Genomic DNA, 72,089 nt, shown 5'->3' with positions numbered 1-72,089 from the left:
TGCGCCAATGATTATTAGTTATTAATTATTATAATGATAAAATTAAAAAAATGTGTTTTTCTTCTCTTAGTATTTGTATATTTGTTCAACGCTTTCTATTCTTTGTTTACATTATTTTTTATTTGTTTTCTTGAATTTAAAAAAAAAAAAAAAATACTAATGGATAATGTAACTAAAGCAAAGAAATTTTAATGAATGAATTGTATATCAAAGATGGGACTTTTACATGTAATTTATATTATGTTATTTTTAACTTATAAAAATATAGAACTTGTATATGTGATTAAAGTTTAAATCTTATCTTAAATTAACAATAAGCGCTTTAGGACACACCGTCAAAAATTTAACAGTAATATATTTCTAAATACTTTCTTTTAAATAACCTTAGGGATTTATTGTAAATAATATTTAATCGTCAATGATTAAACCAATTGACAAATTGTGCAGCAAAAATATTCATAACGATCACCAAGTGTTGACTTTTTTAAGTACCCATAATTAGTTAGCACTTAATCATGGGTAAAGTTGTAACTAAATGTCAACTACTAATACATTCAAAAAAACAGCTGATTGATTTAATTTTAATACATGTATACAAAAAGAAAATAATCTAGAGATGTGTTTTTTTTGTCAACAACATTCTATTGAAAAATTTAATTGTACATGCCCTTATTTTAATTGATTTACATACAAACTGTAACTATAAATTTTGTATGTACTTTTTAGAGAACAAAAATAGTTTTTTAATAGCTTTATAAGCCTTTTAATTAATTACAGTATATATCGATCAAAATATTATCGACATTTTGTTTTCTCATTGTGAATAAGATCTACAACTATCTATGAACTATTTTTTAGTTTATGTTTTACTAGTTCCGAATTTAGTTATGATTTATGAATATGAGCCATAGTATTTAACAAAATAACAATATGTATATTAGAGTGACAATCAGTTGTATGGAAAAAAATGTTTGTTAAAATTTTGAAGAGTGCCGTGTGGAATATTGTGACACTAGGCCTAAATGTTAAATTCTGAAAATTTGAGCCAAATCGGACAACGATTTCTGGACGCGCATCGAGGTCAAAATGTAAAATTTTACTATTTATATGGAATAAATAGGTGAAACTCGTTAACATTCTGCATTGTTTTCTAGAAATATGTAGATTTATTTATATTAATGAATATTACATTAATTTTTATTTTTTGGAAATTAGCCCTGTTTCTCCTTTGGGTCAAAATGACCCAAAAACTGTATTATCTCCAAAATTCGAAAAAAATTTAAATTTTTCAGTTTTTGACAAAATTTTGCTACTAAATTAATACTTTTGCAATTGAATGCAAAAAAAATCGAAATATGTACGTAATTATCGTTGTAATGATATATAAATGACAAAATTTGGTTAAACAAGTAAGAGTGCTATATTCGGCTGTGCCGAATCTTATATACCCTTCACCAAATTATACTTCAAAATTTTAAATATTTTATTTTTTAAAAATTTTAAATTTTTTTTGTTTTTTCAATTTTTTTTTGTGAAAAAAAATTCGGGTTAAATTTTTTTTCCGATTTTGACCCATTGCAGGTCCAACTTACTATAAGATATACGTCGTTGCAAATGTCTTTGAAATATCTATCATTAGATATCCATATTGTCTATATTAATGTCTTAGTAATCCAGATATATGTCAAAAATCGAGGTTGTTTTGGTTTTTTCCTCATATCTCAGCAATTTGTGGACCGATTTTTCTGATTTTAAATACCAAAATTCTGAAGTCTGACAGAATTATTGAAGATTTGGATCCCGAAGATATCTGGGGTCTTCAGAAAATTGATTTCAACAGACAGACAGACGGACATGGCTTAATCGACTCCGCTATCTATAAGGATCCAGAATATATATACTTTATAGGGTCGGAAATGAAAAATGTAGAAATTATAAACGGAATGACAAACTTATATATATCCTTCTCACGAAGGTGAAGGGTATAAAAATGTTAAAGTTATTACAAATTCGCCAGACCATTAACGTGTTTCAGGCCACTTGAACAAAAAATTTAGGAAAAAAAATTAACATATTTCTAGAAAAATTAAAATAAAGCTAATTTGTATTTAAAATATATTCGTATTTACTTGTGTATGAGTTTTTGTCTTCGTAGGATACCGTTAACCTATTCGCAGGTATGGCCAAAAAAAAATATTTTTTTAACGGCTGTATCAAATCTCCATTTTAAAATTTTTAAAAATTTTGTTAAACAAATTTCAGAATTTTTTGATCATCACATTGGGATTTATTGAGATCAAAATAGGGAATAAAAATATGAAAAAATGTCAATACCTCTTACAGTTTTTCCGTACCTGCAATTTAAATTTTGCTATTTTCAAGAAAAACAAATTTTTTGTCCATATTTTGGCAAATGAGCCCAATTTCTTTACTGTTATACATTTTAAGTAAAACTTATTCATAATATTATAATCCTGGTAATTTTAATTATGGTCTGCAAGTTTTACTAAAACCGGAAAACGATAACCTTAAAATCGTGAAGGTCAAAAGTAAAATTTTTCAATATGTGGAATTTCTAATAAAAAGATAGCGAAATGTTATATATTTTTGGGCCAATTTTAATGAAACTTGAGGAAAGTATAACAAAGTCCAGAATTAAAAATAACAGCACAAAAATGGAAATTAACCCTTAGCAGCACTTGGGGTCCAAATTACCCCCAACTTTCAAAATCACGAAAAAGACAGCCATTTTTACCCCAAGTGCTCTCAAAGGATTAAATACATTCTTGCACTGTTGTTGTAAATGTTAGACGCCAATGTATATTTTCCTCAAGTTTCATTAAAATCGGCCCAAAAATATATAACTATAGCTGTATTTTCTTTAGAAATTCCAAATATTGAAAAATTTGACCTCTGACCTTCACGATTTAAGGTTATCGTTTAAATAAAAATTAGCTTTTATTTTAAATTTTCTCGAAATATGTTAATTTTTTTTCCTAAATTTTTTGTTCAAGTGGCCTGAAATACGTTTATGGTCTGGCGAATTTGTAATAACTTTAAAATTTTTTAACCAAATTTTGTCATTTATATCTCATTACAACGATAATTACGTACATATTTCGATTATTTTGCATTCAATTGCAAAAGTATTTATTTAGTAGCAAAATTTTTTCAAAAACTGAAAAATTTGCATTTTTCTCTAATTTTAGTGATAATACAGTTTTTGGGTCATTTTGGCCCAAAGGAGATACAGGGTTAATTCCCAAAAATTTTTTTTTAATGTAATATTCATAAATAAATCTACATATTTCTAGAAAACAATGCAGAAAGTTAACGAGTTTCACCTATTTATTCCATATAAATAGTATAGTTTTGCTTATATCTGAACTTTGACCTCGATGCGCGTCCAGAAATCGTTGCCCGATTTGGCTCAAATTTTCAGCACTTAACATTTTGGCCTAGCGTCACAATATTCCACATGGCATTCTTTGAAATCTAAAAAAAAAATCGGCTGTCACTATAATGTATATACTTATACTTATCAAATAAATGAAAAATCAAAAAATTTGAGTCGAAATTTCATTGCGAACAGTCGTGTTTTTACTAGTGCTCCAATTAATTTGCAAAAAAAGTGTTAAAGTGCCCTTAAAAATTTTCAAAAAAAAAGTTTTCTAATAAAACAAAACATTTGCTACAAATCTGCAAACAAAAAACAAACAAACATCCAGTGAAAGTGTGTTTTATTTTAAAATATAAAAAAACAATATATAAATAGCTATACAAAACATAAAAAAACCCAATAAGAAAAATCAAAAAAAAAATGAGTCTCTGCTCCCAATGTAACAAAGAGTTACCAACAAAATTCGTCAAATGTTTCGCCTGCAACTCTCTTTATCATTTTTCTCCTTGTTGCTCACTATCGGAGCATGCACAATGAACGGAGAACCGAATGGAGATGCCAGATGTGCAAAGTAAGGAAAACATCTACTAGTAGCAACAATGCTTATCATGTAATAGTTGATGATAATCCGCAACAAACAAATCAACAAAAACAGCAAAGAGATTTTGATGGTGATGATGATGCTCCCAAACGTTTTAAAGAATTATCACTAAACGATGTCAACAACAGCGTGTACATGGTAAAGACCGACGTAAACTGCTTAAAAACAGACGTCACGTGCATGAAAACAGGCATGCATGATATTAAAACAGCAATACAGCAACTCACAACAACAATTAATCAAAACTCCCAAATAAACACAAACATTCAAACTGCAAACAACACAATTACAACCACTCTCACAAATCTTACTTCTCAAGTGAGTGAATTCTGCGAGAGTAACAAAGAAAAAGAAAAACAAATGCAAGACATGGACAAACGTATCAACTCTTTGGAGTTAATCTCCCACCAAACAATGTTGTCAAAACAATCGCCACATCGGTAAACGTGGAAATCAATGATGCTGATATTAGTAATTCCTATTTTTTTAAAAATTAACAAAAATTGATTGTTGAGTTCACCTCATTAAATAAAAAGAAAGAATTATTAAGTAAAATCAAATGTCATAGAATAGAGTCAAAAGTGTTGACTGATGATACCAACGACAATAATTATTTGTACATAAACGACCATTTAACCGCACACAAACGTCGCCTACTATGGTTAGTAAAAACGAAAGCCAAAGAATCTAATTGCAAATTTGTATAGGTACGAAATGGAAGCATCTTTGCAAAAAGAAATGAAATTCCCAACCCAATCATAATAAATAATGCCGCCGATATCGAACTAATTACAATTGCAATTTAAATTATTAATAAATATAATCTGCATAAAAAAAAAATCTTATCCTTTTTTATAAAAATGAACATTGTTACAACAATAGAACATTTTAATCAAATAGAAAAAAACTTTTTAAGTTATCCCATAACTATAGTTTATATGAATATTCGTTCACTTCGTTTAAACTTTACCCCTTTCTTAGTTACGATACATAATATTATAAACAACATCAACTTTATTATCCTCGTCGAGACAAATATTACAGATGATGAAAATAATATTTACAACATAGAAGGTTTCAACTCTCACTTTTTTAATAGAGAAGGTAGAGGCGGAGGGATAGCAGTATTCGTCAGAGACAACATAATACACACAAACATTTATCTTGAAACTATCTCTTTCGAAGCAATACAAATTAATGTAAGTAATAAAAACAAAACTTACTCTCTTATTACAATATACCGACCGCCAAATAAAAATATAAAAGAGTTCATAATAGAACTTGACAAAGTTCTAAACAAAATAAAAAACAAACAAGATGTTATTGTTATTGGAGATATCAATATTGTTACGAAATTGTACTTGAATTCAAATATAACGATTTTAACGGCTGATTTAAAAGTAGCATAATGCTTTCAAATAACAGTGCTGTAAAACTGTAACATATCTGTGGGCATTATTAAATAAAAGCTTTCAGTTGATTTGATCGTAAGTTGGCAACGCTGTATTCGATTTCTAATATTCAGTTAAAGAACATTGTAGAAAGTACACCACAGATGGCGTATGTATTAGAAACCTCTAGACAGTTAAAGAGAAATCTAGAGTGCAGATGACAGTGTTATAAATAGTAGCAGAGGTTGCAGTCGTGAGTGAGTTTATCAGAGACGCTTTTCGAATAAACATCATCTGAGTGCCTTAAAGTGTGTTGTGTTTTTCAAGTAAATTCGTGTACATTATAAATTGTGTCTGTATTTCTGAGAATTTATAAACGTGTATAAAAAACATTGAGTGGCTATTTAATTCTGTTGTTGTTGTACATTTTAAAGAAATAAAGAGTTGTTGCAATTTTCAAACTACTAAACGGCTTTTATTTGCAATCAAAAGTATCCGGTTTATTTAAAAGAAATAAACCAGCGTTTTGAAAAGGTTAAAACGTAACAATTGGTGTCAGAAGTGGGATTGCAAATTAATAAGCATGAAGTTTGAAGAACTGAAAGTTTAACAACTCAAGAAAGAATTGAGTAAGTTGGAGCTACAAACAGCAGGTAACAAGGCAGAATTGCAAAAAAGGCTAATAGATGAATTCGAGCTGAGTGATATTGACATCAGTACTTACGAATTTGAGTACAAAGAAGAAACTGAGATATGTACCCGTTCAACAACGAGCAACATGGACTTAAACACAATGTTTGCCGCCATGATGGAGAAAATTAACGAATATTCGAAACAACTTGCAGAAGTTCGAGAAATTTTTAAAGTAAACTACGAGAAGCTGTCGGCTGAAGTTAAAGAAACTTTAAGAGTAAACAACGATAAACTTCTAACAGAACTTCAAGAATCTTCTAGAGCCACAGATAAGAAAATTCAGAAAGTGTCTGATGTTATTAACAACAGAGTGGATGGCACTGATAAAAATGTGTCGGACTTGAACAATGTTCAATGTCAAGAAGAGGCAGTTGTAGAGGCTTTAAATGAGAAACAATGTAAAACCAAAATTAAATGTTATAACTGTGGTAAAATTGGTCATACTCAGCGAAACTGTAGAGCACCAAGAAAGCGAACCAGATATGTTTCACCATCAAGAAATAACCAGCTGACGAATCATCAAGCATTACAGAAGCCACCTTTAAAAAGAGCTAGCACTGAGGCAGAGGATTTGGTATGGGCCCGTGAGGAAGTGGAGGATTGTATAGACAATGGTTGGTTGGTGTTGGAACCAGCAGTTGTGAAAAGTGGCCATGTAACAATGGAGGCCCTCGTTGAACAGTGCAACGACGGAATGGTTCCTGTTGGAGTGCTTGGTCTGTCCCGCAGTGAAAACATCATCAGGCCGGGTTCCAAGATGGGTGAAGGTGCTTCAACAGAAAAAGAAAAGCATGAACTCGTTCGGAGACGAATTAAAATGACAAATGAAAACCAGATATAGCTCACAACGTAATAAGGGTTTGTCATCTAAATTAACGAATCACTGCAAAGGACCACATAGGGTAGTTAAGAAATTGGACGACATGGTTTATAGAATACGGAAATGTGGAAGACTAATATCGGAAATTAAGGTTGAACATCTAGAACGACTAGCTGCCTATGGGAAAAGTGAATCTATGCCTATTCGGGACGAACAGGCTTAAGCGGGGGGCAGTGTTACGAAATTGTACTTGAATTCAAATATAACGATTTTAACGGCTGATTTAAAAGTAGCATAATGCTTTCAAAAAAACAGTGCTGTAAAACTGTAACATATCTGTGGGCATTATTAAATAAAAGCTTTCAGTTGATTTGATCGTAAGTTGGCAACGCTGTATTCGATTTCGAATATTCAGTTAAAGAACATTGTAGAAAGTACACCACAGATGGCGTATGTATTAGAAACCTCTAGACAGTTAAAGAGAAATCTAGAGTGTAGATGGCAGTGTTATAAATAGTAGCAGAGGTTGCAGTCGTGAGCAGCGTTGCCACTCATAAAATATTTTTCCTACCAAATTTCTAATTAAAAACTACCAAAACCTACCAAATTTATAATATTTGAGAAATGCTATATGGATTCGTTTCAAAATTAATAGTTAACTTATTGCTGCTATAAAATTACCCACACAGAGAAACCAAATTCGTGATGGCAATCGAATTTGTTGCCAATCGAATGATTCTACCTTAGTAACCGAATTTTACAGTTGTGGGTAAAAAATTTTAGAAGGAGTAACAAAAATTTGGTTATTTCAACCGAATTTCTTCTTTATTAACTGACTTTGTGTTGAAAGAACCGAAAAATTCTATGTGTGCAACCGAATCATTTGATTGGCAACAAATTCGGTTGCTACTACGAATCTGTTTCTCTGTGCAGAGGAAGAAAGTTATTTAATAACACTACAATCATAAATATGTTAAAATCGTTCAGTTTTCGAGATATTATTTTTGAGTCGATTTAACGATGTCCTTCCGTACGTCTGTCTGGCTGGTTGTCCATGTATTTCACATAGCCCCCATATAAATGTCCTTCAGAAATAAGAAATTATCCGTCATAAATGCTTGATTTATTTAGATATTAAATAACATTTTTACAAATAAATTACACCTAAAAATTCAATTCATAATTTACCATAGCTCCCATATAAGTCCCGCTTCCGAAAATTACTTAAACGAACATAAAACTCCTAAAAGTGTTGGTATCCCGAAAAAATTCAACACAAATATGTTTCATATAGAAATAAATTACGCGTCCTAATTTCCATAATTGGACATTTAAAGTGTCAGATGAAACTGAAATATTGAATAATAACACATATTATTAGAAAATAAAAGTTTTGAGAGCCCTTTGGCATTTTTTGAACTCAACACTACTAAATAAATACACATTTACCTGACTAAACTAAATATTTAAGAAAATGCTGTCTTCATATTATAGAATATTATTTTGGCTTAACATAAGTAGTTTTTTCGTTATTATTTTAATTATTTTGTTCTTAAAAATACTTATGTATTCAGAAATATCGTAGCCTACCAAAATACGACAAATGTCGGAACAAACCAACCAAACTACCAGAAGTCAATTTGTTAACTTGAAACTACCAATTTTGGTCCAATTGGACCAAAGCGGCAACGCTGGTCGTGAGTGAGTTTATCAGAGACGCTTTTCGAATAAACATCATCTGAGTGCCTTAAAGTGTGTTGTGTTTTTCAAGTAAATTCGTGTACATTATAAATTGTGTCTGTAATTCTGAGAATTTATAAACGTGTATAAAAAACATTGAGTGGCTATTTAATTCTGTTGTTGTTGTACATTTTAAAGAAATAAAGAGTTGTTGCAATTTTCAAACTACTAAACGGCTTTTATTAGCAATCAAAAGTATCCGGTTTATTTAAAGGAAATAAACCAGCGTTTTGAAAAGGTTAAAACGTAACAATATTGATATTCTCACACAAAACATCACAACAACAAAATACACGGAGATGCTGTCTTCTAACGGACTACAATGTATAATTAATGAGAGCACAAGAGTAGATATCAACAAAAAAACAAGCACTTGCATCGATCACTTACATATACGAAATAAAATAACAACAACAAAAACACATGCATCGATAATAAAAACAAGTATATCTGATCATTACTCTCTCTTCTATTGTGTTTATGATGAGCAAAATAAACAAAACCAGGGTGCGGAAAATATACTAAGTCAGGGTACGAAAATAAACAATTATAAAATAAACAAATATATCAAAGAAACTGGAACAAATCAAGATCCCCGTAACAGTTTATATTTTTATAATTTTTTTTTCTGTTAATATTCACATTTTCTGTATTGCCGGCCTTCGGCCGGGTGAAGGGACTTTTAACTCTGGGGTGTATCGAACACCGGCTTCGCTAAAATCACTTTTTCTGTATATCAAAATTTTCTGAAGTACTGTCATATAAAATCAAAAAGGAATTTTTGGTTCACAATATTAATAAACTGTACCATATTATATATCATATTAAAGGTATTGTGAAGCACTATTCAATGATACCCATAACGATCAGTTTGTTTTCCAAATATATGAGAAATTTACTATTATATGTATTGACTTTAAATTCATATAACTCTTAAACTAAGAGAGAGCAGGCAAAAATATTAACGTTTTTGTGCTTCTAATTATGAGAGCTATCAACACCAAAGAAATTATAAAAATGCAAGCTGTTTCGCTGATCTTGATTTATACCAAGAAACTAATTGGAACAACTTAGCTGAACAAAATTTAAACGCCAATGATCTTTTCAATAAAATTTACGAATATTTTACACATATTTACGAAAAATCAAAAAAAACATGGTTTTACGATAATTTATTAAAATATTGTAGTTTTCGGGATAAACAAAAACAATAAAACTTTCGAATACGAATACAAAAAATTTAGAAATTATTTAAATAAAAAATTAAATTATGCTAAAAATGAATATTATAAAACAAAATTCATAGAAAATAGAAATAATACGCGAATTACGTGGCAATTAATTAATGAAGTAACGGGTAAAAAATCTAGTAACATTGATACAACAATAGTTAATAACTTTAATAATGAAAATATAACTGGTATAGCAAACAAATTTGCAGAAAATTTCAGCAATAATGTTCAAAAAATATTACACAATTAAGACTTTTCGGTATGAAAAGAAAACAGTTCAAAATTCTATATATTTATCACCTACAACTGAGGAAGAAATATATAACATCTTAAAAAATATAAATTCAAGAAAAGGTACCGGTATAGATGGGATCAGGCCCAAGGACATAAAATATAATGCTGCCTTCCTTACACCAGTAATTACGGCCTTGATTAACTTAAGCATTCGTAACGCGAATAATATTATTAAATAAAAAAATCAAAACAACAACTAAAAGACAAATAAGTAAAAAAAATTCTTTATATTTTTTTTGAACCTTTTTTGTGCATTGACTATTAAATAAAGATCAAGAGTGTTAACGAAAGTAATTACTTAAAATTAATTAAAATATGCAAATGCATGTTTTTTCTGGTGAGTTAATGAGCACATGGATAAGATATTTACACGTTTCAGAACTATTTAAGAATTTTGGCATCGATTTGTTAGTGCATATTTTTGCATATATTACCCTTAAATGCATATTTTTGCATATATTTGTTTTAAGAGCATATTTATGTCATATTTTTGCGTTTTTAGAGCATATTTTACTGTTTAATAGCATATTTTGACTTTATCAAACAAATTCAAAATTGAAAAATAGATGGATTTTCACCAAAAAAAAAAAAATTTAAAAAACAAAAATTTTATTTTTAAAATTTAAAAAAAAAAATAAAAAAAACAATTGGAAAATTTTTTTTCCAAAAAATTAAAAAACTGAAAAAAAAATTTTGTTCAGCTAAAAATATTCAAATTAGCTCTCTTACTTGTTTTAATATAAAATAAGCACTATTTTAATAATAGCGGCATCTAAATATCAAAGTTTAGTTCTAATTCAAACTTAACCGTTCTAAGTGTTAAAGAAATATTTGGTTAATTCACAAGTTCTCTTATCATGTCATATTGTCATAATGTCCTAATATTTCACAATGGTTTTTATTGCTTTTCAAGCAAAAAATGTCCTAAAATAATACTACTCTGTATGATATGTTTATTGTGTTATCGTAACCAACCAGAAAATATCTGCGCCGAATGCCTAAGAGTCAGTTAAGCCGAGCTGCCGAGTCGTGATATATTGGAACATTATGACAATATGACTGATAAGAGACCTTGTGCATTGACCAATTGTCTTTTAAATTTGCTCCTATAACACCAGTTGATGTCGAAAGAACATTTTCTATGTATAAAAATGTTTTCAGATCCAATAGACAACGATTTATGTTACTTTACCTTTTTAGAAATGAATTGTATTAGCGGTATTCACAATGTAGAGTACCTGGCCTAGTAAAAAAGCAGAAGAGCTGTTTATTGAAAAACATTTAAATTTCTAATGTATTTTGTTTTTATTTTTTGGATATTGTGCTCTTTAACTACATTGCCAGTCCAAGTACTCTACATTGTGAATACCGCTATTGATTTTTTTTTAAATAAAAGTATATTTTTTGGTTAAAAATTATATAAAAGTTTGTTTTTTAAGAGCATATTTTTTAAATTTTAAGAGCATATTTTAAAGTTTTTACTGCATATTTAAAGCGCTTAAAGCGCTTTTTTTAGAGCATATTTCCGGTTTCCCTGGTAATTACAAATACTCTTTAATGAGTCTCTTTAACGAAAACAGTGAGCGAAGGTTAAGTGTAAACGGCAGAAATGCATACGTTACAGTTAATGTAGACGAAAAAAATATAAACAAAACAAACAGAAGAATAGATGACAACTTGTTTTTAACCGCCAAACCTGTTAACCGTGCTCATTCTTGTTCACCCGCATTGACAACAACTAATGATTGTCAAACGAAAGAAAATTTAATTCAACCAGAAAATAAAAATATTTTGACTATGCCTGAAAGTATGCTAGCTATATCAGCTTCAGATACGAAATCCACCACACTAACTACAAATAAAATTAACCCATTAAGCGGCGCTATACCCAAGATTAGTCAACCGTTAAATAATGATAATAAATCCCAAATACAGGTTGGAATGGACCGGTATATTACAGTATTAAAACGGACACGAAGTCCCAAGTCCTCGAAAGCGGCACCCTTGGCCAAATTATATAAGGATAGTGAACCTGATAGACTAAACAATGAAAATCGTTTTTCTATTCTGGAATGTGAAACTAATGAACCAGTAAATAAAATCCACTCTACAAAACCACCCCCCTTTTACCTGAGAGAAAATAATTCGAATCCACTGGTTCAGAGCCTGATCTCATTAATAGGAGAGAACTCTTTTTACGTAATCCCAATCAAGAAAGGCACGATTCATGAAACTAAAATACAGGTCAATAGTGAAAACGATTATAGAAAGGTTGTAACATATTTTGAAACTCAAAAGAAAAGTTTTTACACTTATCAGCTGAAAGGAAGCAAGGGTCTACAAGTTGTAATAAAGGGTATTGACTGTAATGTTGAACCACTCGAAATAAAGCAAAGCTTAGAAGATAAAGGCTATAAGACAAAAAATGTGATAAATATTAGAAATCGCGAAAAAATACCCCAACCACTCTTCCGTGTTGAACGTGAACCCGGTGACATAAACCTGAAAAAAAATGAAACACATCCCATATATAACCTGAAGTACTTATTGCATCGTAAAATTACGGTAGAAGAACCACACAAACGATTTGGCCCCGTCCAATGTATGAATTGCCAAGAATATGGACACACCAAGGCATATTGCAAATTGCCACCAGTATGTGTCATTTGCGGGGAGTTGCATAACACATCCCAATGTAACAAATCTAAAGATGATCCTAAAATAAAAAAATGCAGCAATTGCGGAGGTAACCACACAGCAAACTACAGGGGTTGTCCTGTCTACTCAATTGTTAAAAAATCACAAAGCCAGAAACCAAAGATTTTCCCTGCTCAGCCATTAAATAACATCAATTTGAACTACCCCCCGTTGCAACAGACATATGACAACAAAGTAACATATGCAAATGTACTTAGAAACAACCAAACTCAGACGAAAGTCCGTCAACTCCAAAACGAAAATATGAACCCAGAGGTAAGAGAGCAAACGCCAATTTTCAATTTTACCCGACTAGAATCTACAATAGAAACTCTTGTGCAATCGGTAAATAACTTTACAAACTCAATGAGTAACATGATGCAAGAAATGCTTAAGATGCAATCAATGTTATTGCAGGCTGTGCTTAACAGACCATGAACTGCCTAAGAATATGTTTTTGGAATGCAAACGGCATACGCCAACACAAAAACGAACTCGAATATTTTTTAAGAAACCAACAAATTGATGTAATGCTGGTTTCTGAAACTCATTTGACGTCCAGAAATTCATTTCGAATAAATGGATATGTAATATATGATACCAAAGATTCCAGAGGTAGAGCATGCGGAGGCTCGGCAATTTTAATAAAAGCTCGAATCAAACACTACTTAATGTGTAATTTTTGCGAAGATTATCTTCAAGCTACTACAATCTGTCTTGAAGATTTTCATCGAAACTTAGTGATTTCATCGATATACTCACCCCCAAGATTCTCTATTACAGAAAGTCAATATAATAGATTTTTTAAATCACTAGGCCCCCGTTTCCTGGCTGCTGGCGATTATAATGCTAAGCACACATTCTGGGGATCACGACTGATTACCCCTAAAGGTCGTATTTTGTTCGACTCAATTTCTAAAATGGGTTTGCATGTGCTTTCGAGCGGCCAACCTACTTACTGGCCTACTGACCCACGAAAAATACCGGATGTTATTGATTTTAGCGTGATGAAAAATATCCCTAGAGAAATGATTCAAATTGAATCCTCGCTGGAACTATCTTCAGATCACTCACCCACTATTATTACTTTATTGAGCCCCCTAGAAATTGTATCCCCGACTGGTAATTTAGCGATGGCAGGCACAAGAATAAATTGGCTCAAATATAAAAAATACCTCAGTACACATTGCTCGGAAAACATACCGCTAAGAACACCAGAAAACATCGATCACTCTCTTATCAATTTCGATAAAAATCTCAAACTTGCTGCTCAACATGCCGAAAATTCAGATATAATAGAATTAATTCTGCAGATGTCGAACGGCTCTTAAATGAAAAAAGAAGATTTCGAAGAGAGTGGCAATTGCACAGGTCCCCCCAACTAAAATCGAAGCTTAAAGATTGTATAAAAAGACTTAAAAAGCTCTTGGAATTTCGAAAAATGGAATCATTGAATAAATATTTAGAAAGCCTGGACGCAACCCCGCAATCGGATTACTCATTATGGCGAGCAACAAAAAGTCTTAAAAGACCCGTTATATGTAAGTCCCCCTTGCGAAATTCAAGTGGTGGTTGGGCAAGAAATGATACTGAAAAAGGGAATCTGTTTGTTAATCATTTAAAAAAAGTATTTACACCGAACACATCAAACGAAGCAATTGAGTTGCCATCTGTTGCACCCCATTTTGGAGCACCCGTACCCCTACGTTTTGAGATTCGAGAGATCGAAAATGCTACTGTTGATTTAGATCCCAAGAAAGCGCCTGGTATGGACAAGATCAGCAAGAAGATGCTTATGGAGCTACCCCGGATAGCAATAAAAATAATTCTTTTTATTTTTAATGCTATATTACGACTTGAATATTATCCTCCAGAATGGAAGGTTTCACTGGTTACCATGATACCCAAGCCGGGAAAAGACCACACAAAAGTAGAATCATACAGACCCATCAGCCTATTGTCTAATATATCAAAGCTATTTGAGAAGATACTTATGAACAAGTTGTACCCGATGTTAACTGAAAACAATTGTATTCCGAATCATCAATTTGGATCTAGAAGAAAACACAGTACTATCGAACAAACCCATAGACTTGTAAATATGGTGAGAAAAGCGTTTGAAGAAAAGAAATACAGTTCTGCACTCTTCATCGACATCTCTCAAGCGTTTGATAAGGTATGGCATGCTGGATTAATATACAAATTGAGTCAAAATTTACCGGCAAACACACATAAGCTGTTGGAAAGCTATTTAACTGGTCGAACATTTAAGGTTAAGATTGAAACTTTTTAAGTACTGCACAACCCATTGAAGCTGGAGTCCTCCAAGGCAGTATCCTGGGACCTTTTTAATATTTGATGTATTCGTCTGATATGCCAACTAACAATCGCACTCATACATCAACATTTGCTGATGATACTGCTATTCTAAGCATTCATGAAAACCCTCAAGAACCGTCTCGTTACTTACAAAACCACATATTTGAATTAGAAAAATGGTTAAAACATTGGAAAATTAAAGTCAACGAGCAAAAATGTACACACATTACATTTACATTGCGTAGAGAATCATGCCCCCCTATTCATATCAATAACCAAACAATAATTCAACAATCGGAAGTGAAATACCTCGGAATACATCTCGATCGTCGCCTTACATGGAAAAGTCATATAGATGCAAAGTTGACTCAAATGAAATTGAAATCAATTCAAATTAATTGGCTTATTGGCAGAAACTCCACGCTTAGTTTAGATTGTAAACTTCTACTTTATAACATGATCATAAAACCGATATGGTGTTATGGCATACAGTTATGGGGCACGGCCTCAGCGTCAAATGTAGAAAAGATCCAAAGACGCCAAAACAAGTTTCTAAGAATGATCACAGTTTCCACCTGGTATATCAAAAACGCGAATATACACTGTTACCGCCGCCACTGTTTATTTATTATTTACATATTTTCTTCTTTTATTTATTACATTTTGTTTGTCCCATCTCACTCAAAACATATACATATAAGTACATACATGCAGTTAATAACTACACACAGACATACATGTTTATGCATTTGTTTACTCTTTTTTTCTTATTGTACAATTGCTTAATAACTGTTCTATCTGGTGATCGTCTACTGCTTTAAAAGGCATTGTAGTCAATTATTAAGGGCTTTTTATTTTGAGTTTGTAAAAGAGACAGTGAAAACAAATTGTTTTAAAGCATCGCTAAATATTATACTTTGTTAAAATTCTAAGTAAAGAAAATAAAGTAAATTTATATTTGTTGCTCTTAAAAGTTGTTTTTTAATTAAATCAAACTCGGAAGCCACAGTTCTTTAAAACAATTTTTAGTGTTTTTAATAAAATTAAAAAAATACAAATATACAAATAAATCGTGTTTCAAATTAGACAAACTAAAATGTCGCAAACCGAATTTAATTGTAATAAATGTGAGTTAAAAGACACGGATCGCATGGTGCAGTGTGACTCCTGTGATAAGTGGTTCCATTTTGAATGCGTTGGAGTAAATAGTGACGTTGCAAATATGAGTTGGAATTGCTCATGTAGAAATGACAAGCCCGTCATTATTAAAAACAGCGCATCCACCACCACTTCACAAACACTACCATCCGTTAATGCCACTGCCGAGTTCACCGCAGGTTTGCGAGCAGCCTCATCCCCCGCAAGCCAAATATGTAGACCTCTTTCAGATGTGTCCGGCCCATCGTTATGGGGTAATACTGTCCAACCACCTAATCAACATAATGCTGGCCCTGAAAAAGGTGCATATAAAAAAGCACAAACGCAACCAATGCAACAACAGGGAAACAGCGATAGAGATGTATTAGGTGAACAAGTTATGGCTCCAGCAAAGGTATTGCCAACAACAAACTTAGGTGAAAAATATATGCAGCACAATTCTACCAACCAATGTGGCCCAACAACGTCATCCGGTTTTTTGTCATCACATACACAACTGCAGTTGCAGATGCTGGAGGAAGAAAAAGAGCTACAGAGAAAATATTTGGAGAAGAAATATAGTATCCTTTCTCAAGGTGATGTAAGCCAAACTTCAAATTATTTTTTAATCATGTCTTCTTTCCAGCCAACTGCGTCACAAATTGCAGCAAGACAGGTGATACCAAAAGAGTTGCCAAATTTCGATGGCAATCCTGAAGACTGGCCCCTGTTCATTAGTAATTATAAAAATAGCACAGAAATAGCAGGCTACACTGATGGTGAAAACTTAATGCGTTTACAGTCGTGCCTTCGGGGTCGTGCCAAGGAACTGGTAAAAAGCAAATTGCTAATTCCATGGTGAGTGAAATTATACAAACACTTGAAATGTGTTTCGGTCGCCCAGAACATATTCTAGATAGTATGATAGAGAAAGCAACGAAAATCCCTCCACTTAAGGACAGGATCGACAGCATCATCGAATATGCACTCACCATACGAAATATTTGCTCAACTATGGAGGCATGTAATTTAATGGCTCATTTAAATAATCCACTTCTGGTTAAAACTTTAGTTGATAAATTACCCAACAATCATAAGTTGAGTTGGGCTATGCACATAAAGGATGACAAAGTTCCAGTGCTAAAATCATTCAGCGATTGGATATACAATATAGCAGCCGCAGCTAGCCAAGTCGTGTCGCCCATAGGTAGTAAAAAGACCGCATCTGTAAACAATCATTCAGAGCAAGACCACAGCAAAAGTGAGCAGCACAAAATACAGAATTGTGGTGAATTCCAGTCCTTGAATTTAGATGCCAAGTGGAAAGTAGTAAACGAAAATAAATTGTGCCGCCAGTGTTTAAATTCCCATCGGCGTAAGTGTTTCTCAAAAAAGGTGTGTGATATCAGCAACTGTACGGCAAAACATCATCCTTTGTTACATAAATATACAATATCATCTAACCCTGTTGAAGTAGCAACTCAAGGGCGCAGTGGAAGTGTAAATGCACACAACGACCGTAGTCAAGACAAACAGTGTTTCAGAATTCTCCCAATTCGTCTATATTGGAATGGTGGCTCTTTGACGACGTTCGCATTTTTAGATGAAGGTTCATCAGTGACCTTAATAGAGCAAAGCCTTTTCGATAAGTTAGGACTTACCGGCAAACAAGAACCTTTGGAGCTACGTTGGACTAGCGATACAACTCGATCTGAAAACGATTCTGTAAAAATTAATATAGAAGTATCCAGCATCAAAAATGATAGTAGATTCTCACTTTATGATGTGCATACGGTAAATAATCTTGGTCTTCCCATACAGTCTATAAATTTTGATGATATAGTCAAGGACAACACATATCTGAAAGGTTTGCCTATACAGTCATATACAAATGCAAAACCGATGGTTCTAATTGGCCTTAACAATTGGAGACTGGCTGTTCCTTTAAAAATTAGAGAAGGCGGACGTACTCAGCCAATTGCAACAAAGACTCGTCTGGGATGGACCCTGCAAGGTAGTGGCACAGATTTAAACAAATTTTCTACACTAAATATACACACATGTGAGTGCGATACTCAATGTAGAAATCTACACGATGAAGTGAAGGAATATTTTGGCTTAGATACTACTCAAGAGAAAAACATTTTGTCGTCGGAGAACAACAGAGCTATGCAAATTCTTGAAACTACCGCCATTAAGAAGAATCAACAGTTTGAAGTCGGTTTACTCTGGAAAGACGAAGTCCCACAATTGCCAGAGAGTTATGAAGTCGCTTGTCATCGCCTAAAGTGTCTCCAAAAGAAATTCAATAAAGATCCACAGTTACAGCAGACTATGCAATCGGAAATCGATAAACTTATTTCCAAGGGTTATGCACGAAGGGTATCAGAGGCAGAAATGTTTTCTCATGAAGGTCGTACCTGGTATCTTCCAATTTTTGTTACCCTAAATCCGAATAAACCTGGTAAAGTTCGTCTAGTATGGGATGCAGCAGCAAAGTCGCATAATAAGTCTCTAAACGACTTTTTAATTTGTGGTCCTGATTTACTTACGTCACTTTTTAACATTTTAATTGAGTTTCGTGTGGGACAAATAGCGATTTGTGGTGATATAGCAGAAATGTTTCATCGTATAAATGTTAAGGACGAAGACATGCATGCCCAGCGATTTTTGTGGTTCGAAAATGGCGACATTATTCCACGACCTTGTGTTTATGTAATGAAGGCCCTGACCTTTGGTATAAGCTGCGCACCCTGCATCGCTGACTTTGTTAGAAATAGAAACGCAAGTGATTTTAAGAACATGTACCCTCGCGCTGTGAAATCGATACAATGCTATCATTATATGGACGATTTTATCGATAGTGTGAACACCGAAGAAGAGGCGAAGGAACTGGCGATTCAAGTTCGAATGATTCATGCAGACAACACCTGTCAGACCTCATTTAAAGCAATAGAAAAAATTCTTGGTATGTATTGGGAATCCAATAATGACGTTTTCCAATATAATTCTAGATTTTCGAGGCTTCGAAGAGATGTGTTCCAGCCGCATGTAGTCCCTACTAAAAGGGAAGTCCTTCAAGTCCTAATGTCGATTTTCGACCCCCTGGGTTTCGTCTCCCACTACACTATTGGTCTCAAAATGCTTCTACAAGATATATGGCGGTCAGGAATAAAATGGGACGATGAATTAAGCGACGATCTTCTTCCGAAATGGTCTTCATGGCTTGGTAATTTAGTCAAAATAACATCAATCGTCATCCCGCGATGTTACTCTAAGCTGCTGAAATTGACGGTAAATGTCCAGCTACATACATTCGTAGATGCCGGTGAAAATGCATATGCTGCAGTATGCTACTTCAGAATCCAGCATAATGATGACGTCGATGTTCGTATTGTTGCAGCCAAATCAAAAGTCACCCCTTTAAAGCCCATATCTATACCACGTCTAGAGCTTCAAGCTGCTTTAGTTGGAACGAGACTTGCCTTAAAAATTCGTAGCGCAACGCGCCTTAACTGTGAGGAATGTTTCTTTTGGTCTGACTCAAAAACAGTTCTTAAATGGCTTTCAATAGACCCTAAAAACTTCAAGGCATTCGTTATGTATAGAGTTGGCGAAATATTAGAATTTACTAATGTCACGCAATGGAGTTGGGTGCCGTCCAAATTAAACCCTGCGGACTATGCTACCAAAATATGTACATCTGACGACGATATGTGGCTCAATGGTCCTGTATTTTTGAAAGGTGATAAGAATATGTGGCCTAAATGTCCAGACCTAGGAGGCCCCAATAATGAAGAAATACGAAATCATTTATTGATTATTGATAAATTAAGCAGTTTCTCTATTAATATCGAATATTTCTCAAATTGGAAGCGTCTATACATGGCACTCTCGCAATTTCTACTATATATTGAAAAATTAAAGTTTAAAACCCGTAGAAGTAAAATACCAGATGGTATGCGGTTCGAATATATACAAAAGGCGAAAAATATTTTGTTCAAGTATGCCCAAGCCAAAGAATTTTCAGAAGAAATTTGGTGTCTACGAAATAATAAGAAGATACACCCTGGAAGTAAACTTAAACAGCTCAATGTTTTCCTAGATGATTACGAAATCATTCGCGCTTGCGGTAGAGTTGAATCTCTAAATTGTAACAACGCCATTATTCTGCCACATAGTCATTATATTACGTTTTTGTTGGTCCGAAATTACCACGAGAATTTTCATCATTGTCTTCACGAAGCAACACTATGCAAAATTAAATCAAAATTTTACATTCCCAAGTTGAGAACCCTTTATAAGAGTGTGCGATCCAACTGTCAACGATGTAAGAACCAGTCAGTTGTACCCCGGCCGCCAATAATGTCATCTTTACCAGCAGCAAGACTTGCCAGCTTCGAACGCCCTTTTACATACGTCGGTATTGACTTTTTTGGGCCATTATATGTAGCAGTAGGCAGGCGCAGAGAAAAAAGATGGGGTGTTCTGTTTACATGTTTGACACTTCGAGCAATTCATATTGAGGTCGCCCACAGCCTTGACACGAGCTCATGCATTATGTGTATTCAAAATTTCATAAGTCGCCGTGGCTCTCCGAAAGAGATATACACCGACAACGGAACAAATTTTAAAGCTGTTGAAAGAGTTCTTCGCGAGGAGAAACAAAATCTCGACCTACACCGTTATGTGAAACTAACTACGATCTACGACAACGATGGCATCAAACTCAGAAATTTGCAAATAACTTTTGGAGAAGGTGGGTTCGTGAATATGGTCCTAACTTAGTCCGGCGCAACAAGTGGTTCGAAAAAGTTAAGCCACCATCCGTTGGAGATATAGTTATAATAGTGGACGATACGCTTCCTCGAAACAACTGGCCCAAGGGAGTAATAACTGAAACAACAACCGCAAAAAATGGTCAAGTTCGTCGTGTTAAAGTCAGAACCATTTCCAGTATATTTGAGAGGCCCGTAACGAAAATAGCTGTACTAGATGTCGGTAATACTCAGGATGGCAAGCTCATCGATTCCTAATTCGCTTACAAGGGGGGGAATGTTACCGCCGCCACTGTTTATTTATTATTTACATATTTTCTTCTTTTATTTATTACATTTTGTTTGTCCCATCTCACTCAAAACATATACATATAAGTACATACATGCAGTTAATAACTACACACAGACATACATGTTTATGCATTTGTTTACTCTTTTTTTCTTATTGTACAATTGCTTAATAACGGTTCTATCTGGTGATCGTCTACTGCTTTAAAAGGCATTGTAGTCAATTATTAAGGGCTTTTTATTTTGAGTTTGTAAAAGAGACAGTGAAAACAAATTGTTTTAAAGCATCGCTAAATATTATACTTTGTTAAAATTCTAAGTAAAGAAAATAAAGTAAATTTATATTTGTTGCTCTTAAAAGTTGTTTTTTAATTAAATCAAACTCGGAAGCCACATACACAAAGATCTAAACGTGCCCATTGTAAAAACTGAAATCTCGAAAAATGTACAAAAATATTTAAAAAAAACTTGAAGTTCACCCAAACCCGCTGGCCCGCAACATATTAGATAACCGTGGCCACACTCGATTAAGAAGGAGGGACACAGCAGACCTAATCTAGAAGGAAGAATGCCAATTTAACCAAAACAACCATGAATACAAAATTTTTTCGTCCGGCACTGGCTGGACTAATTAAATAATAATATTAGATATAAGATTTGAACCACTTATTGTTAGTTCATTAATTAATGAAGATACAATAAATAAATGATGATAAAAAAAAAATCATATAAAACCACCTCATCTCACAAATAGTGATATAAAGTTCCACAACAATAAATGCCTTCACAATACCAACCTCTGTATAGACACATGTAACACATCTATAGAACTTGTTAAAAGCTATAAATATCTAGGAGTCTACGTAGACGAAAATTTCAAGTGGCTAACACATATTAATTATCTTCGAAACAAACTAAGAAAAACTGCATATAGCCTGTTTCATTTAAGCAATTGTGCCACTTTCCAAGTCCTGAAACAAGCATACTTCTCCCTAGCTGAATCCACATATTGCAGAAGTCTTCAACAGTCTGTAATGTTGGATGTTTATTCTTTAAATTGTCTTCTTTGAATTAAAGTCTTCTTTGGTTGGCTTCAGATTAATAATTGATTCTTTATTTTAAAAATTCTTTTCTTAAGCCTAAAATTCTTAAACACTACTTTTGAGTGATTCCTAAATCTACTCAATATCTTATTTTCTATTGGTTCTTAGATTCTACTCAATGTAACAATTTGCATTGTTTACATTCTACACATTGGTGTATTGACTCATGTCTGTCTGTGTTTTTGAGTGTGCTTGGAACAAAGCATATTGTCAAATATGCTGACTGTTCAATAAATGTCTTGAGTGATTAAACCCTTTGTTCAATACACAATTCTATTTTAACGCCAAACAGTTGATCTAATTCTTGATCAGCCGCGCTATTCAATTTCCCAACAAGCAAAATGGGACCACACACACAACACGCATGTTCAAGTGTTGCACCATGAACATTTGTATTTCAAGTACTTCAAGTACTTCATGTTATCGTTATAGTTGTTGTTATTGTTTCTGTTATTGTTCTCATTTCTTCTATAATTATTTCTATTGTTGTTATTCATTCCACCACGGTTTACTCTGTCACTGTATCCGCTTCTATTTTGATTGTTATTGTTAAATCTGTTGTTATTATTATTAGTGTTCCTATTCATGTTGTTATTATTATTGTAGTTACTTCCATTTCGGGAATAATTAGAGTTAAAGTTACTTATGTTGTTATTATTAAAATTTCTAAAATTGTTCCTTGGTTTCATAGACTGGAACATTACTTGGTTCTGTCTCATATCAGTTGAAGCTTCTATTGCTATTTCGATAGCCTCGCTAAGCTTCTTCACCCTGCTTGCTTCTATGGTTCTAACAATGTCATTGTTTTTTAATCCGTTTTTGAATGTGTTAAATGCTATAACTGCATTTGTTTCACTTATTACGTTTCTGTTTTCTTCTCCCAAATTACTTATTTGAATTTCATTCAATTCCATTGTTAATTGCTCTATTCTGTCTGAGAACCTTCTTATTGTGTCCGTTTGTGTTAATCTTGTCAATTCATTTAGAATTATATTTGGTGACTTTTTTGGTTTATACGTTTCCTTTAATGTTGAAATTAAAGTGTCTATAGAGGTTGGTACCTCTGTCTGTCTGAGTCTATTTTGTACTTTAAGTGTTAACTTTGTTTTGTATACAAAGTTGAAAAATGAGTTTCTTTTACTTTGTGGGAACGTGTCCCTCAGAATCTCCAAATTTGCTATAAATGGATTTAATTCTTCCTTTGTTCCACTGAAAGATGTTATCAGTTTAGAAATAGATGCCAATTCGGCAGCGTTAAGACTCTCTTCCGTCATTTTGTCTTTAGTTTCTTTTTTCTCTGTCATCACTGCAGTACTACTGGATTGCATGGATTTATCTTCATGCAATTTTAAAATATTTAATGCGTCTTTCCGCAATTCACTAAACTTGTTAATATGTACTTGTTTTTCTTTTGACGTCAATTTACTGTCATTTAAAATGCTTATAGCAGTTTTTTCCAAATCTTTAATTTCCTTTATTTTATCTTGTATTGTTTTTGTCGTGTATGTTTTACTTAATGATTTCTTTGCGTTTGTTATTAGGGTATTTAGTCGTTCATATATCCTATTCATAGTTTAATAATTGAATGCATTTTTTTTTTTATATTTGTTTTACTTTTCTTTATTTAAAATTTTACCAATCAAGAAACTTTCGCATCATAGCTATTGTTTCCCTTTCAACTGATCGTCCCTCTACTAAGTCCTCCATTGTTGGTTTTCCTTCCAAACCTATCAACTTCCAAAAGTCAGTCAACCACTCTAACGATTGTTCTAATGTTCTGCTTGTATCAATTTTATCTGACCCATAAACTTTCCCATAAATTGGGTTTTTTTGTTCTCCTATTTGGTCCATACTTTTCTGTAATGATTTAATGTAATATTTTTTTTTTTTATATATATATGTATATAATTTGTTATTATAATACTATTTTTATCTATATTTCATTTATAGTGTTGTTGGTATTATTAATGTTTCTATGTTTTATTACATAGTTCTTAAAATATTTGTTTATCTTATATGCTATAAATAATACCAATACTACAATAATTATAGTCTTAATATGATCTGGCATAACGTCCTTTGTATTTTCGGCGTTGCCATTATTTATAATGTTTTCTTGTACTTCCACTTTACTCTGTGGCTTACCCATATTGTAATTTATCTTATTGCCCCAAATAGGACCTACCATTTAAATGTGCATTAAAAAAATTTTATATTTTACATATACATATATTTCTCTTATTTTTAGATTTTATTTATTACAAAAAAATGTGAATATTTTTATCCTTCTTTGTCTTTCATAAGTCCCATCAATCCTGCAAGACACTAGCCATTTGCTGTTTTTATCTTCTTTATTTTTTTAATCTTTTACCATTATTTTTATTGTAGTCACCACGCATATTGAAATTATTAATTCTGCATTGATTTTTATCTGTTGTTATTCATTTGAAATATTTATCCTCTCATTATATTTTTAGTGCTGCTAGTTTTTCTTTCTTAAAACTTTTAATTTGTTTCTTAGTTTCTCCTATCTCTTTGATGATAGCCTCTTTTCTTCCTTCGCAAATCGTGTAACCAAGCTCTGATTTTAATACATTAAGTTGTATCTTTTTGCGGCTTACGAAATCTCTTCTATTGGTTTTAAATTTTGGAACTTCTAACTTTGGTATTTTTGGTTCATTTTTGCTAATGCACTTTCTAGTCAAATTTTATATATTTTTTTTTTTTTTAAATTTTAAATTCAATTTTATATTATTTTTTTTTTCTTACAAAATCCGTTGTATAGGCAGGATCTTATTGTTGCTCAATCCAGGAATCGGTGTCAGCAGGATCGCCATGTAATGTTGGATGTTTATTCTTTAAATTGTCTTCTTTGAATTAAAGTCTTCTTTGGTTGGCTTCAGATTAATAATTGATTCTTTATTTTAAAAATTCTTTTCTTAAGCCTAAAATTCTTAAACACTACTTTTGAGTGATTCCTAAATCTACTCAATATCTTATTTTCTATTGGTTCTTAGATTCTACTCAATGTAACAATTTGCATTGTTTACATTCTACACATTGGTGTATTGACTCATGCCTGTCTGTGTTTTTGAGTGTGCTTGGAACAAAGCATATTGTCAAATATGCTGACTGTTCAATAAATATCTTGAGTGATTAAACCCTTTGTTCAATACACAATTCTATTTTAACGCCAAACAGTTGATCTAATTCTTGATCAGCCGCGCTATTCAATTTCCCAACAAGCAAAATGGGACCACACACACAACACGCATGTTCAAGTGTTGCACCATGAACATTTGTATTTCAAGTACTTCATGTGCACACTACAAGTCACAAAATCAAATATTAAAAATACTGCTAAAAAATTATCAACACAACAAACAAATATTTCAATATGAAATTATATATGGCAACGCTAATAGCGCAAGTGCAAACAACACCAGAAATATTAACAACATAAACAACAACACAAACATCAGCACACATCCCAACACCACAAATCTATATAACACAAACCTCAACAACACAAATCTCACCAACATAAGTACCAACAATACGCACTTCAACACAAATCTCAACAACACAAATTTCAACAACACAAATCTCAACAACATAAGTACCAACAACTCAAATACCAACAACACACATTTCAACACAAATACCAACACAAATGTCAACAACACACATTTCAACACAAATCTCAACAACACAAATACCAATTCAAATCTCAACAACACAAACACCAACAACACACATTTCAACACAAATCTCAACAACACAAATACCAATTCAAATCTCAACAACACCAATACCAACAACACAAATACCTACAACACAAATCTCAACAACTCAAACGCCAATTACGCTTATGTCACCTCACACATAAATCTGAACATCACAAACAACAACAATACAAATGCTAACATTTTCAACACGGCAAACAACATAGCTACCAAACTACAAATACTAAACATTAAAAGTATATACTGTACCACTTTAATTAATGAGTTCTACAATGATCAGAGATTCCTGAAACCAATCGACCACCTGTACAACACAAGACGTCGAGCAGAAGGAAGATACAAAGTAGATCGCCACAGAAATAACTACGGTAAAAATTCTTTAAATGTCATACTACCAAATATTTTCAATACTATACCAACTAATATATTAAACATTCCTAATATTTATAAAAGAAAAAAATTATTAAAATTATATTACATAAATTCGCAATGAAAATAAAACAGTAAAATTGTATTTTATATTATATGTAATTACATCCTGCAGACAAGCCATTTGGCTTCGCGGGGTTAGAATTAAGAAAAATGTAAATCAATTTCAAAGTTAATAATAAATAAAGAATGAAAAAAATAAAATAAAACTGAAAAAAAAATAACTCCAACAAACACGAATCCACTTTAATCTGTGGAAAAAACAGATAGAATACAGACTTTTCCTGGAGAAGCCAAACGTGATTCCCAAAGGTCATCAATGGGCACAATTACAATTATAGTGTTGTCTTGTAGTACTTAATTCTCGGTATCAGATTTAAATATTATTGATACTGATCACGATATATGTATATGAAAAACAAATTATTTAATTTTCTTTTTATATAAAAAAATTTAGGAGATAGCTAGTTATGCTTCTCAAGATCAAAACTTCTTTTCAGACTGCCGGAAATAACCAAAAAAAAAAGTGACCAACGGCACATGCGATAATTATGTATTAAACATTTATCAATGAAATATTGATGGTTCTGAATGAATATTTTTCAAGGCGAGTTTACACCTTACTACAGGGTTCGGAATTCTGTTTTAAATAAATGGTTTCATGAATCATGGAAATATAAATCAACTAAACCGTTAGGAGTTTATAAATAAGATTATACAAAAAAAATAAAGAAATGTTGTAATTAAATAAAACAAATTAAGTTTAAAGAAAAAAATAATAATTTTGAAGATTGTTATTGTATTGATAGAAAATATACGTTTAAATTATCACTTGCCCCACGTTGGGCGCCAAAATGTCCGATGAAGAGCTTTTTCTTCACCGGCAACGATATAGAGCAATTCAGTATTTTGGAATTGTTGTCTATATGTCACTGAAAAGTTTGTTGGGCAATTAAATAAACCGAAACGTAAAGAAATCACGACCGTAGTACCGACAAAATAAAAAGATGCTTGATCGAATTCAATTATGACAATGTTTTCTTTATTTCAAATTAATGTTCTTAAACCAGTAATGTTCACGCCATACAACAATTGTTTGAAAAATTTACACACATTTGTTACGCTCTTTTAAAAACTTTTGTTAATTCATCGTTTAGCTCTCGATGAAAACACATGCGACGGACTATCGTCATTTTTTTCAGACATTTACTAAGCATTGTTGTTGGTTGTTTTTGGACGAAGCAAAGCAAACACAAGCGTTTCAATTGCAATTGAACACAAAATAACAAAGTCAAAAATAAATACAAAATTAAATAGAATTTAGGCCGTATAATGCATATTTTTTCTTTTCCTTAAAATTTAAATTACATTCATTAAATAAATTGGTTATATGTGACAAAAATTCTAAATCTAAACATTCATTATTTTGTTCTTATTTTAAATGTTTGACATTATGTTTGCTGGGTAGCTCTCTCACCAATACATCTTCATTTTTATTTTTGAACATCACTGTCTTAAACCAGTGATGTTCATCCCATACAACAATTGTTTAAAAAATTTAAACACATTTGTTACGCTCTTTTAAAGAGCGTAATAAATGTCTCATTTTTTCAGAAATTCAATAAGCATTGTTGTTGGTTGGTTTTTGGATGAAGCATAGCAAACACACGCGTTTCAATTACAATTGAACACAAAAAAACAAAGTTAAAAATAAATAAAAAATTTGAGAGTATTTCGGCCGTATAATGTATATTCTTTCATTTCCTTAAAATTTAAATTATATTCATTTAATAAATTGGTTTTATTTGACAAAAATTCTAAATTTAAACTTTCTTCATTTTGTTGTTATTTTAAGTGTTTGACATTATGTTTGCTGGGTAGCTCTCTCACCAAATATCTTCATTTTTATTTTTGAACATCACTGTCTTAAACCTAACAATGTATCATGTAAATAAGAGCTACACTGTTGTTGTTGTTGTATTTATTATTTTTTGACTCTCACTTCCAATGTACCAATTCAACTTATTAATAATAAGTATGTACCTATATGTATATGAATGTATGCAAAAACAAAATACTAAATATATTGCATTTTTAAAACAACAACAACATACTTGTTACAAGAATTGAAGTGAGAAACAAATAATAAAAACTTAGGGGTCATTACCAAAACAAGTTACAGTGGTTAGTATGAACAAAAATGCTAACAAATTACAGTGACAACAGTGAGCCAAAAATATGAACAAATTTAATACAATAAAAAATGGAAAATAAAAGAAATTAATCAAATTAATAATAACAATAAAGATTATTAGTAAATATGATACGGTGACCTAATACCATATATGTTTCATCAATATTGGTGGACAATAACATTCTTAAAAGTGTACCACAAAAAAACGTGTGGCCTATTTATATATAAGACTAGCTGTCCCGACAAACGTTGTTCTGTCATAGCTCACACAAAGTTTGAAGACTCCCACGATAATAGTACTCCAGATATTCAATAATAAATGTTTATTTCGTATGGGAGGTACCACGCCCATTTTACCTATATAGGTCAATTGTGAATCTAAACCATCCAGGGACCCACTCAAACACACACACAAAATTTCATCGAAATCGGCCCAGCCATTAAGGAGGAATTCAGTTACTAACACACGTACAGAAGAATTATATATATAAAGATAACGTGCTGAATAAGAGGACGATATTACAATAGGTCGGTTGTTGATAATAATTTCTACAGAAATATTCTCAATTGACTTAGTGTTCCATATATTTACGTTCTTATGTTTAATAGTTTTATGGATTAGCAGAGCAACGCGCCCTCCTCTAGCGTATGTTCTGTCATTTCTATAAAACCAATAGTTTTTTTAGGAAAGGTTTATGATTTTCCGTTAGGAATGTTTCGTTTAGCGAAGTAACTTTTATTTTTTCTCTTTCAAGTATTAACTCTAGTTGTTTTATTTTAGAAAAGCATGAAATCCCGTTAACATTCATGTGAAATGGGTTAGAGTTAGAGAGAATCCATGAGCATATTTTACCATAGACATAACTACTTTAATTTGCTGCACTTTCGATGTGTATCGTTGCAAATCATCCATTTGCAGTAGTGAATATATCAAAAAGTTCATCTATACTAAAGAGGTTAGAACTATCTTTAACTTGGCTTGCAAAGCTGACGTTGTTATTAACCCTGTTATTGTTGATGTTTTGGTTTGTGTTGCGTAGGGATGGAAACTCTGTAGCGTTAAATTGAAAGGAGTTATCCACTTGTTGCCTTTGGATCCTGGTAGTTTTACGTGTTACTCTAGCTCTTGTCTCTAGGTAAAGTGAACAAATAAAGCTTGAGTGTCTGTAATTCTCAAACACTCTATAGTTTTATTTGTATAATATCTTTAGTTTTTCTAAAGTCTTTTGGGAAAAGGTTTCCTGAAATGCGCATAGGAACTGGCTTATCCCCCAACAATAAATTTCAGTGAATTTATCAAATTAAAAATTGGGAATTTAGCATAAAATAATTTTACTAAAATACTAATTTTGTATTCCTGAATAACCTTTTGACAATTTATATCATTTGCAGCATGATCTGTTCTGTATTTTCCATATTTTTTTGTGGGAATTTCCATTACAAAAGAGGGAGATAAGTTGTAACTTATCAATTCTTTTTTGATGTCTTCAGCGTCGATGCGAGGAAGGAGTGAAACTCTATTTCTGACTTTGTTGTTTTGTGTTCAATTGTAATTGAAACGCGTGTGTTTGCAATGCTTAATAAATTTCTGAAAAAAATTAGACATTTGTTATGCTCTTTTAAAGAGAATAAGAATATATGTGTTGTTCGTCTGCCCAATGGTGCTATGAAATGGCAATCCCTGAAGTAGATCATAATAAAAAAATATTTTACTAAGGAATGCGTATCTGTGTATAAAAAAATTCTTGATTATTTGAATAAATGGTTTGATTACACAGTGCAACAGTGAAAAAAACACACGATCATGACTATATAGGTTCGACTCTACTACCAAAGGGTAGTAAAACCATATACTCAGTTTGTCCATTTTGGTGACCGATTTTTTTTTATGGGCCCCCAAAGTTTCTGAAAATCAGTTGGGCCTCTAAAAAAGGTGTCATCAGTTTTTGGTTAACAGCTAATTCAGACTTTGTGATACAGCTTAACTTTATATGGCAATAATATAGCTAAGATTCCGCCAAATAAATTTTGTTAGAATTTTTTTCCAAAAAATATCTTTTTCGTGCATTTTTGTTGAAAAAATATAGGAAGAAAATTTTTTTTACATTTTTTAGAATAACTTCCAGGGTCTCCTAATTTTTCACTAACAATATTTAGCAAAGTTGTAGCTACGGTAAAGTTGAACAACTCTTGACAACATATCAATGCATTCTGAACGTGTCTAGTCATTCTAAATAGCACATAAAGATCACTTTGTACCTTAACAATTTTCGTTTTTACTATTTTTTTTACGCTAAAACAGAGATTTTTTGTTAAAATAGTATGATCAAGTCCCCACTTCTATGTTGTGCCGTATTATTTACTCGGCTGAGGTGTTCGGAATGGGGATCAGTGAGTGGACCCTCAATGTCACACATTTAAAAAAAAATCGCCAATTTATGCGTTTATGATCCGAATGAGCTGAAATTTAAAATGTAGATAGTCCTTGAGAAGGTCTACAAAAATATGCTTTTATCTGTAGGTATCTCTTTTAGTTCAAGAGATATTTAAGTTTAATTTTTTTTTAAATTTTGCTCGATCTTTTTTTGGTATTTTATATATGATGGGCCTATGTTTTTTATATACGACGTATATTTGCGATAAAATTCTAAAGAAAATAAAATAAACCTGATAACAATTATTTCGTCCCTATAAAAAGTTACACGCATCCAAAGTTGAAGCATCTTTTTATATATTTCAACTCTGTATGCGTGTGGTTTTTAAGTTTTTTCCCAAAAAAGTCCCCATATTTTTTCTTTTATAAAAAACTAATTTTCTTCGTGGCTATATACATTTATTTATGATCTGGAAAGAGAACTTAATGCAAAAACGTATAAAGTAAAATTTGACTAACTTAAGCGGACATTGTACCCCCCAGCCCTATCCAAACTTGGGCAATTTTGAAACAAAATTTTAGATTTGAGTAAAAAATTCTAAAAACGCAAAGCACGGATCCTCAAAAGCTCGTCATTTTGTATAGCCCTATATATTGTTTATATACATACAAACCGTTTTTAATATCATACTGTAAATAACGTCAAAGTGGGCTATTTTCTAAAAAAAAACTCAGTTTTTGGAACACATTCTCCCCGTTTTAGGAATTTCGATGTTTGAAAAAAAAAGAATGGCAACATTAGTGACGCCATTGACTTAAGAACATTTAGATCTATATTACTTCCAAATTTTATTGTGATGTCTGTAACAGGGTTTACAATTGCTACTATATTAGCCGTCAATTGCAGTAAATATACATTTTTATCAATCTGCATACTAAAAATATAGTTACTATTATAATTTTGTATAACTCTGCTAATATAAATTGCTGTTACTATTCATATATTACTATACAAATTGCAATGTTAGTTTGCAATTTCTAGTAGCAGATACAAACAGTTGTCAACTCGTTATTGTAGCACAACAACCAAAATATATGTTCGTGCTATAGCAGCATACACACTTTTTTGCCGAACTAATATTGCGCGTCAGCATTCGTTTTTGTTTTGTTGTGCTAGCAATTTTCTCTGGCAGCAATTTACATTTCTTTGGTTGCTCTGCTATGGTTGCATTGATATTTCTTGTTTTTTGGCTATTTGGATGCTGCTAGTTATTTTATTGTCAAGTATGTAATACGAAATAACGATTATTCATTAGTGTAAATATTTTTGAATCTAACTGAGATATTGACTTGCATTTTTTTTGTAAGACCAAAAATTAAAATATCTAAACAAGAAAAAAAATGTTCGGAATAAATGTGGATCAAATTGTTCCTAATATGTATTTGCAATCCTATTAAAATTTTGATAAAAATTTTAGTTTTAGAAACTCAATAAATATGTAATATGTAATAAAATCTTTATTTATTAGCAAAACTCAATGAAATTTTCAACGTTTTTTAAATTTGTCATTCCAAATTACAAAGTGTAAAAAACCTTTTCAAAAGGTCAAAAGGAATCCCACAATTCCTAAAAATGTATGCGAAAATCCCGAAAATGGTATTTTTTACAATTTTAACCATAGGGTCTACATTTCCTCCGGGGCTGGGAAAATACTTTGGGGATAAATAGGAAACACATCAAGGTTTCTAAAGCTGCTTTCCGTTTTTTGATCCCAACTTTGGGATTTTAGAACATGTGGCCCAAAGTTGAAATTTTGATAAAAAAATAGGTCAAATTCCGAAGGACGAAAGGGCAACATGTTCAAAAAATAGGACATGTTTTTTATACCAAAATGTTCTCTGTAAAGCTACCTTACAGAAAAACATAAAATTGTTATATGTTCTTAAAGAAATTTTTTTTTTAATAAAAAAGAGTTCAGTCACCTGTTCATCCAAAAAACAGCAAAAATCTACTATTTTTTGAATTCTTAAATTGAAAATCGTTTATTTTTGGATCTATAATCGATATTACTCTGAAATATTTTGTATATTACTGATAATTTAGTTGTCTAACTAACAAAAAAAATCGAGCCTGTTCGGTACAAAAGTACGACATCTATTTTTAAAAAAGCGGACCAAGGTATGGCAAAATTTTAAAATTTCAATTTTGAAATGCTTATAACTCGAAAAGTATAAGAGATAAATAGCACACGCAAGCATATTTTTTCAAGACATAGGCGAGCGCTTTCTAAACATATAAAACTCTTTGAAATCGAGTGGGAAACAAAAAAAATGGCACGTGTTTAAAAATTTTGCATGTCGAAGGTACCTTATTTTGAGCCCCCATAGCGCCGCCCCTGGGGCATTTGTTGGGCCCATTTTAATAATTTAAACTCGAATACTCATTGGCTACGCCCGCGTCAAATTTTATCCTGATCAGATCAGCAGTTTAGAAATGCCAGATTTATTTCAAACAAATTTTGATTCTGCCCAACTGTACATTGGGTGTGTTTACTGATATGTTGTTATGCACTTATCAAGAACAGCAACTGATAGCATCAATTGCAGAAATGTCAATTGTGCTATAGCACAACCACAGAAGTGTGTATTTTTGCTAGAAAAGTTTGACAGAACAACAAAATAAAACGAATGGAGTGCAATATTAGCACGACAAAAAAACTGTGTGTGCTACTAAAGCACGAACATATATTTTGGTGGATGTGCAATTAATTGTGTTTGCTACTAAAAATTGCAGACTAGCATTGCAATTTTAATAGTAATACGAACGAACAGTATGAATATTTATATTAGTTGATTGTGATGAAATGAGATAATTTCATATTTATTGCATAGTCAAATGTAAGCAATATGTTGATAGAGCTGAATATCGAAACCCTGGTCTGTAACTGTTCAAATTTTACATTAATTCAGAATTTTTATTTTTCTTGGTGGAAAATCACCATTTTATAATATAGTTAGTTTTTAAGGTAAAATACGTCCGAAAAAACACAAAATTTATTCATTTCACTAAAATGTCAATCTACAAGTCATAAGGTTTCCACCGATATCAAAAACTTATATAAAAAGCTTATATTTACTCTTCAGAAGCTCCAAAAACCTTGCCCACTTTCAAAAATTTTCATGTTTTTTCATATCTTGCATCAAGCCGGTCTTGCGTGATCAAGATTGGATAAAGTGATGCGCCCGGATCATATCGATAATGGTTTGCCAATTCTTCGTTATTCCAGCACAATAGAGAAGTATACACTTGAACATACATTTTTAACAAAAAATTTTTGTTTTAGACTCAAATAATAGTAAAAAACTAAAATTTTAAGCTATAAAGTGATTTTTTACAGCTATTTAGAATGCCTAGATATGTTCAGATTGCATTGATATGTTCACAAGAGTTATTCAGATTTACCATAGCTAAAAAAAGTTCTAAAAAAAGTAAAAAAAAAATTTTCTTCCTATATTTTTTCAATAAAAGTGCACGAAAAAGCTATATTTTGGAAACAAATTTTAACAAAATTTATTTGGCGGACTCTTAGCTATATTATTGCCATATAAAGTTAAGCCGAATCACAAAGTCTGAATTAGCTGATAACGAAAAACTGATGACACCTTTTTTAGAGGCCCTACTGATTTTCAGAAACTTTGGGGGCCCATAAAAAAAATCGGTCACTAAAATGGACAAACTGAGTATAGGGGTTTACTACCCTTTAGTAGTAGAGTCGAACCTATACTGTCATGATCTTGTGTTTTTCCAAAAGTCTTCATTTGTTGCATAGTGTTACTGAACAGAAGCTTTTTTAACAAATGTTGAACAGAATATCACTATTACACAATATAAACTTCTATGAGTATCCAAAAAATCATTTAAATACAGTAATCCAAAAATGATTAAAATTTTTTGATAAAGTCTAATTTTGAAAGTCTAAATTTGTTTATGATACTGCAATATATTTTTATTGTACCGCCTAGTAATTGCTATGTAGAGCGTGTTTTCTGCGTCATGAAAAATAAATGGCATGATACTGCTTGTGCCTTTAGTTAAAGATTAGCTGAGTTTGTTGAATTTATTACTTCAAATAAGATTTAACTATTCCCATTTTATTTACGTTTTTGTTTTGTTAAAGTGTTATGAGTTTAGATTTTACGCAATTTGAATTAATGTGTTGTTGTTGATTTTAATAAATAAAATGGGATCATTATTATAAAAAAAAAATTTTTCTCTGATCTTTTAGTGGTGTCCCGTTTTGGAAATTTCAAAAGGTGGCAAGTAGGGTGATCGATTATTCAACATTTTTTAGAAACCGGTTTTCGGTTTCTCCGAAAAATTGCAATTTAAATAAACCGGTTTTTTGGAAAAATATTAAAACGCCTAGAAATAGGAAGAAAAAAGTTTTATTTATTAAAATAATAGTGATTAAAACAATTTTGATTACTTCTTCTATCCCATTTGACACATTTTGAAACTAATATTTAATTTTTTCTAAAAATGAGTGGTTGATATTTTTGATATTTTATGCATTTTATTTAATTTCAAATGCCAACAACTACGTTAGGTTTTTAGAAAAACAAATTGGCAAAAAAATATCAATAAACTTGTTTGGACTTAAGGTCTTTTGTTACGCACAATTAAGTTACATTTTTTCAGCGCTTTGGTAGGACTACAATATATCTTTGGTAGCTCTAATATATATCTGTCTCTTTTCATCATACTTGCTGAACTACTGTTTTTCTTATCCTTCATAAGGTCTTCGGGTAAAATTTTGCCCATTTTGAAATTAAAATTGATTTTTTTCTACAAATTTCTGATATTTTATGACTTTAATTTCAAGTGTCAACAACTACGTTAGGCTTTTTTTAAAAAAAAAAATCTATTTTCTATTTAAGTCAAATTTGACCCGAAGATCGTTAACGTCAGTAAATTTGAAGACCTTATGAAGGTAAAATAATCTCTTAGGAATAAGTAAAACGCAGTTTAAATGCTTTGGAGCAGGGAAGCGCAAAAAGAGAAATTGCAATTTGTGTGCATGTATAGGTTAAAAATAAAAAATCCGCAACAAAATCATGCAACAGAATGAAATATTTGTATTTTTACGCTCAATTGTTTGCAACTAAATGAGTTATTTGTATTTTTTACGCTCTTGCTTTTTACTTTCGGGTTGCCCTGCCAACAATTACTATCCAAAAATTGTCCCAAACGTATCATCTTGAAGTTGAAACTCATCGAATATGATCTCGCTTTCTTATCGTAATAGTGTCACAGTGCGGGAGAAAACGTGCCACGCATATGATACCTACCAATTCTATTCAATGTATTATTATTATATCTAAATTTATGTCTAAAAAGTGTCCAGAGAGAAGATAATGTTTCCAATTCTGCTTCTTGCATTAAAATGGAAATATTTTATTGCATTCCAGTTATGAAAACACTATGTATGCATATACTTATTTACATTAAAAATAAATAAAATAATGATATACTTAACTTAATATGACTTTAATTAAAAATTAGAGTATTAAAAATTATATAAAATATGTTTCACTAATTAATTGGAATACGTATTTACATTAAAAAAAAACTTCACTAGTTATTGCACTAACTCTATACCTTTAAAAAAAACTTTATTTATTGATACACTTTTAACAAACACTTCAATTACAAATATAATTTAAATTAATCACCAATTATTTAATAAAACTTTATTTATCACTATTTAATTTGAACTTAAGTTAAAATACACACTTTTTATTTAACACAACCGATGATTTTAAACTTCATAAATATGCTGAGTATTGTCATGTTCTTCTTCTTTCTTTTAAAATGTAAACAGTAAAAAGTCGGTATTAATGTAATTTGTTATTGTAAAATTTGTCACTAACCAAAAATAATATTCTTTTGTATACTAAAATGGATCGTTGTTTTATCATAATGTACTTTTTAATATTATCTATTAAGTTAATTTTTAGGGATCTTTGTTTGTAACTAAAATATACTTTAAGATGAGCACAATTCGATAGTAATGTAATTTGTTTTTGTAAAATGTTTTTTATATGCTGAGTAACATTTTTGCGACACAAAAGAGATAAATTTTAGTATACATATCGAAAATATAACTTCCAATTGCTGGCAGGGTGTGTACGTGTAAATCAGGGAAAGGCAACCTATACTATTGCATTTTACGATTGTATTAGTTATACACTCTCTCCGCTCTCACCACGAATCGGTGTTGCCAGTAAACTTTCGTCTCTTTTCCCCAATTAAAAATGTAAAATCTCATATTGTTCATCATACATCTTCAAAAGTTGGGACATTTTTTTTTTCACTGGCAACGCTGATTCTTAAATTGTGCGATAAAAAAACGATACACAACCTGCTTGTTTGAGTTCTCAAGCTAGACTGATTAAAAGTTGTTTATTTCTCTACAATGCGTGTGCACACGTACGTAAGAGAAGAGTAAATGAAAAACGCGGCGCCCATGTTTTGCCTTTCCCTGGTGTAAATTCACGAAAATGTTCGTAATCTCAACAATATGAACGCCTACCAATGCTTTGGAGTATATCGATTTTTTTTGTTTTTATAAAACTAGACATTGAAAATCATCTTTTACTCGGTGTATTTGTAGGACATATAGAAAACAAAGCATTGAGTTAGTTTTCAGACCAGATCACTTGTGACATTTTCTAAATATAAAAAGTCTTCTAAAATAGTTGAAGTATTTGTTTTAAATTTTTTTTTGGATTTTGAATATTTTTTATACACTAAAACTCATAAAAACACACTTTTAGAAAAAACCGGCTATTCGAGGAGAAAAACCCGGTTTCTTCGACATTCGAAATGTGAGCTTTTCAAAAAAACCGGTTATTAAAAACCGGTCCGATCACCCTAGTGACAATTCTAAATTCGACAGCAATTTCACTTTGAATCTTAAAAATTCAGTTTGTCGACATCAATGTTTTTCGCAGCCAATATAACACGTTCGCTCAACTAATCATGGTTTTTGTTATTTTGAGCAATGTTTAGAAACACCTTTCGGATGAGTTCGGATGTTGATTCGGTGAAATGGCAGAAAGCTATGGGAATTGAATGCAGTCGGTCGAAATGTCAACCGGGATTTTGCCTCAACTCGAGAGTTTATAGGAGAGAGAGGCAATAAGAATGAAGAGGCAAGTATTTACAATTCTATTTTGTTATTTCATTCTCAATATGGCGACAAATTATGTTTTGATATATCTTTTCAGTTCTTTACGGAAATTTAACCTGCAAATTTGAAATACTTTTTTGAAATAATAAAAAAATAAGTGAATAAATAAATATATAAATAATTTAATAGTGAACAAGTGAACAAAATCTAAATTTGGAAGATAGTTATTGTTTATGCCACTCTTTTATTTTTATTGTATTTATTATTTTATATTCTTTGCTTGTAAATATCATTCCCATAAATTCAGAACTGTGTGGTTATGTCTTTTGTTTACTTATTTATAACTTCATTCTTGATGAAGATCATATCTCTTATAACAAGAGAGTATAACTGTTATAATTCAAATATCAGTGGTAAAAAAAAGTAATCATAACCTTAGTTCATTTTCGTGAATTTACACCAGAGGTTCGCAAAAGTAAATCCTCTCACCAATACACTTACTCTCACCAACACATTCAATTTTTTATTTTATTCAGTGCACCTACAAACACACAAATACAAAAACTGAAAAAATAAAGAAAAAGTCATACACCAGTGCTCATGCGTATTCCTAGTTGTCTCGTTGAGTGGACAACGACTACTAAAATGTAAGAGCATAAGAATACGTGTGATTTGATTCTGCACAATTGTGCTATGGGCTGCGCATTACTGATTTACACGTACACAACCCGAAAGTAAACAAAACACACAGCAAGAGAGTAAAAAATACAAATAACTCATTTAGTTGCAAACAATAGAGCGTAAAAATACAAATATTTCATTCTGTTGCTTGATGTTGTTGCGAATACATACATGCACACAAACTACAATTTCTCTTTTTGTGCTTCCCTGCCTTAGTTGTTAGTTGCTAGTAATCGCTCTAAGGAAAAGGTAATTAAACCCCCAAATAAATTTGAAGATTCATAAAACGAATTAAATTTTGTATTTTTTTTCTCCTCACCCCGATTTTCAATTTTGCGGATTATCTACCCCCTCAACATAAACAGTTATTTCTTTACATGTAAAAAAATCCTATTCGTATTCATTGAAATCATATTCATTTGTATTAATCATTTTCCCATTTTTAACACTGAATTTGAATAGGAAAAATGGAAAAACTCCCGTGGATTTTTTATTCATGATTATGATGATTAATAAGTGAACAAGAAGTCCAGCAAACTTGGGAGCTCCAGCAACACAACTTAAACGAGGCTAGAAGTGTATCTGTATCTTTCTACAAATATTTTTTGTTAGCCAAAATAAAGATGACTTTTAAATGGAATCGGGAACACGTAGAATAATTAATAACATCTATACAAGAAAATTCTTGTATTTATGTGAGGTCCACGGAATACATGGACAGAATAAAGAAGGCACAAACGTTCAATTCCATATTAGAAGATATGAAGAAAATGGAATTACGGTGGAAGAAATAAAACGGAAGTGGAAAAATTTTCGTACGCAGTATATACAGGAACTGCGCGCAATGAATTCATCCAAAAAAAGTGGATCTGGAGCGACCGACATTTACACTCCAAAGCTATGGTGTTTTGAAAAATTGGATTTTCTAAGAACACACAGTGAATCAAGGAAAAGTGCAGACAACATCCAGGAGGTAAGTATATGAAAGTCCCTGTTGCTTGTTTCTTGTTACATACAACACAGACTCCCCTTATTACTTTGGTTTATTTACATCTGTAGGTGATTACGGAGGATGAATTGAATCTTCCCAGCTCCTCAGGAAGTTGCACTACCTCTAAAACCAGTTCAGACGAGCCTCCCGCTAATAAAAGGAACAAGGTTCATATGTTTTATGTTACTCAAGCATTTGAGAATTAAAAATATTACTATTTTTAGATAACGGATGCAGTTAAGGATTTTTCTAATCATTTGGAATCTTTTAAAAATATTTTAATTCAAAAGAAATCCGAAAAAATATGCTACAGCTTGCGATGTCCAATGTCTCATGCAGAAGCTGACAAATCAGAGCACTTTATCCTCAAAAGACATACTAGAGCAATCTATGGAAGGAATATTTTCTGAATATGATGTTGACACTTTCTAGTAAGTTTTGTTTTCGACAATATGCATTATATGCATAAAATATATACATATATACTAAATTTTCTTTTTACTATACAATTTCAGAATAACATTAACATTTTTTATACTTATTTCTTAATATTAAAATTGTTAAATATTTTTTGTTTGTTTTTTATATACTAAAAGAGTTTGTTTAATGCATTTGTTTACATTTTTAAACATTTTAAAAAATTGACCAAAACAAATTATATTAAAACCACTTTGTATTCAGTATTAGTTTTTATTTTATTTTTTGGTTTCTTAAAATTATATTTTTTTTTTGTTAATTCTTGACCCGAAATTTGTTTTATTTTAATAATCTATTAAACCATAAATTTGAACAAAAATTGTAATTTAGCTCTTAAACATTTGTTTATAAAGAATAAACACTTTTATATTCAACTTTTAAAATAATGTATAATAATTAAAAACCCTAAAGAAAATTTTTTCCAAACTAAAACCTAAAATTAATTAATTTGTTAATGCCAAAAGTCTTAACATCGACTTTTTGTATTAACAACTGAGATGGCCAATATTTTTATCTCATATATTAAAGCTGAATGCTATGAGAAAACGTCAAAACGACCTTGCCAGATTGGCCGAAAATGTCCACCATGGTGTTTCCGCCAAAACCCAATACCTTTTATCTCTCTTGTCTTTTGGTAGCCATCAAAAAAGGTATAGAAAATAATTTGTTCAATAAAAATTGCTTTATTTTGTTTTCATTTCTTTTTCAACCAAATTTCCTACTGGGCTTTTGCGATAATACTGAGCAAACAAAATAAAACAATTGGGTTTTATTTTGTTTAAATAATCGGCAGAGATTAATTGTTTCCATATTCCTACCAGATTTCAACTTACATACATATTTCATCCCAATATTTGGTCCAACTCGAACCGGATTGGAAGTCAGCTTCAACAAACTCTCTGAGAATTCATTGGATTGCTTAAACCCAGTTTCACTCATTGATATACATAAATATTTGTCAAAGGTACGTTTTTGTTTTTTGCTTTAAGCTAGGTACTCTGTTCAAAATTTCGTGCGAAATGCTGTCAAACTACATATAAAATATTTGGAATGAAATTAATGCGAAATAATTTCGCAAAAGTAGTACTCTGTTTTTATTGTGGAAAACATGTGAAATACATATGGCAACCTAATTTTTCCACACGAAATAACATACGCAGCACTTCTTTCGCACGAAATTAAAACCAACAGCTAGCTGTCAAACAGCATTTAAAATTGTTCGTATGAAAAAACCATAATTTTTCGCATATATGAACAGAGTACTATGCTTTAGTCGTAAAAGTGCATTTCAACAATTAAAGAACAGTTGCTTGTCAATTTAATTTTGGTTATTGCTAAACATTAAATAATAAAAAAAAGTTAGGGGTAGCGTGAATTGCTACATTGATACACTAAGGCCCTAATTGTGTAATTCACTTGCGTTAAACACTTCACCTACGCGGTTGTGAATGCGTAATAATATAAAAATTTTGTAAATCACTACGGCATTGCGTTTAGTCAACGCCGAAATATTACGATGTCACTTCTATTGTCAAATCTCTACGTAGCCGTGGTTGCCATTGTATAAGTTGATACTAAAATTTAAAATAAAAACATACAAAAATATGTACTTATATCGTGTTGGCAATGCTGTAAGCCAAACAGCTGTATGGCGTTTATTTACTTTTGAATCCATAAAATATTTGTTCAAAGAAGACAAAAATATAACAAAATAAATATTAAAAACATAAAAGTGAAGTTTTCTGCTGGGGTAAAGAACGATACTTGTGGAAGCTCAGTACAGGAATTCTGTAACTTTTTAACGACAAAATTTTGTCGTTAAGTTATCAAAATTCATAAGTTAACAATACTTATCGTTAAGAGATACTCCGAATTGAATTATACGGATTATTTTCGTTAAAAATAGTCGGTAAATAACGACATTTGTCAGGATAACAACAAATAAAATGTTCTAGTTAAGCCATAACGATAATTGTTAAGAAGTTAGTTTTGTAACATAAATATTTGAAATAAGCCGTTCTTAGAAAGTACGATTGGTCAACCTTTTTGTGTTCGTTAGATACAGACTGATTTGAGTTTTAAATATACAAATTAACTTGCCTTAATTATCATTTGCTTTTAAAAAATAGTATTCGAATTTTAAGAGCAACTTTTATATGGGGCATAATATCCTTATTTAACTCATTTCTGGAGTGTATAATGTTTATCCCTATATTCAGATTTCCTAATGAGCAATTTATTTAGCGATGTGATACGAGTATAAACTTATATAAAAGCTAAAAAATCGTTTTTAAGACCGTTTTCTTAGAAGGAAATTCATCCGAATTTTTCGACGGTCCTTATAACAACAAATACCTAAATTCTGAATAAATGATCACTTGTGGTGGCATAGACATATGGATTACACTGGGTTACTTTGATTTTTTGAAAAAAAACTCTTGTTTCGCGAATATACAGTGGTTGCCAGGAATTTAAGACAAAAATTGTTTGCTAAATTCCATGTAATTGTCAATTATTTTTTCAAATATTTCCACAAATATGTATGCATGAGGAATGTTTTAACACACAAGTGTGTTTTATTCGACTGTGTCAATTCATACATATTCACCATGAACACATAAAATTTTTCTGCAACTTGACCAAAATTTTTTTTTTTTTAAATAAACATATTTTCTCACATTTATATCATTATAATTTTATTATTATAAAATATTCCGACCAAATTTCGTATTTTTAGTTCCATTAGTTTCGGTCATATCATGTTATTAACAGCGGATGTTCGCTGAAGTGGGTTAACGTATTTCCACATATCTTTGTCCATATATGTTTTACCGATTTTTCCAAACATTTTTCAGAAACTAGAAACATTAATAATAAATTTCATACCCTTAGAGGTCCTTTTATTTTGGCTCTATCGCACTTAAAATTCAGTTGATGAAAAAAATTAAAGTATTTGTCTTAAATTGGTGACCACCACTGTATGTAAGGAGTGAGATCGAAAAATTCTTAACACACGTTTTTCATTACATTTTTTAACCCAAGTATTATTTGAATTTTTTTTTGATCAAGTTACCTTTGAAAAACATGTCAGTTATTATGTGTAATGTCAATTATATTAATTTTTTTGTTAATCTGATTAAAATGAGTGACCAGAAAAAAGTGCGTACTGAAATTATTAAATATTTTCAACAAAACCCAACTTGGTCTTACAAAAAGTTGGCCAAGCATACAAAGGTCTGCCGTCAAACTGTTTCCAATGTTATTAAACAGTACCGGGAGAACTTGTCAGTTGATAGAAAACCTGGTTCAGGTAGAAGGAATGGTCCACATGATGTTTCTAAAGCCAAAAAAATAGAACGCATTTTCAAAAGAGCTCCCAACACATCCGGTAGGAAAGCAGCCCGGTTAGCTCAGTGCTCGGACTATTTGGTACGAAAAGTTAAAGCTAATGCAGGTTTAAAAACATACAAGGCTCAAAAAGTTCCTGACAGGAACGCTACTAAAAATTTAGAGGCCAAAAACAGAGCACGGAAATTGAAGTCAAGTTTTATAAAAAAATATTCTTGCTGCATAATGGATGACGAAACGTATGTTCTGGCAGATTTTTCGCAACTTCCAGGTCAAAAATTTTATGTTGCTGATGCTCGAGGGAATGTTGAAGAAAAGTTTAGGACCCAAAAGCAGACAAAATTTCCCAGAAAGTTCTTGGTATGGCAAGCAATATGCAGTTGCGGCAAAAGAAGCCACTCATTTGTTACAACGGGCTCTATAAATACCGAAATTTACATCAAGGAATGTTTACAAAAAAGGCTGCTTCCATTCATAAGACTTCATAATGTGTCCACTTATTTTTGGCCTGACTTGGCATCCTGTCACTATGGCAAACAAGCCCTTGAGTGGTACAAGAACAATAATGTGGTATTTGTACCAAGAGAGGCAAATCCTCCAAACTGCCCGGAGCTAAGGCCAGTGGAGAGATATTGGGCTCTTGTTAAAAGAGAATTGAAGAGTACAAAAAAGGTGTCCAAAAGTGTGGTAGATTTTAAACGGAGATGGACTACATGTTCGAGCAAAGTGACAGAAAGCACTATAAAAACGTTAATGGAAGGGTTTCCGAAAAAGGTTCAAAATTTCATCACTAGTGATTAAAACTATAAAAATAATTTTTTTTGTAAATTGTAATAATAATTTCAATCAAATAAAAAAAAAATTAAAGCTGTAAGTTTAGTGGTTTCTTTTTTATAAACATATATGTATGTTAAGAATTTTTCGATCTCACTCCTTATTTGGGGGAGCTGGTGTTTGATTTTTAAATATAAATGCGATTATTTATTCACACGACTACAATTTTATCTACCAACACGAAAATACATTTGAACATTTTAATAAATAAAAATGATTTTTTTAATTTTAAAAATATTGAAATTTATATTTTTAACTATATTCGTCGTTAATATGTATTACCGAGAGATATCGTTAACTTCAAATACTGAATATTAAATTCGTTAGAGGTAGGAATATATAAAAACTTACAGAATTGCGATACTGGGCAGACATTTGATATTAGTCCAAACCTAAAGTAGTTACATAAGTATGTTTATTTCAGAAACAATTATATTTAAAAATATTTAAATATTTGTTATTTTTTTTAAGAATATTTGACCACTTTTTAAACTAACGCCAAGAAAATTGAAGCGTTAAATTTGACAATCAAAGTGACAAAAAAAGTAAGCGTTGCGTTGTATAAAATGTACAATTTCAAACAACTGCAATCACAATAACGTAAGAATCAGATGTTACAACGCGAGCAGTAACTTGCTTGAACGCAGTGATTTGCAAACTGTAATTTAATAAAATTAGGGCCTAAATTGATACACTAAAATAATAAAAGAAAATTAAAGAAAACAACAAAATATTAAAGGAATAAAAACCAACAATAAAATCTATATTTCTTTGGGGAAAAATTACCTTTTCGCTGAATAAGAGACGACATCGGAAAATTTAATCGATCACTACCAACAAATCTACGCACAGTGGCTCATTATCGTTTTTCATAGGCCAAAACACTGTAACTTTTGAACCGATAGAAATATTTTAGAATTTTTTTTGATGGACAGATAACTTCTTGAATTTTTATCCAGTTTTAATTTCATTAAAATCGGTTCAGCAGTTGTTGAGCAATTTAAGGTTAAAGTTGAACTTTTAATTTTTGTATAGCATTTAGTATGAAAATGCAAATTTTTTGTTTTTGATTCAGCTATACTTATTAAAAAAGTTATCAGCAGATAAAAACAAGTAAGGAAGTATGTTCGGCCAAGCTCGATCATATAAACTATAATTTATAATTTATGTTCGTGAATGATTTTAGGAAGAGGGAATTATATGGGAGCTATGACTAATTATGTACCTAACGCAATGAAATTAGGTCGTGTGATTTATGCCTATATGGAAGTTATTTCTGTTGAATTTTGTGTTTATACCAACATTTTTAAGAGATTTATGCTCGTTAAAGTGATTTTTGGAAGCGGGAGCCGATCATCATAAAATTAGGTGACATTAATTCAAATTATATAAAACTTATTTGGAGAAAAATTTGTGTAGATACATACAGTGCACTCGCTATAACGTGAACTAATTAAAACCAAGGCAGTTCATGTTAATGAAATTGTTCACGTTAGCGATTATCCAATTTCATTGAAAAAATATAAAATTTACGTGAAATTCTTTTATTATTATTTTCATTATTAAAATATAAAACAAAAATTGATTGATTAAAAAGCATTAGAAAACAAAACGAGATCACGAGAAAATATACATTGAAAAAAAAATTACATAGCAAATTATATTACTAATTCGCTGCCATACAAAATAAAAATAATTTGGAGGATACAAACACATTTTTTTAACTTTAAAAATCGAATTTAATGTATATATTTCAGTATTTCAGTCAGATTAGAAAACAAATGCAGTGAAAACAAATTGTTCACGTTATAGAGCTTTCTGAGTTTGTTCACGTTACAGAGTAGTCAATGTAAACAAAATCTTGTTCACGTTAGGCGGTGTTCACTGTATATAAATTAACCATTTACGACCGATAAAGTATAACTTCAGGAGAACATTTGTATGGGTGCTAGGTGAAATAATGGACCGTTTCAGTCATTTTCAATAGGCTTCGTCCTCGGACTGAAACAAATGTATGTACCAAGTTTTATTGCAATATCTTCAAACTTGCGACTTGTACTTTGTGCCAGTCATATGAACAGGTAAAATAAAAATAGAAAAAAAATTTGGGAGTAATTTCATTCAAATGAAAAAAGTGCTCAACAAACAAGTATATATATAGGCTTAAAGAGGACACTTTTGCCTTTCTCTGGTAGTAAAATTTGTGTAACCCCTTTTGACCCTAAGCACTTTTATGTCACTGAAATTCAAATTTGTCTAAAATATAGTACCTGAGAAAAAAATGTATAACACATCAGGTATAAACGGTACAGTGACAAATCATATCAGTTCTTAAAGACTATTATCCTACCAACATAACAAAAGAAAAATCCAGTTATCGATAATAATTTGCGAGTAATGATAATTTACTTCTGATCAAATTTACAAAAATCACATTTTTTATAAAATGGCATAAAATATTTGATTTTAACAGCATGCACCGCACACAATTGACAATATTTTTATCTAATTTGTTGGCTTAGTTTCAATGGCCCATAATCATAGTCAAACACTAAAGTCGGTTCTTTTTAAAAACAACTTTAAAATAAAAACCTGCTTTTTATTAATTTGCAACCATAGTCAAAATTAAAGTATGTTTTAAATTGAACCGACTTTAACTGGGTGCCACCGCAAATGTAGAAAATGTGTTCATACAATATACAACAAAAAATCCAATAAACGTAAACAATAAAAGTAACCGGGACATCTAAAGAAAGAAAGTTGTTTGTTGTGGAAAAATGGAAAATATAAGATTAATATCATAATTACGATATTTTGGTACTAATTTTATTGAAAAATGTTCAATAATTGCAAAATCTCTACCAATTTCTTGTAACTTAAACATTTTTTACTTTGTGACGAACTTTTTTTCTCGGCGAAGAACAGCTGATGCTGTGTTAAACGAGTTAAAAACAACTTCAGCTAGTTTTATATTTAGAGTCGACTTCAGCGTCAGAAGTATACTTTAACTTGTCTATGATAGACCTAAAGTCCACTCTTAAGTAAAGTCGAGTTTAATTCTCTTAAAATGTACTTTATTTTTGACTATGATTATGGGCCATTGTTTGCAGCTTTGTAGCTACAAACAAGATTGCGAAATCGATAATTCCGTTATTTTAGTGTACTCCTTTACTCTTTTTTCGTGACGTCAACAGTGACCCTTTTCTTATGTTTTTAATGTAAAATACTTACTTTTTATATGAAATTTTAAAACAAATAGTGAAAAATAAATAAAAAAATTAATTAAAAATTAAAATGTGGTGTGCAGTCAAAAATTGCAATAATAATAACTAGGATCGCCCGGTGGCCGAAATTCGACCACTTTTAAACGCTTTTTACCCCTTTTATGGAAAGAAATACCACAAAAAAAACGTGTGGCCTATTTATATATAAGATAATAATAAAAATTCTAAACTATAGCAAAAATATTGAAAATTAATAAAGTAAAATATGTCTAATAACATAAAACCTAAACTACATTTTATTTTATTAAACATAAATAACTTTTAAACATAATTATTGACTTTTCCATTCTAAATCACATACAATTTTCATATAATACAATCAGTTTTGGTCATTGCTGACGTCACTGAGCTTAAGAGAATTTTTTTAAGAGAGCCATGTCGCCATCTGTGTTTATTTCTTTATGGGTGCAGAGTTTTTCAACTTTTGCCTATTTTAAACAACAAATTATATAAAAAAAAAATCTTTTTCAAATAACTAAAAAGGAAAACTGATAAAATCTACCCAAAGATTTCATAATATTTATTTTTGTTTTCATAATCGAACATTTTATAGAACTATTATTTCTTTCTGTAAAAATTCTTTGGAAATATTGTGCGACGAATATCTTTAAGAAAAATATAATAGGGTTGTCCATTTGATTTACCCTTTCTATTTTTTGCTAAAATAAAATTTATTGGTGAATTCAATCAGCATATATTTATCATCGATTAAAGAAGTTATCAATAATTTGCAAGAGGAATTTCGTATTGAAAAATTGCACACTTCTTGTAATCCATTGATAAATTCATGAATGCAATTGTGGAAAATTTTGTTTATTATTTGGAATATTATTAAATATTTATCTTTGTAATATTCAAATATACAATTATAAATATAACCATTGCATATTCAAATTTCAATTAATATTTGAGTTCATTATTTTTACATACTTGAAAGAACCGACCTAATATTTGGAATGTTACTTTACTTTCCAACAAGTAAAAGGTGAATGACTCTTAATACAATCTTCCTTAATGGCAAAATTGTGAATGTATGCATTGATTTATATCTAAATCAAAGTTTATTTAACATAACCATTGTTAAATATCTATAAAGTGCATTTATAACAACAATATTTTTTATATCTAAATTACAAAAACCAAATTTCGAAACATATTAAATTTTTTAGTGTTTAGTTTATTGTCGAGTACCATAGTTTAACTAGAATTGAACATGTTTTAGGATTTTCTTCGATTGTCGTACGAATTAACAACCTTTGGCAAAGTTTCTTTTGTTTCTCACTTCGCCTTTTGTTCAATAAGCATTTAGAATATGATTTGTTTCCTTTTCATTAAATATGAATATATCCCAAAATGTCCCTAGATCAGTTTATTCGATTAGCAGATAGTATTGTCGAGTTCGATGTAGATCTTCAAGACAATCAGTATCCAATGACTTCGATTCATGCACTGGAATCAAGCTAAAGAGTCTGATGAGCCATTAGAACTTGAGTCTTTCAAGGTTAAGTATAAGTGCACTTATACTACATTCTGTAAATGTTTGACTAAATTGTCCGAAGTTTCTGATACGCTCCATCAGCAATCAACACTCGAAGTGGTTCAACCACTAGGTCTGAGTCCCGGAATATCTCGTGAACGTGGTCTCCATTTACCTCCTGTCGAAATCGAAACCTTCAATGGCGATTATGCTTCCTGTCCTACTTTCCGTGACATGTTCACAGCGATTGTTTCTAATTCTAGGGCTAGTAATGTTGAAAAACTGTTTTTCCTGACTCAAAACACAAAAGGTGATGCTAAAGACATTGTCCAAAAGTGTGCACTTACTAATCAAGGATTCGATTTAGCATGGAATAATTTGTGTAAAAAATACGAGAACCGTAGGATTTGGTAAATGGGCAACTAAAAATCTTGTTTAATCTTCAGTCCATCAACTCAAAATCAGGCAAGGCTCTTAAGAATTTACAAAAGGACATCAATTCATGTACAGTGAGTGTCACTCAAAATCGTACAACATATTTTTTTTAAATATTATGAAATTATACAGGCAATAATAGGTGATTATATAAAAAATTAAAAGTCATTTTATTAATTGGAACAAAAAATATGTATTTCAACAAAAAAGTTAACAAAACCTCAATTCGTTAAAAAAAATATTGATGAAAATTAAAGAACATCACAAAATTCATATTTCACTTAAATTCGTACCCTAATACTTTGTAGGGTATCATTTGCTATTTTTTAGTGCCTTTACGATTTTAAATGAAGCGTTGATATTCTGGGCACTGACAGTCTTACCCAATTTTTTTATTTGTGGATAAGGGCAATTAAAATTATACCCAATTTTCTGATAGGTAATAGCACACACAATATAAAAATAGCATTTTAAAATATTTCCAAAACATCAACTTTCTAAAACTAATGAATAAAATTTGACTACGATGGTGTACGATTTTAAGTGACATTCACTGTATCTCTATCCTGAAACTCCATAATATTGTTGTTCTTAGTTGGGATCCCATTTTCGTGTTTCTTTGCACTAATATGCTTCCCGAAAATATCCAAACACTCTGGGAGCAAGAGTTAGATGATACGACCACACTTCCAAACTGTTCAGATTTAGATGCTTTTCTTACTAAGAGTATAGAACTCTGGAGTCTGTTTCAGAGATTCGTGGTTCTTATAATACCAAACCCAATGATTCAAAGTCCAAGAATCAGTCTAATCCAAACATAAACAAAAGAGTTCATAGCTTTCAAACTAACGTTTCAATCCCAAAGTTCCAATTATGTCCAAAAGAATTCCACGCAATTCGTAAATGTCCAAAATTTTTGGCTATGGATCATTCAAAACGATTTAATGAGATAAAGGTTTGTGTATAAATAGTTTTTCCAAAACTCACAGTGTTAAAAATTGCACAAGCAAACACACATGTTTCCAATGCAAGAAGAAGCATAACACTCTTATTCATAAAAATGTTGTCTTCAAATTCTAAAAATGTCGCTAGTAATTCAACTCTTAATCCCAATACTATTCCATATTCTCCTACCAATCCTAAAATACAGTCCACTAGTAGTCCAACTTCAGTTCTGCTTCGCTTTCAATTCCAAGTGTATTCTATTGGGAACAGCATGGGTAAATGTTTGCCATTTGGGTATAAAATACCAGATTTATTCAGGATCTGAATACTTTTATTTCTCTACCTATAACTGCGCAAATTTTAGGTTTAAACAACTCTATTTCTATTAACGTACAAAGTCAGTGTTCATTAGTATTAGGTTCACAGTTAAATGACCAAATCCAAATATCAGTTTCGGCCCTCGTAGAAATTTCCTTAGATAAGGAAATTTCACGCTTTTGGGAGGTGGAGAATCTTCCGAAGAAGAACTACATATCTGCCTCCGATAAAGCCTATGAGGAATTGTATCTTCGAACTACGAAGAGAAATTTTTTTTTTTATATTTTATTTATTGCATTTTCACAAAATAATGTGAACTATCAATAATTTGTTCAAATCTTAAATCTAAATATTAATTTTTATTTACGTCCCACCACAGTTGGACGAAAAATTATGTTTAATTTATAAATCCTATCATAAGCGCAGGTCTGTTGGATTCCTTCTTCTTAGTCGGATGTAGCCATTACTCTCATTAATGTTCGTGCAAGTGGGTTTGGGTGAACTTCTAACTTTTTCAAATATGACTACGCTTGTTTTTTATTTAATTTGTCACCAGGGAGACACCTAGGTCCTTATGAATGTTAATATTTCTCACATACCAAGGCGCTGCTGTTATCATTCGTAATATTTTATTTTGGAATCTTTGAATTTTTCAATATTAGAAGCTGAGGCCGTGCCCCATAATTGAATTCCATAGCACCATATGGGTTTTATTATTGAGCTGTACAGCAAAAGTTTGCAATCTAAACTCAATCTCGAGTTTTTACCAATTAGCCAGTAAATTTGTAGTAATTTTAACTTCATTTGAGTCAATTTCGTATCTATATGCTTTTTCCAGACCGACGTCTAGATGCAGACCTAGATATTTAACTTCAGTTTGTTGAGGTATTATATGATTATTTATTAGGATTGGTGGGCACGATTCTCTGCGCAATGTGAATGTAAGATGTATACATTTTTGCTCGTTTACTTTTATTCTCCATTGTTTTAACCACCTTTCTATGTCGAGTATATGGTCTTGTAAAAGTACAGATGCTTCTTTGGGGGTTTTCATGAATGGCTAGTATAGCTGTGTCATCAGCAAAAGTAGATATGTGGGTTCGACTGTTTGTAGGCATATCACAAGTATATAGCAAATATAGGAAGGGACCCAGTATACTTCCTTGGGGTACTTTCGATGACTTAAATAACTTTCTAGAAGCTTGTGTGTGTTCACTGGTAAATATTGTTTTATTTTTATCGATAATCCTTCATGCCATACTTTGTCGAAGGTTTGCGAAACGTCGATGAAGAGTGCAGAACAATTTTTTTTTTTTCAAATGTCTTGGATATGATTTCTACCAACCTGTGAGTTTGTTCTATGGTGTTATGTTTGGGGAAAATACATTCTTTAGATGACTAACAAACAGGTTTCCTTTTTCAGTATCGTTTCTCGCCCAGCCTCCACTAGAATTACGTAGAGGAGGTCTGCTCATAACAGGTCTTTTTAATTTTTTTGTAGCTCGCCATAGAGAGTAATTTGAGTACTGGGTGGCATCTAAGTTCTCCAGATATTTAATAATTGAGTCAGTTTTGCGTTTGCGACCAAGGGCTCTCAAAGTAGGACACCTCGAGTATGTTACATTTTTAAAACGATATTATTTCTTGGTTTGAGTTCCGATTTCAAAAACATTATACATGTTGAATCTTCTCATCGAGCACTACCAAAAACCTGGTCGTAGCTATCATTTATCTATTATAGCTTAGGAGATATTCGCATTTGAAAATTAAATTTTCAACATTTTTACCCACCCTACTCCAGTTTTTTGATAACAGCGTATCCAAATATTTCCGGATTTTCTCCAGTTTTCCTTTATTGGACTAAGAACACATGAATGTGTCAAATGGAAAATGAACTGTTTAAAAATAATGACTAAGTCCAAAGTTATCATTTATCTATTATAGCTTAGGAGATATTCGCATTTGAAAATTAAATTTTCAACATTTTTACCCACCCTACTCCAGTTTTTTGATAACAGCGTATCCAAATATTTCCGGATTTTCTCCAGTTTTCCTTTATTGGACTAAGAACACATGAATGTGTCAAATGGAAAATGAACTGTTTAAAAATAATGACTAAGTCCAAAGTTATATGCATTTGAATTTAAAAAATTTTTAAAAAGCTATTTTCGCTATTTTTTTGGGAAAAAATAACTTTTTTTCTTTTTAAGTTATCGCAAAAAAATTCTAATTGGATGTATAAGGAATTTCTACTTTCTGAAAGCTTAGTTTTCATAAAATATTTTAAAGGAAAACCAATTTCAAAATTGTTGTTACGGAGGGGACCACGTCCTTTCAAAAAACACCTATTTTTTATGTAAAATAAAACTTTAGGTGGCGATTATAGGTGGCTCAATATGTTTCTAATTATTTTGTAAAGGGTCCCGATAACCACGACCCTGGTATGGATATTATAGCCAAAAAACTTAAAATTACCATTTTTGGAATTTTTCAACACTTTTTTGGGAATTGCGGGATTGCTGATAATAAATTTCAAAATTCGTTTTAATTTTTCCATTTTAAATAGAAAAATCTACATAACTGTGAAATTTCATTAAAAACTATTTATAAATAAAAATTTAATTTCAATTCGAAAAATTTTTAGCTATGCAAAAATTCGATAAAAAACATTTTTTGTCATATTTTCTATAAAGTATTCCATGAATTTTTAATTGTCAAAGTTATAAATATTTGTGAACAATAGACAAATAGCTTGAACGAAATTATATTATATCGCATCATAACATTTTTAATTCTATATATAAATTTCAAAATAATCAAAAAAACCTTCTCCTGTAAAATTTGCGTTTTGTCGCTTACGATAATTTGGCGCTAAGGTATCGATATGTTCTATATTACAACCAATTTATTTTCGTGCTTGATATTGCAGAGTGACCAGTCGGGGATACTATTTCTAGGGGGTTTAATAGAGTAACGAAGGTGGGTGAGTGATCCCAGGATAATTCTAATGAAGATTTAACCTGCATTAGTTCCATTTGTAAATTTTTTGTAACTGCAAAATCAATGACATCGGGTAATTTGCTTGGGTCAGTAGGCCAGTATGTTGGTTCCCCGCTCTACAGCTCATTCAAATTCAATTTAGAAATTGTATTAAACAAAGCGCGGGGTTACAAGTCTTGATCCCCAGTGAGTATGCTTAACATTATAATCGCCACCTGCCAGGAATCGGGGTCCTAGTGATTCTAAAAATGTTATATTTGTTTTCAGTAATCGGAAACCTTGGAGGTGAATATATCGAGGAAATTAATAGGTTTCTGTAGCATTCATCCAAGCAGATTGTCGTAGCTTGAAGATAACTTCACAAATATCACACATTGAATGGTGTTTGATACGGGTTTTAATTAAAATTCCAGAGCCTCCACATGCTCTATCTCTTGGATCATTTGTGCCATAAAAAACGTATCCATTTATCTTAAATAAACTTCTAGACGTCAAATGGGTTTCTGAAACTAACATTATATCAACTTCATGAATTTTAAGAAAATACTCTAGTTCGCTTTTATGTTATCGAATGCCGTTAGCGTTCCAAAAACTTATTCTTAGGAAGTTCATGGTCTGTTAAGCACAGCCTGCAAAAACATTGATTGCATCTTAAGCATTTCTTGCATCATGTTACTCATTGAGTTTGTAAAGTTATTTACCGATTGCACAAGAGTTTCTATTGTAGATTCTAGTATGGTAAAATTGAAAATTGCCGTTTGCTCTCTTACTTTGGGTTCATATTTTGGTTTTGGTTTTCTTTGTTGTCATATGTCTGTTGAAACGGGGGGTAGTTTAAATTGATGTTATTTAATGGCTGAGCGGGGAAAATCTTCGGTTTATAGCTTTGTGATTTTTTAACAATTGAGTAGACAGGACAACCCCTGTAGTTCGCTGTGTGGTTACCTCCGCAATTGATGCATTTTTTTATTTTAGGATCATCCTTGGATTGGTTACATTGGGATGTGTTATGCAACAAATAACACATACGGGTGGCAATTTGCAATATGCCTTGGTATATCCATATTCTTGGCAATTCATACATTGGACGGGGCCAAAGCGTTTATGTGGCTCTTCTACCATAATTTTATGATGCAATAAATACTTAAGGTTATATATGGGATGTGTTTCATTTTTTTTCAGATTTATGACACCGGGTTCAAGTTCAACAAGGAAGAGTGGTTGGTGTTTTTTTTTCGAGATTTCTAATGTTTATCACATTTTTTGTCTTAAAACCTTTATCTTCTAAGCTTTGCTTTATTTCGAGTGGTACAACCTTTCTATAATCGTTTTCACTATTGACCTGTATTTTAGTTTCATGAATCGTGCCTTTCTTGATTGGGATAACATAAAAAGAGTTCTCTCCTATTAATGAGATCAGGCTCTGAACCAGTGAATTAGAATTATTTTCTCTTAAGTAAATAGGGGGTGGTTTTGTAGAGGTAATTTTAATGCTGATGGAAGATATGTAGTTTCACTGCCATTTAAAAAGAATTCCCTGAATCTTTGAACATAGGACTTTCCAGGTCCAGCGCCATGGCACAGTTCTTCCGTAACAAATCAAGACTAATTCGAAATCCAAGTTTTGAAGTTCAATATGACAAAGTTGTCCAAGAATACGAGGAGCTTGGTCACATGTTCAAAATCGATTCATCAAATCTTTCTGACAATCACAATGTATATTACCTTCCTCACCATGCGTTAATTAAACTCGAAAGTATCACTTCGAAAGTTCGAGTAGTGTAAAATGCTTGTGCTCATTCATCCAATGGGCAAAGTTTGAATTCTTTTCTTCTTTCACATAGGACCAGTTCTACAAAATGATCTAATAGTTCTTAATCTAAGATGGCGTTTTTTTCAATTCGTTTTCAATGCTCACATCCAAGATGATACACCATACCAAAGAATACTGTTCCGTAGTAATCCAAATGATCCCATTTGCTATTGTGAATTAAAAAACTGTTACATTTTGGGTTAATTGCGCGCCGTATCTTGCGATTCGAACCTTAAATCAGTTGGCCAATGATGTCCAATCCACTTATCCGATTGCTAGTTATATTTTGAGGAATTCGATGTATGTTGATGATGTTCTTGCTGGTGCTCATACAAAAAAAGATTCCATAAAAGCAAAAAATCAGTTAGTCCAAGCTCTTGAATCCGTAGGCTTTTCTTTAAGGAAGTGGACATCCTATTCAAAAGACTAATAGCAGACACCACCTGATCATCTCCTTCATAAAAATTTCTTAGAATTCGAAAATAATAGTTCAACAAAAACTATAGGCATCCGATGGAATGCTTGTTCGGATGAATTCTACTTTGTGGCAGATGCAATTCCGGAATTTTCTAATTTCTCGAAGAGAGTAGTTCTATCCCAAATAGCAAGATTATTCGATCTTGCTGGGTCGTTAGCACCCTGTATTGTCCTTGCTAAAATGTTGATGCAGAAGATTTGGATAGAGGGTACTGGCTGGGACAAAGCCATAACTCCGGACACATTACAGCAATGGAAAACCTTTCAATCCAAATATTCTATTATCAATACCATTCGTATTCCTCGATGGATTGATTATTTTCCTAAAGCCGAGATCCAATTCCACGCTGCGGCATTTTATGTTCGTATAGCAGATCATAATTTCGTTTCAACCCACCTTAAAACCAAAGTTGCTCCTATCAAAACTCTTTCGATTCCGCGATTAGAACTCTGTGGAGCAGTTCTCTTAGCAGATATGGAAGAAAACTTAGTGCCAAAACTAGTTGTCGAGAACTATTCCATTTTTTGCTGGACAGATTCAACCATCGTCCTGGCTTGGTTAGCCAAAGAGTGGCTAAAATTAAAGATGTCGTCGATTACTCAAAATGGAACCACGTCAACTCTGAAACGAATCCAGCAGATATTGCCAGCCGTGGTGTTTACCCAGCAGATTTAGTGCATAATGATTTATGGTGGTTCGGACCACAATGACTCCAAAAGGAAAAAGTCAATGGCCTAGTTCAGATTTGTCCAAAATTACAGAAACTGTTCAAGAAGCTAAGCCCGTCAACGTGCATTTTTTATATTTTTCAAACTTTGATGATTTGTTAGAACGGTTTTCTTCTTATAATAGAGCCATGCCATAATTTCTGTTTGTCAAAAGGCTTGGTGTCCTTATGAGTATAAGGCTCTGTCTGGTAACCAAAATCTTCCAAAATCCAGTAGTATTTTGAATTTGAACCCATTTTTGGACCCAGAAGGCACAATTCGCTCCTGTGGACGTCTTGAATCTTCCCCTGGACTAACCTACAATGAAAGACATCCTATCATCATACCGTACAAGTCACAATTTTCAAAACTTCTAGTCAAATTTGTTCATGACGTAAGTTTGCACGGAGGCAATCAACTAGTACTGCGTCTGTTGAGGTCTCAATACTGGATTCCAAAGGCAAAGAGTTTAATAAAATCCACGATCAATAAATGCAAAATACGTATTATATACAAGAAGAGGTGTCAGCATCAAATAATGGCGGCATTGCCATCCGAGAGAGCTGAAATTACTTGTCCATTCACACTCACGGGCCAAGATTTCGCGGGACCCTTTGATGTCAAAAGCTATTCCGGTCGCGCCTGTCGTATTTCTAAGGGATATGTATGTGTATTCGTATGTTTTTCAACCAAAGCCATCCATTTAGAAGCCACTTCTGAATTATCCACGCAAGCATTTCTAGCGGCGTTTAGCCGCTTCGTTTCTCGTCGAGGTTGTCCAGTCCATCTTCATTCAGACAATGGTAAAAACTTCGTAGGAGCTTCTAAAGTGTTGGCAAAAGAGTTTATACAGACTTCCCAGCAGCGCATATTGGCCAACTACGCTCATCAAAATATTTCATGACATTTCATTCCGCCAGTGGCTCCTCACATGGACGGACTATGGGAGGCAGGTGTGAAGAGCTTACAAACACATTTCAGGAAGATCGCTGGGTGTTATAAATACACATTTGAAGAATTTTCCACGCATTTGTCCAAAATTGAGTCTTGCTTGAATTCCCTTCCAATTTCTTCTATTTCGACCGATCCGACTGATATATGCGCCCCAGGACGTTTTCTTAGTGGAACTCCGATTTTAGCTCCAGTTGATCCCCAGATTAATGATTCAGCAGTTTCTATAACAACCGTTGGCAACGACTGGAGCCAATCCATCAAAACTTTTGTTGTAGATGGAAAAATTAATACCTTAAGGAAATGAACAAAAGGATAAAATGGCAGAGACCTGAACTCAATCTAGAAAAAGGCGTTATGGTAGTGGTCAAAGATGAGAATCTTCCACCAAATTCATGGTGGCTAAACCGAATTGTAAAAACTTATTCTGGTCCCGATAATCGAGTAAGAGTGGCCGAGGTATTGAATGAACGCGTTTTGATAACTAGGCCTATCGCCAAGCTCGTAATCCTCCCCACAGAATCTTAGATTTTGCTTCGAAACTCTTTACTTATTTATAATTTCATTTTCCAGCTCATCATGCCAAAAATTACCTCTTCGAAATCCAGAGAATCTTATAAAAATCTACCTACAAATTACAATGCGCTTCCTTGTCGTCTATGTAAACGTCCTCATCCTCTTCGCACTTGCCGAAAGTTTTTGGCAATGAACATTTCTGATTTCATGTAAATCCTAGATTGGCGAATGATCTTTTGTCTATACGTTTATAGTCTAGATCACGCTCGCCGTCACCCAATCCAGGTCCTTCTACTTTATGCAGGAAACGTCATTCTTCAGAACCTAAAACTAAAAGAGAATCCTCTCCCCAATCTAACAAATCGACATCGTTAACAAAAATCATACGACAAAACACCGTAATCCTCCTCCCCACCGTGTTAGTCAAAATAGGATCCACAACGTCCCATGCCCGTTGCCTGTTAGAATCTGGATCAACCGTTAGTCGTGTGTCTAAATGATTGGTTGATAAATTGAATCTAACAGCCTACTCGTTAAACGAAGAGACCATATGTCCGATTGTTCTTAAATCCCGTTATGACGTTTACTCCAAAATAGAAGACACCAGCACAATCTATTCCAGAATCCTACAAAAAGGAATTTAAGGATCTGTTCTTAGCAGATTCAAATTTCTATGAATCTGATCCGATTGATATAATCATAGAAGTTGACATTTTTCCGAAAGTTATATGTCAAGGAGTTTTTTCCAGGACAGGTTTTCCTACCGCGCAGAGCACTGTTTTCGGATGGACTATATGTGGTACATGCACACTATAAACTTTAGAAAATGCACTTTTTAGACAGCAAAATACAAAACGTTTATTTAAAACACTATGGCCCATAATCATAGTCAAACACTAAAGTCGGTTCTTTTTAAAAACAACTTTAAAATAAAAACCAGCTTTTTATTAATTTGCAACCATATTAAAAATTAACTGGGTAGAAAATGTTTTCATACAATATACAACAAAAAACAGACAAGTGGCAACGCTGAACAGCCGACATACAAAATTAAAAAAAAAAACAAAAAAGGTAAACAAATAAAAGTAACCGGGACAACTAAAGACAAAAAGTTATTTGTTGTGGAAAAATGGAAAAGATAAGATTAATATCATAATTAGGATATTTTGGTACTAATTTTATTGATAACTGTTCAATAATTGCAAAATCTCTACCAATATCTTGTAACTTAAACATTTTTTACTTTTTGACGAACTTTTTTGCTTGGTGAAGAACAGCTGATGCTGTTGTTAAACGAGTTAATAACAGCTTCAGCTAGTTTTATATTTAAAGTCGACTTCAACGTCAGAAGTATACTTTACCTTCGCTTTACCAATACCCACCCGGGTGACCACATCGTTTTTATTGGTTTAATATTTTTTTAAATTTTGTTTCGATTTAAATGAAATTTATACTCACTGATCAAATTTTAGAGTTCTATAGAATTTAATAGAAACATTTTAAACTTTTTATAAGGTTTTTTCAATTTTTTAAAATTTCGTTCGTCGAATATATTTATAGAAGTGTAGTGTCACCCGGGTGGGTATTGGTAAACCATGTACATAAAAAACCTTTGGTAAAGCGAAGGTTTAACTTGTCTATGATAGACCTAAAGTCCACTCTTAAGTAAAGTCGAGTTTAATTCTCTTAAAGTATTCTTTATTTTTGACTATGATTATGGGCCTATACTTTTAATATTTTTAAAGTACAAATCATAAATGAATTTTCAATCAATATACTTTTATAATGAATTATGAATTATTAATGAATTATGTTTAAATGTGTATGTTATTCTATTCCAGAAACAACATCGTGGACATGACCAAGCTGACTTTGTTCAAATTTCGTTGCATATATCCTGCAAGGTGGGCGGCAATGTTAATGCCAAAAGTCTTAACATCGACTTTTTGTATTAACAACTGAGATGACCAATATTATCCCTTTTAATCTCATATATTAAAGCTGAATGCTATGAGAGAGCGTCAAAACGACCTTGTCAGTTTGGCCGAAAATGTCCACCAAGGTGTTTCCGCCAAAACCCAATACCTTTTTATCTCTTGTCTTTTGGCAGCCATCAAAAAAGGTATAGAAAACAATAAAAATTTGTTCAATAAAAATTGCATTATTTCAAAATTGCTGATCTTTGATTTGTTTTCATTTCTTTTTCAACTAAATTTCCTACTGGGCTTTTGCGATAATACTGAGCAAACGAAATAAAACAATTGAGTTTTATTTTGTTTAAATAATCGGCAGAGATTAATTGATTCCATATTCCAATCAGATTTCAACTTACATACATATTTCATCCCAAAATATTAAACAAATATTATGAAATGAAATCTAGCTGTTAAACAAATATATAACAAAAATTAAACAGATAATTTATTTAATTTAACAGTTCTTTAAATTACATCTATATATATAAAAGAGTAACGTTACTGACTCACTGACTGACTGATTCATCATCGCACAGCCCAAACGACTGAAGCTAGAATCATGAAATTTTAACTGTGGGTTCCTCCCTCCCCAAAACGATCCGATGAGAAGGGACTTTTGGAAATTCGAACGGTTAGGGGGTAAAGAAGGGTAAATTCGGTAACCTTATATCTTAAAAACTAATAAAGATACAAAAAAACTTAAAATTGCATGTTACTCCATTTAAAAAAAACTAACAGGTGTTTCGTACTTTTTCGAAATTCGAACCGTTTAGGGGAGAAAACGGGTAAAAACTGTATTTTGGTACTTTTTTGGCACCCTATGTATCTTTTAAACCAATTCTTTACTTATCAAAAAATAAAAAAATATAAGTTTGGTACTTTTTGGAAATTCCCTTAAGGGATAAAAATTGTGTTTATTTTTGGTACTTTTTCATAAAATATGTTTTTCTATAATTTGACATAGACATACGAATATTTTATTATGAACTCCCACCACGATGCAGATTTTTATTTGAATAAAATTTTACCACCGCAATGGGGATAAAAAGGTACCAATCGGGAAAATACATTTTATTTGAAATTATTAAGCCAATTTTGATAATTGCTTTAACATTGGCTCCTGGATTCATACAAAAATTATCTAACAGGATGTTATTTGGAACTCGAGTGAATAGGTGTATATTGGGTCAAATCCAGGTAAACATTTTGGTACTTTTTTTAAAACATATTTTTTCTTGGGTACATTGACACAATTTTGGCAAAATGGAGTATTTTTAAATTTCAAGCTTTAGGGGTGTTCAAGGAGGAAAAGGGAAATTGGTACTTTTTTCCTAATGGTACTTTTTTAATATTTTAATTATTAGACCTATAAGCTAGGTACTCTGTTCAAAATTTCGTGCGAAATGCTGTCAAACTCCATATAAAATATTTGGAATGAAATATATGCGAAATAATTTCGCAAAAGCAGTACTCTGTTTTTATTATGGAAAACATGTGAAATAAATCTGGCAACCTTATTTTTCCACACGAAATAACATACGCAGCACTTCTTTCGTACGAAATTAAAACCAACAGCTAGCTGTCAAACAGCATGTAAAATTTTTCGCATGAAAAAACCATAATTTTTCGCAAATATGAACAGAGTACTAGGCTATAGACATTAAAGTTAGCTGATATGCATCATAGTGAAGTTAGTGTTAGGAATAGGGGATAATATTTAGGTACCAAAATGTGTGAACTGAACTATAGGTACTTTTTTGATCTTCTAATGGTACTTTTTTGAATTTTCTATAACAATGAACTTAGAAACATGAAATTAAGCATATATGGTCTGAAGTGAGTGAGAATTCTAGGGATAGACTTTTCGGTACTTTTTCTTTATTCGAATGGTACTTTTTGTAATTTCTTCACCAATTAACCTAAAACCATTAAATTAAGCTTATATGTGAGTGGGAAACAACAAGTGGGGGCTTTTTGGTACTTTTTATATATTCTAATGGTACTTTTTGAATTTTCTGTAATAATGGACATAGAAATTAGTCGTCTATGGTCCCAAGTGAGTGAAAATTCAAGGCCATACTTCTTGGTACTTTTTCTTTGTTCTCATATGTACTTTTGTGAATTTACTATAATAATGGGCCTAGCGTTTCCAAAAAACCGAAGAATTTGAAAACCGCGGTTTCGTTTTTTTTTGGGTTTTGTGATAATTTTTTGTGATAATTCATGGGTTGATTTTGTGGTCACACTGTACACATTTATTTGCCATATTTGTTTAATCAAACTACACCGAAATACTATCAAACACACGAAGGGGAAAATATATTTGTCTTATGGTCACATTTAAGGTAATATTTTTTCTAAATAATTATTAAATAAAGCTGCAAAAAAACTTTAATTTATTTCATCAATAAAGAAAACATATCTAGAAATTAAAATATTACTAGATTTTGCTTTACAATTAAAAGAATTGTGAAATTTCAGTACTTTTATTTAAACGTCAAATATTTTATATTTCTAGTTTGAACAGTAAATATTTTTCACGACAAACAAGAAAACAGCTGAATTTTGTCAAACAAATTTATTTGGTCAAACAAATTTATTTGCCGATGTAATATAATATAAATAAATCTGGCATTTCTAAACGGCTGGTCCGATCGGGATAAAATTTGAATTTGGCGTATCATCAAATTTTTGAAAAGGTACCAATTTATAAAAATAGTACTAAAAATACTACTTTTTAAAAAATTGATTTTTCTTATACTAAATTTATTTTGACTGGAAATTATATAAACATAACAAAATTTTGCAGCATTTTAAGAAAAAAAATACTACTTTTTTGTACATTGAAGGTTTTCAAAGACACAATTAATTTGCTTAACAAATATACAATTTTTAAAAAGTAGTATTTTTTCAAAAAAAAATTAATGCTTTTCAGTTATTGTATGGTTTTTGCTAAAAATTACACAAATTTATGAGATTTTAAATAGTATGGATCGGGTTTGGGTCTGCACAAGTTGTCTTGCAAGCGTATTGGGATGGTTTCGTAGCTTTACAATATATTTCTCACGGACTTTCTTGAACTCTTCCTTTACCTATGTCACTACTAAGTCCTTGTGGATGCATTTCTTATATACCATGGTGCTCCCGCCATAGTCCTAAGAATTTTAGAATGGGCCCTCTGTATAAGATCAATACTGGTGTAGCTAGCCATTCCCCATAATTGGATTCCATATGTCCAAATTGGTTTTAAAAACGGTGTTATACAGGATGACTTTATATTCAAGGTTTAATTTTGATTGGTCACTGATTAACCAAAAGCTTCATGTGAAGTCTTTTGGTTTCTATGTGTCGGCGGCAAGTAAGCCGTCCATCTAGATCATTGGTCTCCAGCAGTACGCCCGCGGGCACCGTCTATGCGAGAGTTCCTTATACATGTGAAACCGATATTAAAAAACGAACATGAGTTATTTTACAAGTGTTGCCAGTGAAGGATATTTTCATAAGAAATTTGGTTCAGTGTACACACATCGTAACACTAGAATACGAAGCAAATCTATTATTGCCAGAGTTTGGTTAACAATGATCTAGATGAATACCAAGGTAGGTGACATAATCATGCTGCAGTATATTAACGTTGTTGAGTGTGACAGGTGGGCAATTTCCTCTCCTTAAGGTAGGGTCAGACTACGCAAATTATTTGACACAAGATGTTTCATGTGTTTGATCAAAACTACATCAAATAATTCATGGGTTGATTTTGTGTTCACATTGTACACATTTATTTGCCATATTTGTTTAATCAAACTACACTGAAATACTATCAAACACACAAAGGGGAAAATATATTTGACTTGTGGTCACATTTATGGTAATATTGTTGCGGGCGAGACAGATTCCAAAAACCCAGAGGCACTATGTTTAGATGTTCAATGTTCCGTTTGGGAATGCTGTTTGTTGGATGGTGTAGTTGTCTTGTTTATTGTTTAGATTGTTGATTTGTTTGTTTTAGATGTATAATTTCACTAGCATGTTTTTATTATGTTCCGGTTTATTAAGTAATTTTGTTTTATGTTGTTTGTTTGGTGGTGTAGTTGTCTTCTGTATGTTTATCTATATTGTTGATTTTTTTTTGTGTTGCGTAGATGTAATGTTACATTTGTAGATATTTTGTATGATGTTCGTTGTAATATTTACTTATTTTTGTTTCATATTGTTTTATTTAAGTTTGTTTATCTTTTTGGTTTGTATTGATATTTAATTTGTGGACAAAATGTTGTGTATGTCAGCTGTAGTAAAAGTTTAATGTGTAGACTGGAATATTATTTTTGTTGTTGTGTTCAGAGTTGATGTTTAAAGTAGTAGATTGTAAATGTTGCCATATGGTATGGCCAGGTTGAATTTTCTATCTTAAGAGAAAATTAGGAAAATTGTCATGGCAAAACGAGAAAAGTCCGTTGACCCTTTTTCGTGTTCATTTGTATTTGTGTATAATGTATTAGTTGTTATGTTGATCACCGGTACATGTTTTTTATTTATGCTTTTTGTTAGTATTTATGTATTTATGTATTTCTTATGGTTTTATTTAGGTATAACTTAAAAATGAATTCGAGAGCAGATTTATTCTTAAAGCGGCAAAGTTAGAAGAAAGTTTATAGAAATTAAAATAGTGTGTTTAAAATTTTGTTCCTGAAACACAAAATAATATTATTAAGTTTTGTGTAAAAAAATTAAACAGTATTAAAAGTAAGTGTTAACTTATGAACAATAAGGAAGATAAGTTTTCTTAACGAAAATACATATGTAGCTTTTAACAGATCAGGTGCAAAAGAGGAAATAAATCCATTTTTTGATACAAACTTTGATGGTACAAGTCTGGAGGCTAACACATATCCATACTGAGGGAAAAGCAGATATATGTTCTAACCTATGTGAGGAATAATTGTTGTTTAAATAATAAAAAGGTAACGAAGAATACATTTTTTTTTTGTGCTGTAGAACATTATAAATAGTGGCATCCTCAGAAGAAATTTATAAAATTTTGCTGGTAACACTATATGGACAGAACTTCATAAAGTATAAAAACAGAAGAGCTTTCCCTCAATTTAAAAGCTTGATAAAAGTTTGTATTGGAACTAGGGTAGCCATAGCTAAGATTTGAACCACTTTGTTTTTCGGCAGCTTTCATTTAAATTCCCTCTAGGGAAAATTAATTTACAGAATAAACTGTTCTCAGTGGCTATATGGATTAGGGTAGGATAAGAATTTAGTTTAATTTTATTATTTAAGGCAAATTAGGATAAGTTTTGATAAATTTTATTGTATTAGGTTAGTTTTATGTTTGTAAAAGGGGATCAGGCTGGATTTAGTATTTAAAAAAATTAAAAAGAGAAAAGAAACATTTTTATCGATAGAGCAGACATATTAAGGTTTGCTAAAATATCCTTCAAAGAGCTCTTTTAGGGATCATAAGATATAGCAATATAATATTAAAGGCGTGTATTTGAAGAGCCAATTTTTTTTATATCCGGTTCGGTCCTTTTAGATAAATAATAAATTGTTAATGAAAATATAGATAATTTTTATTTAAGTTTATATTTAAGTCAGATTTTGTTTTATTCGTTTTGTTTATATAATTTGGTTCTTAATACCTAATAGTTTTAAAATTCATATTCTTTTTGTTGTTCATAAACATTCTATTGTTTACCTATTGGTCATAAAAAGAAACAGAACATAGAGAACAGGAAGCAGGAAATAATTCAAAATTATACAAAACCAGCCACTTTATTATTAAATGTTATATGTAGTTATGTAGTTTGGTTTATTGTTAATAAAAAAATATGATTTGGTAAAGTAAAATATAGGATTTTAGTCTTCTCAGTTCGATGTGTGCAGAAATGTGTAAAAGGTAAGTTGTTGATAATATAAAAACAGAAAAGGGGTCATTTGAATAATTAATATGGTGACATAGGTTGGGCTAGGGCATAGGCGATTCTGGATATGACATCTGTTCCAGTTGTATTGTTTTCTGTTGATGTACTGTAGGGTGTTTTAGTGTCAGTGCAATTTCTTTTATGTCATAGTAGTATTGTTTTGTTTAGATTTTTTTTTATTGTGCGAAATCGAGATGTGGTGAGGGTTTTGTGAACCACCCCAAATATGAGAGACAGAGCTAGTCAGCAACACCACATACATGCCCTTGAGGAAGTTTCGTAACAATATTTGTTCTATAATTATTAAATAAAGCTGCAAAACAACTTTAATTTCTTTCATCAATAAAAAAGACATTTCTAGAAAGTAAAATATTACCAGATTTTGCTTTACATTTGAAAGAATTATGAAATTTCAGTACTTTTATTTAAGCGTCAAATATTTTATGTTTCTAGTTTGAACAGAAAATATTTTTGCACTGCAAACAAGAAAACAACTGACTTTGGTCAAACAAATTTATTTGCCAATATGAAAATATTCTCGTAATGTGACCAATGTGTGACCACTAAACAGCAAATATTTTCCTGCATTTTAAAGGTAAGGTCAGACTGTGTTTGATCAAAACTATATCAAATAATTCATGGGTTGATTTTGTGGTCACACTGTACACATTTATTTGCAATATTTGTTTAATCAAACTACACAGAAATACTATCAAACACACGAAGGGGAAAATATATTTTTCTTGTCGTCACATTTATGGTAATATTTTTTTTAAATAATTATTAAATAAAGCTGCAATAAAACTTTAATTTCTTTCATCAATAAAGAATACATTTCTAAAAATTAAAATATTACTAGATTTTGCTTTACAATTAAAAGAAGTGTGAAATTTCAGTACTTTTATTTAAACGTCAAATATTTTATGTTTCTAGTTTGAACAGAAAATATTTTTCACGGCAAACAAGAAAACAGCTGAATTTGGTCAAACAAATTTATTTGCCGATAAGAAAACTTTCTTGTAATGTGACCAATGTGTGACCACTAAACAGCAAATATTTCCCTCCATTTTGGGTCATTTTTTATTTGATCTTGCAATTCATTTGCAAGACCAAACTGCGTCAAATAACAGCTCAAGGTGTATTTAATAAGGTGCATTTGAAATACGCCTTGTAACAGCTGTTGCATCATGTGTAATCGTAAAAGTAGTGTTGCAATATATATCTTAAATTAAAAATCACTACATGAAAACAAATCGTAAAAAGAAGTCAATCTTGAACAATTTAATAATATAATTATTAAATGTTTATTTATTAAATTATATTACTATCAACGCATTAAAATTTGTACATAGGTATAATAGTACTTAAAGTTTGCAAAATATCCCTAATATAATAAACAATTTTGGAATTTTATTGTATTTGTTTTGGCTTTGTTTGGATTTTGAACTAAAAATCGCTTTATTCAAACAACACCATAATGACAAAATTAACAATAATCAAATAAGCGAACTGTTAAAAAGAAATGTTATAAATTATAATTTGTTTGAATTTTATATGATTTTCAATACGAAAAATTTAAACTCTGGCAGATAGTTTAAATTCTAAAAATTAATAAAAAAAAACTTTTTTAGATTGTTCAAATTGGACGTGTTTCAGAAATAAAAATCTGCTAGAAGTGTAAAACAAAATTATAAAATTCTGTGTGTTAAAGAATTAACGTGAATTGAGCTATATTTAAATATTATTAATCGAACATGAGTGTATCCAAACTTTATTCATTCATGTTCACAAATATTATAAAATTTTACGGAAATGTTTACCTTTTTTACATACATTTTTAATTAATTGCAATCAAATTGTGTCTAAACTATTTTCTTTGATTTTAAATTCAATCTGTACAAATACAATAAATATTCAATACATTTGAGCAATTTTAAATTTTGTGAATAGACAAACTCTATGTATAAAAAATAATGAAACATCAGACTATGTGAAACGTATACAAATATAAATCGCATAAAAATGCAAAAATCTCAACATAGACTTCATGTCTTCAATTACTTTTTCTCCCAGTATGTCATTCTAGGCTGAATGACTTTTATGTGAAGAAGAAGACTTCATTTATTGATGCAATTTTTTAATGAAAATAATTTAAATAACAAATGTTCAAGAAATATTGAATACGTATTTATGTCTAAAAAAAAAATAGTGAAATTGTGTGTTTTATTTATTGATATATTTACTGATTCTTTTTCGCAGCAGTTTGGTCAAACAAAAAGTGAAAAATTAAATTCACTATATCATTACAAAATTCAATAAAACTTGAATAAAATAACTGCTTTAGAATTCGAATCAAGTGCTTTAATTTTAAAAAGATTTGCAAGATCAAATTATATATTTTTAGCCATTTATGTAGCTAGGGGTCACACTATGTTCACATTAAGTAAATATTTAGTTTGCCGTCAAATAATTTTGTTTGACTAAAATCATCTGTTTTGTTGTTTGCTCTAAATTTTATTTGTGGTCAAATTCAAGCAATGAAATATTTGACTAAAAACTTCAAATATTAGCTGTGTCTGACCGTACCTTAAGTATTCTTTTATTTGATCTTGCAATTCATTTGCAATATCAAACAGCTGTTGCATCATGTGTTATCGCAAAAGTAGTGTTGCTATATCTTAAATTAAAAATCGCTAAATAATGAAAACAAATCGCGAAAAGAACACAAGCTTGAACAATTTAATAATATAATTATTAAATGTTTATTTATTAAATTATATTACTATCACAATTCATAATTGAAATTGAATGGAAATGTAATTATGTTTTATACTTGAAAAATATTTGAAATATTAAATATTTTTCAAACAAAAAACATATGGCTTGAATTTATGTTTCCTTTTTACTGGAGAATGCTATTGAAATAAAGTGTAATACAACTGTAATTCAATTGCTTGACTATAATTCAAGGCTTGAATTACACTTTCTATCAACTTGAATTCCAGTAAAAATGCTTATTGGTTTTTTAATACATATTATTAATAGAACACGACTTTTTCCAAACTTTTTTCATTCAGAATAAGAACATGTTCACAAATATTGTTAAATTTTACGGAAATGTTTACCTCTTTTACATAAATTTTTAATTAATTCCAATTCAATCGCATTATCTAAAAATTTATAATAAAAATTTATGTATGATACCAAAATCAGAAAAGTAAAAAAAAATTAAACAGATCATACTGTTTAGGAATTTATTAATTACAATCAATTCATACTATTTATGTATGTATAAAATATTTTCTTTGATTTTAAATTCAATCTGTATAAAATTTCAGTTAATATTCCATATGAACATATGAGCAATTTTAAATTTTGAAAATAGACAAACTCCATGTATAAATAAAAAATAATCAAACATCAGACTATGGTAAACGTATAAAAATATAAATTGCAAAAATCGCAACATAGACTTCATGTTTTCATTTAGTTTTTCTCCCAGTATGTCATCCTATGCTGAATGACTTTTATGTGAAGAAGAATACTTCATTTATTGATGCAATTATTTAGTGAAAATAATTTAAATAACAAATATTAAAGAAATATTGAATATATATTTATGTTAAAAAAAAAATTGTGAATTTGTGTCTTTAATTTAGTACCAAAAATATTTGAATAAACTCCTCTTATTTTTCCGCCATACTGAGCAAATAATTTTCAGTTTTTCTCTATTTGATCAAACAATTATTTCATGAAAGTATTTGATATAGTGTGACCACACGGCAAATAAATTTACTGATTCTTTTTCGTAGCAGTTTGGTCAAACAAAAAGTGAAAAATTAAATTCACTATATGATAACAAAATTCATTAAAACTTTAATAAAATAATTGCTTTCGAATTTCAAATAAGTGCATTAACCTTAAAAATATTTGCAAGATCAAATTATATATTTTTTAGGTATTTATATAGCTAGTGGTCACACTTTGTTCACATTAAGAAAATATTTTTTGTGCCGACAAATAATTTTTTTTTACTAAAATCATCAGTTTTGTTGTTTGCTCTAAATTTTATTTGTGGTCAGATTCAGGCAATGAAATATTTGACGATAAACGTCAAATATTAGCTGTGTCTGACCGTACCTTTAGTCATCTAAAGAATGTATTTTCCCCAAACGAGTCAAACGACATAATAGAGTTACCACCTACTTTACCCCATATTAATGCAGCTGAACCACTTCGTTTTGAGATTTCAGAGATTGTCAAGGCTATTGTTGAATTAAACTCCAAAAAATCACCTGGTATTGATAAAATCAGTAACAAGATGCTCCTCGAGCTACTCCAAATTGCATTAAGAATAATCCTATTTATTTTTAATGCCTTGAATATTATCCACCAGAATGGAAGGTTTCTTTAGTTACAATGATTCCTAAGCCGAGAATAGATCACAGTAAAGTAGAATCATATAGACCCATTAGCCTATTGTCAAATATATCAAAGCTATTCGAAAAACTGTTAATGCACAAGTTAAAGCCGATAGTGAATCATTTTGATTATATTCCTACTCATCAATTCGGATTTCGAGAAAAACATAACACCATAGAACAAACTCACAGGTTGGTAGAAATCATATCCAAGACATTTGAAGAAAAAAAACTTGTTCTGCACTCTTCATCGACGTTTCGCAAGCCTTCGACAAAGTATGGCATGAAGGATTATCGATAAAAAATAAAACAATATTTACCAGTGAACACACACAAGCTTCTAGAAAGTTATTTAAGTCATCGAAAGTTCGTTCTTAAAGAGCGAGACTTCATAAGTTCACCACAGCCTATTGAAGCAGGCGTACCCCAAGGAAGTATACTGGGTCCCTTCCTATATTTGCTATATACTTGTGATATGCCTACAAACAGTCGAACCCACATATCTACTTTTGCTGATAACACAGCTATACTAGCCATTCATGAAAACCTCCAAGAAGCATCTGTACTTTTACAAGACCATATACTCGACATAGAAAGGTGATTAAAACAATGGAGAATAAAAGTAAACGAGCAAAAATGTATACATCTTACATTCACATTGCGTAGAGAATCGTGCCCTCCAATCCTAATAAATAATCTAGACCGACGTCTTACCTGGAAAAGCATATAGATTCGAAATTGACTCAAATGAAGTTAAAATTACTACAAATTTACTGGCTAATTGGTAAAAACTCGAGATTGAGTTTAGATTGCAAACTTTTGCTGTACAGCTCAATTCATGTTGGGCTGTTGGTGCTATGGAATTCAATTATGGGGCACGGCCTCAGCTTCTAATATTGAAAAAATTCAAAGATTCCAAAATAAAATATTAAGAATGATAACAGCAGCGCCTTGGTATGTGAGAAATATTAACATTCATAAGGACCTAGGTGTCTCCCTGGTGAAAAATGAAATAAAAAAAACAAGCGGAGTCATATTTGAAAAAGTTAGAAGATCACCCAAACCCAATTGCACGAAC

General features: G+C 31.2%; 2 protein-coding genes and 1 long non-coding RNA gene across 3 annotated transcripts; all 3 read left to right on the top strand.

Annotated features, from left to right (window-relative positions):
* The first annotated feature begins 16,283 nt into the window (after positions 1 to 16,283).
* Positions 16,284 to 21,360, top strand: LOC135949918 (uncharacterized). The gene is made up of 4 exons (XM_065499382.1): positions 16,284 to 16,925; positions 16,971 to 17,182; positions 17,287 to 20,477; positions 21,113 to 21,360. Exons 1-4 carry the CDS (start codon positions 16,284 to 16,286, stop codon positions 21,358 to 21,360), a joined length of 4,293 nt encoding a protein of 1,430 aa, XP_065355454.1.
* A 4,424-nt stretch (positions 21,361 to 25,784) lies between these two features.
* On the top strand, positions 25,785 to 26,827 carry LOC135949909 (homeobox protein 3-like). The gene is made up of 2 exons (XM_065499369.1): positions 25,785 to 26,607; positions 26,784 to 26,827. Exons 1-2 carry the CDS (start codon positions 25,785 to 25,787, stop codon positions 26,825 to 26,827), a joined length of 867 nt encoding a protein of 288 aa, XP_065355441.1.
* Positions 26,828 to 39,578: 12,751 nt separating this feature from the next.
* LOC135949493 (uncharacterized) lies at positions 39,579 to 40,871 on the top strand. Its single transcript, XR_010575872.1, has 4 exons — positions 39,579 to 40,083; positions 40,170 to 40,268; positions 40,326 to 40,532; positions 40,617 to 40,871. It is a non-coding gene; the product is annotated as an uncharacterized LOC135949493 (long non-coding RNA).
* Positions 40,872 to 72,089: the final 31,218 nt, after the last annotated feature.

Source organism: Calliphora vicina, chromosome 1, assembly GCF_958450345.1.
Source record: "Calliphora vicina chromosome 1, idCalVici1.1, whole genome shotgun sequence".
Taxonomy (NCBI): Eukaryota; Metazoa; Arthropoda; class Insecta; order Diptera; family Calliphoridae; genus Calliphora; species Calliphora vicina.
The sequence above is the reverse complement of the archived record's forward strand: the minus strand, read 5'-3'. Positions and strand labels throughout refer to the sequence as shown.

Bases quoted from the DNA above. Each gene is read 5' to 3' on its own strand.
- LOC135949918 (XM_065499382.1), top strand. From the start codon at position 16,284: ATGTCGCAAACCGAATTTAATTGTAATAAATGTGAGTTAAAAGACACG. The intron at 17,183-17,286 runs GTGAGTGAAATT...ACTTAAGGACAG, and splicing joins AGCAAATTGCTAATTCCATG to GATCGACAGCATCATCGAAT. The intron at 20,478-21,112 runs GTAACAACGCCA...GTCCTAACTTAG, and splicing joins TAGAGTTGAATCTCTAAATT to TCCGGCGCAACAAGTGGTTC.
- LOC135949909 (XM_065499369.1), top strand. From the start codon at position 25,785: ATGAACATTTGTATTTCAAGTACTTCATGTGCACACTACAAGTCACAA. The intron at 26,608-26,783 runs GTAAAAATTCTT...TACATCCTGCAG, and splicing joins TCGCCACAGAAATAACTACG to ACAAGCCATTTGGCTTCGCG.